Here is a 72,089-nt window from a genome sequence, read left to right as displayed (position 1 = left end):
TTTGTTTTTTTCATTTCTAACCATCTAAAGGACCACAAAACAACATGATTAGATAAAATTCAGTACAAAACCATAAGAAAATATGTCTGTAAGGATGCATTTATATAGAGTAATTAAATATAGCTGAGGATGACAAAAATGAAAGCAAGATGAACATACCTCAGCTTTGTCAACCATTTGTGTGCAAATATGCTCAATGCACTTGCCCAATTCATTTACACTATCCTCTGTTGGTCCATGGAGACTACTAATCCCCTTTTTGATATGAACACAGTAAACAATAAAACTGTAGTCTAGCTAATACGGCCTGCACTTACTGATACGAACACAATAATTTATTTAGGCGCATGGAAACAATTAATAATATTGCAAACATAGCACCATTTAGAAAAGAATAATAAACCATGTGCATGTCATGTTTTACTTCAACTGTTTTTTGTTTTCCAAACGAGTGAAATAAATCCTTAACATGTCGTGTTTTATTTCAACTGTTTTCATCACATACAAGAAAATATTGAGTGCCCTGTGCATATCCCCAGCGTGTCAAAAATTCTAAATAATAATAAATAAATTAGAAACTCTAAATAGCGTGTCGGTGTCCTATATGTGGTGGACATCGATACTCTGCCTCTGGAGGATTGTCACTGCTTCATAAACTGCATATTTTCCCACAATAGTTGCAGGAAACACAAAAATAATGACTTACAGAAACTTCCTCCAAATTTCTTGTGAAATTACCTTATTGAGGGAGATCACCATGGGTGGGAGAAATATTCTAAAGGTATTTCCTCACATCCCGAGAGCACTATATATCTTTCGTACAATATCTAATCAATACTTAAACTCAAAAATAGGGAATAACTCTAAGTTCTTCGTGTTTATTTTAGAAATTTTGATTGTACTGAACTACTAAATGCCAAGTTATGCCATAAAATATTTGCTAAAGGTACACTACTGTGATCATTTTATCACTACCAATCAATATAACTAAAGGAGAAAGGTGATGTAAAAAATCTTTACATCTACAGTATACACTTTGATCAAAATGAAAGCCTTAGAATAGTTACGATTTGCATATAATCATCTAAGAAATTCAATAAATAATTCAAATAGGTACTTCTAAAGGAAAGACTCAGAGACAGTTGAAGATTAATTTAGCCAAGTTGGTTTGCAGGTGTGATTAATATTGTTGATACTGTTAGTGTTGGGTTATGGAATCGTCGAGCTTCGCTCCGGTGTCCGACCAACATGCTTGAACGACCATACCATGTCGTAGTTGATCCCACGACTTGTGGGCATCAGCCAAAACCACCCCTATTTGAGATATTTTGGAATTTCGATAGCTTGTTGAAATTTCGATCTAAAGCCTAAACCCATTTTCTCACTAAATTTTCTCCCCACATATAAAAGGAAACTTATGGTTAGGGTTGAGATAACTTTGAAAGATTTATTTTCATGGGGATTGTGGGAGCTCTATTGAGCTAGGGTTTGAGTGAGGCTGGTTGTTTAGAATTCTAGTTAACTCTTGTAAACTCTCTAATCTTTACTATAAAGGAAACTTGGCTCTTGTGTGGATGTAGGTAATATTTACCGAACCACTTTAAATATTTACTTTCATATTTATTGCTTGCTACTGATTGTTTGTGGATTGAGTAGTAGCATTTATTGCTCTATTGAAGCTTGTTGTGATAACTACCAAAGTCTTGGGTGGGTGACTTCTTTGGTGTGATCTCCAAGAGAAGTCATTTGGGATAAAGAATAACTAGGTTGAGGTGTGACTTCCTAGTGAAATCTCCCAACAAGTGGTATCTGAGCAAAGGTTATTTGAATCATAGTATACAAGGTGTTTGAGGAAAAGACTACACCTTTAGTATTGCATCAAAGTTGTATTGCAAGCTAGGTGTTTGTAGAAATTCCTTAGAGAGATTCTCCACCATTGTTTGGTTCAAGTGGAAGTCATGATGACCGATAGAGAAAGCTACAAGATAGATAAGTTTAATGGTACAAACTTCGGCTATTGGAAGATGTAAATTGAGAACATACTCTATCAAAATGATTTGATGGAAACTTTGATATATAAGTGAGAAGGCAGAAGAGATTCTGTAAGGCATATGAGATTTGCAAGATAGAAAGACATTGGCTACAATCCGATTGAGTCTCTCGAAGTTGGTAGCCTTCAATATTAAAACCGAGAAGATGACAAGGTCTCTCATAGAAGCACTTACTACCATGCATGAACAACCCTCGACCATGAACAAAGTCTGTTTGATCACCAAGCTCTTTAGTATAAAAATGTCGGAGGGGACCTCCTTCAAGGATCACCTAATTGAATTCAACCAAACTAAGGACCAATTGGAGTCGGTTGAAATTACATTTAGTGATGAGGTGCTAGCTTTGGCAATACTTGGACAATTGCCTCCAAGTTGGAAGTTGACTATGGGGCTATTAGTGGCTCTGAGGGAATGACCAAGTTGAAGTTTGAACACGTTGTTAGTATGGTACTAACCGAGGATATCGGAGGAAGGATAGTCCTTCAACTTTAGGGTCAACATTAAACACTAAAAGTAGAGGAAGAAATTCATCCAAAATTCGTGATAAGAAAAAAGGGAGGGGGAGATCGAAATCTCAAGACCCTCGATTGCAAAGCGTTGATCACAATCCTCGAAATATAAGTGAAGTTATATGCTACAATTGTGGTAAACTTGGCCATTATAGTAGCGATTGCCCGACACCGAGAAACAATAACAACAGTAAGAACAAGAAAAAGAATTAAGAAGCTAATGTTGTTGAGATGGTAAATGATATTTTAATATGTTCAATGGAGCATAAGAAGGAGTCTTGGATACTTGATTCCAACACATCTTTCCATGCTACCTCACATCGAGAGTCTTTTTAGAACTACACTGAAGGTGACCTTGGAACGGTCTTTCTTGGTGATGACCAACCTAGTGACATTGTCGGCAAGGGTGACGTGCATGTTAAGATGAATGGCTCATCATGTTTATTGAGGGACGTTAGACACGTTCCAGATTTGAGGGTTGTTCATACATGTACGTCACATGTGGATAGTGAACTTGATGGGTTTTGAGTTTTCAGTTTTGAGGAAGGAAAAAGTGTGATGGGAAGAAGAGTGGAGGGTATGGTTTGGTGGAGAATGAGAATGGAGGAAGGAGAGTTGAGTGGACTAGTGGAAGCATAGATGGATATATGGGGGTGCGTGTGGGAGAAGTCGCACCCATTGAGATTAGAAAAGCTCCACTACCACATAACTAATTGCCTACACAAATCTTCAAATTATAAGGACTCACCCCCCCCCCCCAATTTTTTTTTTTAGCAAACTTCCACACCGCACCCCCAAAATTTTTACAACTATAATAAGAATATAATGAACAAAAAAAATAGTATGAAAAAAAAACTAATAAAAAACATTCAAATAAACCAACATTTTTTTTACTTCTCTTTTTGCCCTTACAAAATTATCATTTATCATTTATTTTGAGTCCAAAACCATTAAAAGGGACAAATGTGTCTTTGAATGTTTGATGGGTTAATGAGACTAAAACAAATAGCCAAAGGCCCAAAAAGCCCAACCGGTTAGTTTGTATAATTCTAATACCTTTTTTTCACTCTCAATTCTTAAACAAGTGTCAAACCTCAACCCCAAAAAAAACAAAAAGCAAAAAACAAATTCGGAAAGACTTGAGACACAACTTGTTGCACGCATGTCCTAATTATTTATAAAACTCGTTATCATTATCAATAAAATTTTCACTTAAAAAAAACAAAACAAGGTAATTTTTTACTTTCAATGTTAATCTTTTATACTTTTCTCCACATAATAGTATGGTTATATAGATTTATAGCATTATAAGATATGGAAGTTAACAATTTGTTGAATTATTGTAGACTTGTAGACTAGATTATGTAGATATATATAGACATAATAGTATCAATTAATGGCTTAAGTGCTTAAGTAGTTAACTTCGTTAGTCCATATTCAATTATTAGTAGTCAACGCACTCTAGTTTTGTGAATTGAAATAAATGCATAATTTTGTTGATCTTTATTGTTTAGACTTTCTAACAAAAAAAAATAAAAAAAAATTATATATTTTTTCTTTTTGGGGTCGGGTGAGGTGTCAACATAATCTCGCACCCCCCTGGCTTAGAGTCCTAGCTTCGTCCCTGAGTGGAAGAAGCATTTTGCTTTGGTTTTCAAGAAAGTAAGTTTTGAGGTGAGTACTCTATAACTATAGTTTTGGCTAAAAAACTTTTATGGGTTAGGATCTTTGATATTTTTGGCGTGAGTCCAGGCCCACAAATTTGAAAAGGAATCCTTAACCCGGCCTACAAAAAAAAAATTAAAGTTAAAGTCGTATTTTCAAGGCGCTTTTGTCAATTGTCTCCAAAAATTTCGACTAAGTTGTCAAGGAAGAGTGAGCATTTATTTTCGTGTGTATCAATGCAACTTGTCTTTCACTCTTTCTTTTTCTAGTCTCATAAGCGTGTTTTCCTTACCCCTTGATCAGCGGCAGAGCTATGTGCAGGCCAAGTAGGGCGTAGACCCCCCTGAACTTACGACATAAAATGAAATAGTTGTACTAACGGAGCAACAAGATGACCATTTCAATACTGCTGGATCATTAATAACATAATCACAGTTCAAATTAAGACAGTATGCTAACCAAATAATCTCTTTAAAAAATAGTCAGGCCTAACTCTTTTGCACTAGGCCCCCTGGATCAAACTCCTAGCTCCGTCACTGCCCTTGATGAAGATGATAAGTGCTCAAAAAGTGCAATTTAACCCTCGATTATGCCTCTTGTTTAGCCATATTAGTGGACTAATAGTGTTTGTAAGTTATGTTTTATGATTCTACAGGTGAAAGAGAGAGTTTTGTGGAATATTAGAGAAAAAGGGGTAAACCGGAGCAATTCAGAGCATTAAGAATCACATGGGAAGCCCGTGGACAATCATGGAAAAGGTCAAGGAATTGGAGCTATTAAAAATGCGACTTAGACCTATTTTAAAGCCTATTTAGAAGCCCAAGGCCAAAGGATTCATTACTTGGACCAAAGCCCGCAAAAGAGGATAGAAGGATAGAGCAAAAGAGGGAAAATTGACTTTCGCGTCTGGGATGCATGGATCGCGCGTCCAGACGCATTGCTCGCATCTGAGACGCATGGATCATGCGTCCAGATGCATTGCTCGTGTCTGAGACGCATGGATCATGCGTCCAGACGCATGAAATGACACTGTTGCCAATTCCAATTGATTTGTATTAGGAAACAAATGGCGGTTTGGAATGCTTCTAGAACTCATTGTAACCCCTATAAATAGAGGACCTAAGTGCCTTATGTAATTGGCTAATTCACTTATATTCTTGTCTCCATAACTTGAGACAGAGAGAGATTAATAATAAAAGATTCGGTTTTAACTAGCCGAGTCTTAATAAATTAGTCTTTCTAGTCTTATGTTCTTCGACTCTTCTTCTTCTCGTTCTTCGTGTTATTCCTTCTTTATGGAAGGCTAATCTTCTCCTTCAAGGGAGGAGATGAAGCTAGAGCTTAAGATTTAATGATTCTTCTGGTTCATGGTGTTCTTCAATCAAGTTAACCCTTTATGTTTTTAGTTATTAGTTCCATTGCCCACACCAGGGGATGGAAGTATAGAATAGGGTTTATGTTTTGCAATATTAATATCATGCTAGTGTTATTTACTTTTCTTCTATTAGTATAGTTATTTAGAGTAAGGGAAGTATTCTTTGTGTTACCTTAGAAGGGGTAGCTCAAGGAGTGGTTTGCCTTAACTGGTGATTCATTGAATGACCGCCTTATTAAGAAGTACTCCTTGATGTTGCTTTCGGTAATACATTGAATGGCTGCCCGAGCTTACATAAAAGGAAAGAAGATATTAATAGCATAAATATAGGAATAACCTTAAGTAGAGTTAATTGTTAACGATGTTTCGTCTAAGAGGGCATCGGCACTCGCTTGATTGCCTAGTTGTAGTCTACTTGTAAGAACAACCATGAAGCAGAAGGTCATAGGTCAAAAATATTGGTGGATTATAATCTTTTGAATTCCCTCTCTTATAAATTTTCAATAGTTTAGTTAGTTTAGTTTAGTTTAGCATTAGAATCTAAAATCTCTACAATCATAGTTTTTAATCCCTCAAACCCCCTTTCCAGTCCTGTCCTTCACATAACATACACTTAAAAGTGGAACGATACTCTACGCATCCTTTACTTATTGAGGGATAATTAGGTTTTGATACGCTTCTATTTTGTTTAACGACCATCATCCATCTACATCATCTATCTATATACATCATCCATATACCATCCAATAAACACAAAAATAGGCAAGGTCAGTAGCTTTTTTTCAACTATCTTAAAAAAAATGGAGCTGCCGAGCTTGGTAACGCATGCTTGTCGCCTTAGTGGTGGCATAAAATTGGATGAATGGCTGGGGCATGTTTTCTTCTGCTCAGCCATGTCGGTTAAAATCTGAGGAGAGCACTACACTATTTGGGCCAAACATAAACAGATGGGGACCGTTTCTATTAGGCCCGCCTCAAAATTAGGCTAAAAGTCCAGTAGTTTTCTTCACAATTTAGAACGGGCCTAACAAAAAGGGGCCCTAATTCATCCCTATTTGGCACAAATGATGTAGTGGCAGTGTTGTACAAGTCTAGGCTAGAGCAGTCGGGACAATCAAACATCCAACTTTTAATACTAATGCTCACAAAAAAGAAAAAAAGAAAAAAAGAAAAAATGGAGTCGTTTATTTGGTAAATGTACACATCAAACGATGAAACCTTGATATAAGGAAATGAACGTTTTTGACATGCAAAATGACCAGTTTTAAACTTATAGGTGCTTGTCCTTCAAAATGTATAAATAAGCCTCAACGTACATGGGAGAAATGCAAGAAGCTGTGGGAACTAAATTTCTCAAGTTATAAGATTTGGAATGACGTTCAAATTGTGTTCTTTCATTGCTCTTACATTTGTTCTCCTTCCAGTGTTTTGTGTTCAAGCCCTTCCCTCTAAGTCCAATAGCACCAAGCCAGAACCCTTTAAGTTTCTCAAGCATTTGAAAGGATGCCTCAAGGGAAAAACTGTTGAGGGAGTGCATGACATTAAGCAGTATCTTGAGAGATTTGGGTACTTGCACAATGATGAAGTCACCAATAACAGCCACGCTGATGACAACGATTTTGATGAACTCTTAGAGTTTGCAATCAAGACATACCAACTCAATTACCATCTTAATTCAATAGGGGCTCTCGACTCTGAGATAGTGACAAAAATGATGATGCCTAGATGTGGAGTTCCTGTCATAATAAATGGAACAAGTGCTATGCGGTCTGGCAAAAATAAACAACACCGTCATAGTTCTCTGGTACTCTTCATACAGTGTCCCATTATTCGTTCTTCCCTGGTTTCCAAAAGTGGCCAAGTACTAACACGCATCTTACGTACGCCTTCCTCCTTAGCGTGAGGAAAGACATTTTGAGTCCAATATGTGCCAGAGCCTTCGGGAGGTGGTCATTAGTCACACATTTCACGTTCGAGGAGGTTCAAGACTATACAACTTCAGATCTTACCATGGGTTTTCATAGTGGTGCTCATGGTGATGGATATCCCTTTGATGGACGAGGCGGAACTTTAGCTCATGCTTTTGCACCCATAGTGTTGGGGACAACGATACGAATCGATACCCTCTAAGATAACTTGCAATTGGACAAACTACTTCTCCAGACAAAATTCTAAACTTTAACTACAACCAATCTAGCAAGCCCAACTCTCTAAGCAATCAACAACTATCACAAACAAGTAATAAGAATGCAAAGAAAATAAAGCATACCACAACACAAGATGTAACGTGGTTCGACCAATGATGCCTACTTCTACAAGAGCTAATCCTCTTATAAGTGTGGGAATGAAGATTACAATCACTCCTCTCAAGTCTCTCCACCTTACTAGATCAATCCTCTCTCCTTAGAAGTTTTTTTCTTTGCAAGGGTTTTCTCTCAATTTTGGTTTCTCTCAAAATTGGGTTTCTTCAAGACTTAGGTTTTCCAAAACCTTACTTCTGGTTTTTATAGTAACCCACAATTTCGAGGTTACTGTAGAAATAGAAGTCTGCAAATTTAGACATGGGCACGGGCTCGCTCTCGGCAAGACCAATTCGAGCGCGCGCGCCCTCAAAAGTCCAGTAACTTTATTTCGCGAGAGACTGAAAAAAAAAATCTTCTTTTTCATGGCAAGGGTGCAGGCGCGCTCCAACTTATTCACATGAATAGTACTACTTTCTCTCCTCTTCTTCATCCTCATGTGAGGGATAATTCGAATAATCTCCCCTTCCCAAACAGTGAGGGGGGCACCTCCATGCATTTCCAAATCAACAGGAGGAATGTGTTACCATTTCGGCAGTAGCACAACAAACATCAAACTTATCTTTCGGTAAGACTTTGGTCATCATATCCGACCTGTTCTTGTCGGTATGGATCTTCTCAATACATAAATGTTTGTCTTCAAGAACTTCTCTAATCCAATGATAACACACATGTATGTGATTGGATCTAGAATGAAAACTCGGATTCTCGCTCAAATGGATGGCGCTCTGACTGTCACATGGAACTACAAACTGTTTCTGCTTTAGCCCTAGTTCATCGAAGAACCTCTTCATCCATAGCATCTCTTTGCAACACTCAGTGGCTGCAATATACTTGGCTTCTATAGTGGAGAGGGCAACACACTTTTGCAACTTAGATTGCCAAGAAACTACTCCCCCTGCAAAAGTAAACAGATAACTGGAGGTAGACTTTATAGAGTCAACATCACCTACCATGTCTGCATCAGTGTAACCTTTAAGCAAGGTCTTACTTCCACCAAAACACAAACACGCTTTGGAAGTGCCCTTGAGATATCTCAATATCCACTTAATACCTTCCTAATGCTCTTTACCCGGATTTGACAGAAAACGGCTTACAACACCAACGGCGAAAGCAATATCCGGTCTTGGACACACCATTGCATACATTAAGTTGCCCATTGCGGATGTATAAGGAATCTTTTCCATTTGACTCTACCCATGCTCACCCTTTGGACACATATCTTTGGTCATGTGGAACTGGCCATTAAGCGGACAACTGACTGGCTTTGTTTGATCCATGTTGAATCTCTTCAACACCTTCTCAATGTAGATTTCTTAACAAAGCCACAACTTCCCACTCTTTCTGTCACGAGTGATCCGCATTCCAAGTATTCACTTTGCTTAACCCAAATCCTTCATCTCAAAGGACTTACTCAAGTTTTTCTTCAGCTTGGATATCTAGTTGATGTTCTGGCCAACTATCAACATATCATCCACATACAACAAGAGCACTATGAAATCCCCATCTGGAAATTTCTGAATAAACACACAATGATCGGAAGCAGACTTCATGTAGCCATGCTTCACCATAAAGGAATCAAACTTTATGTACCACTGTCTCGGTGCCTATTTCAACCCATACAAACTCTTTATCAGCTTGCATACTAGGTGCTCCTTGCCTTTGACCTCAAACCCCTCTGGCTAGTCCATGTAGACATCTTCTTTAAGGTCCCCATGAAGGAAAGTTGTCTTGACATCTAGTTGCTCAATCTCTAGATTCATACTTGCGGTCAGACACCCTGATAGAAGTCATCTTAACTACAGGAGAGAAAATTTCATCAAAGTCAATACCTTTCCTTTGACTGAATCCCTTCACAACAAGGCGAGCTTTGTGCCTTGGGTGTGGATTATTCTCCTCATGCTTGACTTTGTAGATCCACTTGTTCTTGAGAATTTTTCTTCCTTTCGGTTTCTTAACTAAGTCATAAGTGTCACACCCTGAATTTCGACAGAATTCGGAAAAATAATATTTGTTCCCAACTCTTCAATTTTCGAGGTGTGATGCACTCTCAACTTCCAAAAACCCATAAACAGTTTAAATATGCGGATAATTAAAAACCAATAAAAATTTAAAATTAAACAAAAGTCCTCTTCATTACAAAAATTCACAAATAAGATTAGGTTACAAATCTCTTTTCAATAACTCTTTATTTAAAATTACAAATGAAAATACAAATAACATTGTCTCAACTGAAAATCAATTTCACCTCAAGGGAAAACAAAATCCTATCTTGAAATACGACGCTAACGCAAACCACAAACAACAACCAACCTTCTTCAACACTAAACCTGTCAAGACTTATCAACTATATTCATTTAATGAACACAGCCGATAAGCAAACATGCAAATCGGGTCAGCATTATAAAAATGCTGGTGTGAGTAGCTCTAAAATACAATATATACTTATACATATACATACACAATCCATAAGGCAGTTAGTTCCTCCACCGAGGTGCCTTAACTTCCAACAACTAATACAACATTCTTAACTACAATAAGTAAGGCAGGTAGTTCCTCCACCGGTACTTTTAACTTCCCACTAACCACACAACAAACCATACGCATAATAAAAAGGCATTTAGTTCCTCCACGAGGCGCCTTAGGTTCTAACTAAACTAATAACCAGCCAAGCATATTCTATACTTACCGCATTTCATGCTCAATTACAGAGTGGGTCGTCTCTGCACAAATAATTAGTTTGACCCACCCTTCTGCAAAACCATATACAATCATCTATCTAAAGATATATCATTAACCAACATATTACCATAATTATATTAATTAAGGCTTTCTTTTTTTAGTGTCCCTAAAATCACGTCGTAACTATGTCTTACCTAGTTTCCTGGCTACCACAATCGCTTTCCAACGCCCGAACATGTACATCCACATGCCTCCCCCCACATAATGAACCACTCCGTATGCGTAACTACCCCGGCGGGATGCGCACACCGTAACCCTCACACGAAAAGCTATTATGTAAGTACTGCCACTATTCGGCATAAAATATTGCGCGTCTCGTTCTAATTTTGCGAACGAAATAATCAAGCCACTATTCGGCTACGCCAGAAGGGCCATTCAGATTCACTAAAATGCCAGAAGGGCTAATCGTATCACATATACCCCTCACTAGGGCCAAATCACATGAGTTGTGGTAACTAGGTTCTAAGATTTTCACTACGTAATTTATTTAAGTGTCATACCTTTATATATCAGAATAATCATTTCACTATATCCCGTGCATGTCAAATACATTATTGCACTAAACCAAATATATTTAGAATTATCTCAATACATCTCATAACAACTTTCATTCTTTCACGTGCCAATATATTATTGCACTAAGCCACAATCCCGTGGGAAAATATCCACACATACTATACTACCTCATAGTAGCATCTCACATATATAATAATAGCGCGTTTATATCAATTTCTCAAAGATATTGCATTTAATAGATATCCTAACATATGATATCATTTAACATAATAACAATTTCCACACACCACTTAATGTCACAATTTCTCCAAACGTACCGCCTAACATTTTTATAACGTTTTAGGAATATTATGTCTCCTAAGATTTCAATCTCGTCACGTGTCAAAAATACCCAACCTCAACGTCAAATCTTTCTTAGATAATGACTAACCAATTATGCAGGCTTCCGCACTATTTTAACATTTGATTTGTCTATACAATTTACAACATAAAACGTAGCACAATTATACAGTCAAAAGTCCACAATCAAAGCCCGAAACCAAATCCCAAAAGTCTAAATATTTAAAGACCCCATTGGATCTATTTTAATTTATATGGATTGGCCCAACATAACAATAGAACTGGCCCAGACAACTAATGAAACTGGCCCAAAGAAACACAACTTAGTTCCGGCCCACAGGTCCACAAAAATTACTTAAGTCCACAACAAAACTTAGAAACCGGCCCAAGAAAACTAATTAGTTTTTGGCCCAAACAACTTAACCTAAATTGGGCCCAACCTAAACAAAAGAAACTGGCCCAAAATAAAACAAATAGAAATGAAACTGGCCCAAAAACCAAAATTAGATTTCGGCCCAGCAAACATCTAAGGCCCAAGCCCTAGGCCCAAGAGAAACCATCAGGTCATCTTCTTCAGCTGTAGCTCCACCACCGCACCTGCTCGCGCGCCGGCCACCACCATCTCTCCTCTCCATCCCATTTCAACCCAGCGGTTGGACTCTCTACGAAAACCTTCGCCACTTTAATACACACAAAACTCTAACCTATATACTTTGAAGATTACTCCCCAACCAAGATTCGACTGCCATTGTCGCATCCTTGAAGCTTTCAATCAACACTCAAACCTCCTCACTACCCCCATTCATCAATCAACCAACCCACAATACAAAATAACAATTCAAACTACAAAATCAACACCACCACAGTATCGCAGTATCAACCTTGGCTCCGACCGCCATTAACGCCTGTCAAAGCTTCGACAGCACCCAACCAAACTTCAATACCCGACATCAGCCAACCAATACAAAACCACAACAACAATAAAAAGACTTTAAACGATGAAAAAGGCAGAACGATTCTATTGTTTTTGGGCTCGCGACGCCATTGATGCCTCCGGAGTTCGAGCAGTCCAACAGAGTTTCAAAAGACAGTTTAACCAATTTTAACAATGACAGGATGAATAATAATAACAGAATAATGAACCGAAAACATGAGAAGAAACCTTTAACAGTAAAGTTAGACGTGAAATAGAAAACTAATCTACTCACCTGTCTTAAAACTCCACGAATCCCTCATCGTCCGAATCGTCGCGCTCCAACGCTCTAGCCAACGAGCTTTTATCTCCGCCTCCATTTTTTATTTTTATTTTTATCTCCCAACCCTATTCTCTAGAAAAATATGAATATATACTTGGGTTCGAAACCTAAGCCCAATACAGACTCAGGCCCAGAAATCAGGCCCACATATCCCAAATCCAATCCAGGGAATTTTAAATAAATAATTTAATTAATTAATTAATAAATAAATACGTATTTTAATTACGGGCGTTACAATAAGTGTGATTCTTATGCAAAGAATCCATCTCATCATGCATGACTTTCAACCACTTTTCTTTGTTTGTACCTTCAGGAGCCTCTTGATAGTACATAGGTTCTCCACTATCAGACAGTAAAACATACATATGTGGTGGATACCTAGTTGAAGCTAGTGTCTCTCTGTCGGACCTCCTTACCCCCATCTTCTTATGGGTCAGGAGGATGCACTTTTGCTTGCTCAGGTGGTGGTTCATGCACTTCATCTACATCTTCTATATCAATAGGTTATATCCCATCATGAGCAATAGAATCATCATCATGAGCTTCAAACCCATGGTTCTCTGCATTCTCAATGCATTCTGCACGTTCGAGAACAACAAGATTATTAGTGAAAGCTTCTAGCTTCTCACCATCCTCAAAGTCTGTTATGGTTTGGTCTTCCAAGAACACAACATCTCAACTTCGGATTACCTTCTTGTTAATCAGATCATAAAGTTTGTCGCCAAACTTCTCATCCCCATAACCTAGAAAAATGCACTACTTAACTTTGTCATCAAGCTTGGATCTCTCATCCTTTGGAATATGAACAAATGTCCTGCACCCAAATACCCTCAAGTATCCATAATCAACATCTCTGCCTGACCATAGTCTCTCTGGATAATCACTATTCAGAGGCTTCGAAGGCGATAGGTTGATCACATGCACAGCTGTGCGAGTAACTTCTAGGTAACTTAGAGTGAGACAACATGCATCTCATCCTCTCTACAATGGTCTTGTTCATTCTCTCGGCTATACCATTGTGTTGCGGAGTCTTAGGAATGGTCTGCTCATGACGAATTTCATGACTCTTGTAATACTCTTCAAATGGCCCAATGTACTCACCCCCATTATCTGAGCGAATACACTTCAAAGGCTTTCATATCTCTCTTTCCACCATGCTATGGAAAGTCTTGAACACGCCAAGTACTTCATCCTTGGTCTTCAGACTATATGCTCATATCTTTCTTGACGCATTATCAATGAAAGTTAAGAAGTACAAAGCTCCCTCGTGGGATTTTACTTTCATAGGACCACATAAGTATGTGTGTACTAGCTCAAAGACATTGTCGTTTCTGTGAGAGGGGAATCTTTGGAAAGACACCCTGTGTTGCTTTCTTACCAAACAATGAGTACATCTATTTAAATGCGTACATTTTATGTTTGGCAAGGCCTTTTGCTTGGCAAGAACTTCCATGCATTTTTCTCCCATATGACACAGTCTCTTATACCATAGTTTGGAGGAAGCTTCTTCTTGTGCCGCATTCAACTCTGTTTTACACAAACTAGCCTGTGTCTTGTAAAGCGAGCAAGTTTTCTTCCCTTTGGCTACTACAATGGAGCCTCTACTCAGTTTCCATACCCCGTTACCAAACGAGTTTTGAAAGCCATCATCATCTAACTTCCCAGCATAAATTAGGCTTAGCCGAATGTCAAGGACATGTCTTACATCCTTGAGTGTCAAGGTGTAGCCGACATTGGTTTCTACATGAACATCCCCAATGCCTACAATCTTCAAGACTCTACTGTTACCCATCTTTACCTCATCAAATTTACCACAGCTGTAGGTAGTGAAGAATCCCCTGTTCTGTGTGACGTGATAGGATGCTCCTGTATCTATCACCCATTCTGTATCCTGGCATGAGGTACTAACACAGCACTTTCCACAATCTAACAAAATTCCCACTAGATCATCATCAACTAGTGCGGTAGTATCTCAGCTTGTGTTTCTGTTCCTCTTTACTATGTCTTCATGTACACAGTTATTCTTCTTATCCCTCTTCAGTGTTCTGCGCTCATACCTGAAGTGACCCTTGGTGGCACAATAGTAACATTATCTCTCTACCTTAGGAGTTCTAGTTTCACCCCTAGATTTGCTTTTGTCATCACCTCTAGAATGAGATAGTTTTCTGCTCTTACCTCTCCCCCGCTTCTCTGTGACAAGGATCTCTGAGTGAGAGGAGCTGCTTCGTGAACCCCTTCTTGTCTCCTCATTTAATAATGCCCCGGGAGCCATCTCCATGGAAATCATTCCATCCTTAGCCGCTCCATTAAGAGAAACTGCTAACGTCTCCCAATTGTCGGGTAGAAAGTTTAATAGGAACAAAGCCTCAACTTCGTCATCCATATTAATCTTTATCAAGCGCAACTGATTGATGGTATTCTGTACTTCATTAAGATGCTCAGACATTGAAGAACATTCTTTGTACTTCGTGTTAGCAAACTTCTTAATGAGTAGCACTTTGTTTCCGTCCGACTTCCTCTCATAGAGGTCTTCGAGTTTCTTCCACAAGCCAAAAGCGGCAGTCTCTTGGGATACATGGTGGAAGACACTATCGTCAATCCACTGTCGAATGTACCCAATTACTTTTCTGTCAAGCTTGCTCCACTCAGCCACGGCAGTCGCTTCCAGTTTTACTCTTCCATTCTCAATGGGTTGTGCCAAGTCCTTGCAATAGAGCAAGTCTTCCATCTTGGCTTTCCAAATAGTGTAGTTAGCTCTATTCAGACTCATCATGCGAGTGTTTACAGAATGGTCCATATCCACAAGCTATTTCAACTCAAATTTTCTCTCAAGAATTTTGTCAAACACCTTCCGAGCAAAATTTGTATAACAACCTAGATTAATCTAACCTGGCTCTGATACCACTTGTTGGGGACAACGATACGAATCAATATCCTCTAAGATAACTTGCAATTGGACAAACTACTTCTCTAGACAAAATTCTAAACTTTAACTACAACCAATCTAGCAAGCCCAACTCTCTAAGCAATCAACAACTTTTACAAACAAGTAATAATAATGCAAAGAAAATAAAACATACCACAACAAAAAATGTAACGTGGTTCGACGAATGATGCCTACTTTCACAAGAGCTAATCATTTTATAAGTGTGGGAAGGAAGATTACAATCACTCCTCTCAAGTCTCTCCACCTTACTAGATCACCCCTATCTCTTTACAAGCTTTTCTCTTTGCAAAGGTTTTCTCTCAATTTTGGTTTCTCTCAAAATTGGATTTCTTCAAGACTAAGGTTTTCCAAAACCTTCCTTATGGTTTTTATAGTAACCCACAATTTCGCGGTTATTGTAGAAATAGAAGTCTGCAAATTTAGACATGGGCGCGAGCGTGGGTGCGCTCTCGGCAAGACCAATTTGAGCACGCACGCCCTCAAAAGTCCAGTAACTTTGTTTTGCGAGAGGCTGAAAAAAAAACTATCTCCTTTTTCACGGCAAGGCGCTGCGCTTTGGGCCAGTTAAATCAAAGCGTCTTGGCGCCGACTTATTCACACGCACAAGATCTTTCTTTCTCATCCTCATCCTCATCCTCATGTGAGGGATAACTCCAATATATAGAAGGTAGGTTCCATTATGATGCGGATAAGAGTTAGGCGAATGGTCTTGTTGTTGGTTCATTTGATTTGGAAACTGTCGCTTTGCACGAAATTGGTCACCTTCTGGGGTTAAAAGGGATGATTTGCATGGAGACAGCGTTCAAGGCATTAAAGCCTTGTACAATAGATAATCTAGAATCATTGTGATCAGTATTTGAGACTATCATGTGTTAGTAAATTCTATGCTAATACGTTAAAAGTAGTACTGTGTTTGTTTTATCTAAGGGCTCATCCCCATGCTATGATATAACAAATAAATTTTCAAAGTTTCAAGCTATTTATAAACAATACTCAATCATATATCTATCACTGCTTACTGACCAGAGTTTGTTACTTCTGGTCACATTTACTTATTTTTCCTAACTGTTTTAATTCTTGTTTCATTGTTTTGCTTCTTGTTCTCCTTCCTGTTTACACTTTACAGTATTCAAGCCCTTCCATATAGTCCAATAGCACCAAAGTCAGAGTTCCTCAAGCATTTAAAAGGATGCCATGAGGGAAAAACTTTAAAGGGAGTACATGACCTCAAGTAGTACCGTACCATACCTTTAAAGGGAGGGAGTACATGGCCTCAAGTAGTACCGTACCATACCTTTAAAGGGAGGGAGTACATGACCTCAAGTAGTACCGTACCTTGAGAATTTTGGGTACTTGCACGTTCCATCCTAGTATCCTGTGACACACTTCCGGTGGAAATGATTTTTTTAACAAAGATTTAGATTCTTCACTTAGCAAGCGACCCATTTTTGACACCCTAAGAAGTACTTCCGTAGTCTCGTTGATCTTGTTCTGACACGCAATGTATCCTTCAATAATGAATTTGAATGTCAACTTGTTTGGAGTCACATTCTTCTCTTCCATCTTGTTAAGCCGATACTGAGCTCTTCTTATCCTATGGTCCTTACAATAGGCACCAATCATTAGTGTTGTAAGTTCTAGTGTCAAATTGCCAACCAAATACAGAGAGACCGGCAAACTGCCCCGTCTCCCTTGACCTTTTAGTTTTGCACATGCAGAACAAAACATTATAGGTCATTTCGGGATCGTCCACCTATTGATGAGTTTCCATCAAGGATAACAATCCTTCTGCTAGTTCGGTGAAATTTTTAGTGCAGAAGTTAACCACTAGCAACAAGGATGAGCTTTTTCCCCCATTAACCAGAAAGTCTTTGCAGAGCATTTTTTAGGCCAAAATATTCCCATACTTACAAAACTGATGTATTAGTGTAGAGCAGGTAGAGGTGTCGATGGGCATTTTGCGGTTCCAGCTCAAGGACTTAGTGGAGGTCTGGCAGTGCTTTGGAAAGAAAGTGTGGAACTGGAGATTCTAGGGGCTTCTTGAAACCAAGTCATAGGTAAAATTACAAATTATTTCAGTATAGATGATTAGTTCTTCTCTTTTGTGTATGGTGAACCTGCTGCCCATAATAGGAATAAAGTTTGGAATGAATTGAGGGGACTGGCCCCTCTGATTCCTGGACCATGGTGTTTGTTTGGTGATTTTAAAGCCATTACTCAGTTAAATGAGAAGATTGGAGAGAGAAGCAAAATCACAAAAAGTATGCATGAGTTTAATAGCATGATTAATGATCTTGGTTTGGTGGACTTGGGTTTTAAAGGCCCAAAGTTCACCTGGAGCAACAATCGGAGATCAGGTGATCATGTGCTTGAAAGGTTGGACAGAGCTCTGGCCTCTCCTGAATGGATAACTCTGTTCCCTTATGCCCTTGTTCAAACTTTTGCTAATGCCTCCTCTGACTATATTTCTTTAATCATCAACCTGGATAATAAGGAGGAGAAAAATCATAGACCGTTCAAATTCTTTAATATGTGGCTTACTAATGATGCTTGTAGACCTGTGATTGAAAATACCTAGAATGCTTTTACATATGATCTTCCTGATAGTAATCTCATCCATAAATTGCATAAAACTAGGACTGATCTTACTATATGGAACAAATTTGTGTTTGGGAACATCTTTACTAACATCAAGGCTGCACATAAGAATTTGGATAAAGTCTTGGCAAAACCTTTCTCCATAGAGAATTATAATAAAGCAAAAGAGCTGAAAGACATTTTGCTGGGTTGGTATGATAAGGAGAAAATCCTCCTCTGATTGGATCAAAGATGGGGGAAAAAATACCAGATTCTATCATCTATCCACTATATATAGAAGGAGAAAAAATAAAATAGACAAGATTAAGGATGATGATGGCAACTGGAAAAAAGGAAGAACTGAAGTGGGAACTTCTCTAAATCACTACTTTACTGAGATATTCACTTCTGATCAACCTGAAAGGGATGATCAGATTATGGATTTGTTCCACAGTATTGTGAGTGAGAGGGAGAATGAAATCCTCACTAGTATTCCTAATAAGGAGGATATTTGGAAGGTAGTGAATAAGATGGGCAGTCTTAAATCCCCTGGTCCTGATGGTTTTCAAGGGGTGCTTTATAAGAAATGTTGGGACATTGTTGGGCCCTCTGTGGTTTCTTTTGTGCAGGATTTCTTTACTAATGGTTACCTCAATCCTCAGTTCAATGAGACCTACATTGCCTTGATTCCCAAGGTAGTAAATCTTGATCATGCTTCTAAATTTTGACCTATCAGTCTATGCAACTTTGGGTACAAAGTTGTATCTAAAATTCTTACAAATAGACTGAAAGGTCTTATGAATAGGATTGTGTCCCCTTTTTAAGGGGCTTTCATCAAAGGGAGAAGCATTGGGGACAATGTGGGTCTTGCTTGTGAGGTGTTCCATAATATGAAAAACATGAAGACTAAAAATGAGGGATGGTGTGCCCTTAAGATGGATATGGCCAAGGCCTATGACAGGGTGGAATGGGCTTTTGTTAATAACATTTTTGAAAAACTTGGGTTTAACAATAAGTGGAGGCGCATGATTCATCAATGTCTCTCCATAGTTTCTTTCCAACTCATGCACAATGGCTCTCCTTTAGAAAAGTTTATCCCTGAGAGAGGGCTGAGACAAGGGGGTCCCCTATCCCCATATCTTTTCATTTTGGTCTCAAAGGCCCTCTCTAGGATGACAGTGGACATCATATGAGAGGCAGAGTAATATGATAGAGCAGGAGCATAGGAACTGAGCCAGGAAAAGGACCAGGTCAGCGGGACACCGAATGGGGTGCATCTTAGTAAGGTAAACCGAGAAGTATGCGATCCTAGCCGAGAAACCCTAGATCGCGGACGTGGCAAGTGTATGACAGGAAGGGGATCAGTTGGATGTGAGGACAGCTGGATGGTCAAGAAGTGAGAGGAAATAGGTATAAAGAGAAGAAGATGGGAAGAGAAAAGAGGAGGCCGCACAGTGAAAGCGAGAGAGAGAGAGAGAAAAAGAGGGTTGTAAGTCCATCATTTCTCATCGATAGAACAGTTGAGTTTTTAGGTCAATACATTTGGCGCCGTCTGTGGGGACAAAATAAAGGCAAAGTGGAGATGGCACCGAAGAAACAAGTAGGCAGACCAAAGAGAGTGGCAGTGCAGGAATCGACACCAGAGGCGGTGATTGATGAAGAAGGAGGCAGGAGAGAGGATCTGGAGATAGAGGAGACACGGCTTATGAGGGAAGAGATCGGGAGGCTAAGAGAGGAGAACGACGGGTTGAGAAGAGAGAGGGAAAGAGAAGAGGAAGGTACGGGCGGAGAGGCAAATGATAGCTCTGAGGAGGAAGAGGAGGAGCCAAACCTCGTGGAAAATCCAGTGGCCGCCTTGACAATCGAACAAGTGCAAGAGATGATAGACAAGGACAGAGAAGCAAACCAGCAGAAAGGGAAAAGTCGCAGAGGAGCGGCTAGCCAAGTGGTGGCGGGGCTAAACCGCAACCCTTTGGCGGACGGCATTTGGGCTTCGGAGGTCCCAAAATGCTTTAATCAACCTCGATTCAAGAGGTACGATGGGAAAGGAGACCCAGCGGACCATATCCACCATTTCAGGCAACAGATGCCTTTATGGCAGGAGTCGCAGTATGATAGATTGCGATGCATGATGTTCCCAGCCAGTTTGAAAGGTGGGGCGTCAGATTGGTACTATCGGTTGCCGGCGGGGAGCATATGGAGTTTCCAAGAGTTGGAACAGGCCTTTGTAGATCATTTCATACACCAGAAGAAGCGTGCGGTGGACATCGCGGTCTTGTTCAACGTGGGACAGAGGTCGGCAGAGACAGTGAGAGAGTATCTATGTCGGTTCAAAGCTGAGACATTGAAGGTCGAGAATTTGGATGAGAGGACAGCGGTTATCACATTTGAGCGAGGGTTACGTCCAGGGACGGGAGTGCACCAGTCGGTCGCAAAGAATGAGATTGCAACATTGCACGAACTATATCCGCCGGTAGAGAAATACATCAGGTATGAGGACACTTTACCGAAGAGATCAGGGAAAGTTGTTTTCTCTTTGGAGAAAGATAGGGAGCATCGCAGGGAAGGGGCCTCGGAAAAGGGAAGCAGAGGGTACCGTGGTTACCCCCCGAGGGTTGAGAGAGTACGGGAAGGGATTCAACGGGAGAATAGAGAAAGGAAGCCATACTGGGAGACAGAGGTGATGCCACTGAATAGACCGTTGAGAGAAATATTGCCTTTGATTAAAAACTTGTGGGGGTATGAAGGTCCGCGGAACACACCAATAAAGCTGCCGGATAAACCTTTCTGCGCATATCACAAGATGCGAAACCATGAGACTGATAACTGTTACGCTTTGAAGTGGATGGTTCAGAGATTGGTGGAGAAGGGCCAGATGAAGAAGTTTGTGAGGGATGCACAGAATGATGAGCGCTTGCCGCGACAGGATCAGTTATTGATGACTATACATGTGATCTTCAGTGGAGAGGTACTGAGTCATAATGCACATAGAGACAGGGTAAGGAGGACCGCGAGCATACAACAAATCAATGACAGGATTGATATGCCACGACCAGCCGAGGACAAAGACACGATCGTCTTCAGCAAGGCAGATTTACGGGCAGTGGACTCCCCCCATGAGGACGTGTTGGTTATCACGGTGGCAATGGGCAATTACCTGGTGAAGAGAGTGTTAGTGGATTGTGGCAGTGCGGTGGATCTGTTGTTCAAAGGAGCATTGGAAGAAATGGGAATGGATCCTAGGCAACTGAGACCTCCGCGCACTAATTTATACGGGTTCAATGGAAGTATGACAGAGCTTATAGGGGAGCTCTTGTTGCCGGTAACCACGGGCCCTGTGACAGTATTCGCACGGTTCATGGTGGTAGATTCTGCCTCAGCATACAACGCTATATTGGGGAGGAGGTGGATTCATGAGTGATGAAGACCGTCCCATCTACGTACTATCAAGTGATACGGTTCCCCACTCTAACGGGCACACGTATGAAGTCCGCGGTGATCAGGTGACAGCCAAGAACAGTCATAGGGGAACAGTGAAATGATTGGTACACGGAACAGAAGAGGAGAGTTCCCACCCAGGGAAAAGGCAGGCACAGCAATTACAGAGTGCCTCCGTGGAGAGTAAGTTGGAACCTGCGGAGGGTCCACAGACGCTAGATGAAATTGAAGTGGTGAATATAAGGGATGGGGAGGAAGAAAGGCTCACATCAGTAGGATCCAGTCTGCCGGATGATTGGAAGAGTAAGTTGATACAGTTTTTGGTGGAAAATAGGGATGTGTTTGCTTGGACGATTGAGGACGTTATGGGATTAGACCCAGAATTTGCATGCCATAGGTTGCACATGAGGGAAGATGCCAAGCCGGTGAGGCAGAGGATGCAGAGTATTAAACCAAAGTATGTGGAGGACATTCGCAAAGAGGTATTGCGGTTGAAGGGAGCTGGCATAATACGGGAGACGGAATTCACCGAGTAGTTGTCCAATGTAGTCGCGGTACCTAAAAAGAATGGCAAAGTACGTATGTGCGTCGATTTCACATATGTGAATAGAGAGTGCCCGAAAGATAGCTACCCCATGCCGCGGGTAGATGAGTTAGTGGATAGGACCGCGGGGTACAAGGTATTCTCATTCATGGACGCGTCTATGGGGTACAACCAGGTTGCGATGTATGGGCCAGATCAGGAGAAAACAACATTTGTGGTAGAAGGCGGCACGTATTGCTATACAAGGATGCCATTCGGGCTGAAGAATGCTGGAGCCACATTCTAGAGATTGGGGGAGAAAATGTTTGAAAGCAAGATTCGGAAAGGGATTGAAATATACATAGATGATATGGTGGAAAAAAGCATGTCGGAGGAGGAGCATTTGGAAGGCTTACGAGAGACATTCAGTATACTACGGAAGTATAATTTGAAGTTGAATCCAGAGAAGTGCACTTTTGGAGTGACCACGGGCAAGTTCTTGGGCTACATCGTGACTCATCAAGGATTAAAGGCCAATCCTGAGCAGATAAGAGCCTTGATAGAAATGCCATCCCCGCAGAATGTAAAGGAGGTACAGTGGCTTGCAGGAAGGGTGGCGGCGTTGAATAGGTTCATTTCCAAATCATCTGACAAATGCAGGCCGCTGTACCGACTGTTGAGAAGTACTCCGGATTTCTTATGGACCGAGGAGTGTGAAGAGGCATTTTAGGAGTTGAAGGGGTACTTGGGTAAGGTACCTTTATTATCACGGCCAGAAGAGGGGGAGAAGTTGTACTTGTACTTGGGGGCCTCCGAGTATGCGGTAAGTTCGGTATTGGTCCGCCTTGTGGACAGGGTGGAGAAACTAGTATATTTTCAAAGTAAAACATTACTGGATGCAGAGACGCGGTATAGCAGAATCGAGAGGTATGCCCTGGCACTAATTTTCTCAGCTCTTAAGCTGAAGCCCTACTTCGAGTCTCACTCTGTCGTAGTGGTCACAAACCTACCTCTCAAATAGGCATTAAGGACCGAGAGTTCTGGGAGAATGTTGAAATGGGCAGTGATGCTTAGCGCGTATGAGATACAGTATCAAGTAAGGACCGCGGAGAAGGCGCAAGCAGTGGCAGAATTTCTAGCAGAGTTCCCGCTAAGGATCCCAATTGGGAAGAAGAGATGGTTATGGAACCAGAAAGAGATGTGGAGCCCAACGTGTTGGACCCTTGGGATAAGAGAAATGTATGGAGGGTATTCGCGGATGGGTCGGCCACTGACGAAAGCAGCGGCATAGGGGTGGTGTTGGTTACACCCGATAACCATAGAATAAAGCTAACTACAAAGTTGGGTTTTGCGGCATCCAGTAATGAAGTAGAGTATGAGGCAGTGATAGCGGGATTGAGGATGGCTGAGGATCTGGGGGTCAAAGAACTGATAGTGTACTCAGATTCGAATCTCGTGGTTTGCCAAGTTAATGGTGGGTTCGCAGCTCGATGCCCGAGAATGGCAAAGTATCTAAAAGTGGTGCGCGAGAGATCCAGCAAGTTCGCAAAGATTCAATTTGTTCACCTGGGTAGCGGAGAGAATAGACACGCAGACGCGCTGGCATATATGGCGGCAGCCATGCCGGGGTCAAAGGAAAGGATGATACGGGTAGGAAGATTGGACAAGCCTAGTACGGAAGAGGTGGTAGAGGTGTATCAGGTTACTGAGGAGGAAGAGTGTTGAATGGATCTCATTAGAAATTTCTTGGGGGGAAGGGAGGTGACAGACAAGAAAGAAAAGAGAAAGTTGGAACAGACGTCCCAAAGGTACGTCCTAGTGGAAGGTGAATTGTACCGAAAAAACTTCAACGGGCCCTTGTTAAAATGTCTAGGGCCACGGTCGGCTGCAGAGGTGTTGGGAGAATTGCATGAAAGTGACTGTGGGAGCCATTCGGCGGGAAGGACCACTGCGCACCGGCTGTTGATACAGGGTTACTTTTGGCCCCATATGAAGAAGGACGCGGTGGACTTCGCCAAGAAGTGCAACAAGTGCCAGAGGTTCTCACAATGGATATTCGCACCCGCGGAACCCCTGCATAATGTATCGAGTCCGTGGCCATTTGCCATGTGGGCTATGGATATTGTGGGACCGTTACCCATGGCAAGCGGCAAGAGGAGATACATGCTGGTAGCCACAGACTACTTTACTAAATGGATTGAAGCCATCCCTTTGCAGAAAGTCAAGGAAGTGGGAGAACATCATATGTCGGTTTGGGTTGTCGTATGCTATCATCGCAGATAATGGGACACAGTTCACGAGAGCTAAAGTGGTAGGGTATCTACAGGCCTACAAAATGAAACAAGGATTCTCAACCCCCTACAACCCAGAGGGCAACGGACAGGCGGAATCTTCCAACAAAATGATAATGAACAATCTGAAAAGGAAATTGGATGATAAGAAGGGCACGTGGGCCGACGAGTTAAACCATGTGCTCTGGGCTTACCAAACCACCCCGCGGACGAGCACCCAGGAGACACCGTTTGCCTTGGCATACGAAGTGGAAGCCGTGATTCCTTCAGAGATCATCGCGGCTACAATGAGAACCAGGGCTGTGGAGGATGGGTCGAAATGGTGCATATTGGTGGGGGACTTGAACCTGGTAGAAGAGAAAAGAGACTCAGCTCGCATCCGACTGGAGGAATATCACAGAAGATTACAGAGACAGTACAACAAAAGGGTCAGGCCACGGTGTTTCAAGATAGGGGAGTTTGTGCTACGTCGGGTGACTCCAAGTACAAAAGAAGAGAAGGATGGGAAGTTAGGCCCTAACTGGGAGGGGCCATACACCGTGGTAGAGTCTGGAGGGTTAGGAACTTACAAATTGCAAACCATGAAGGGTAAACGGATAGAGAAGCCATGGAATGTAAGACTGTTAAAAAAGTTTTTCAATTGAATGTAAGGAAATCCCGAGCAATGTAAGGAGGTCCAAAATAGAGGATGATAGCTATATGTAAATGTATAAAACCTCAGCACTTTTGTGAATGGAATTATGTTTGTCATCTGCAATGTTTTAGGGAAGAGTATAAACCGTGTACCAGCGGAGCGAGAAGAGACGCATGGGACAATAGAGCCCCCCCAACAGGTGTAAGAGCCTGAACGAGCCGTGGAGTGGGATAAGACCTCCACGGATCAGAGATGTCAGAGACACGTGGGGCAATAGAGTGCTCCCAACAAGTGTAAGAGCCTGATGAGTCGCGGAGTGGGATGAGCCCTCCGCAGATTAGAGATATCAGAGATACGTGGGGTAATAGAGTGTTCCCAACAGGTGTAAGAGCCTGATGAGCTGCAAAGTGGGATGAGCCCTCCGTGGATCAGAGATGTCAAAGACACGTGGGGCAATAGAGTGTTCCCAATAGGTGTAAGAGCCTGAGCGAGCCGCAGAGTGGGATGAGACCTCCGTGGATCAGAGATGTCAGAGACACGTGGGGCAATAGAGTGTTCCCAACAGGTATAAGAGCCTGAGCGAGCCGCGGGGCGGGATGTGCCCCTCGTGGATCAAAGATGTCAGAGACACGTGGGGCAATAGAGTGTTCCCAGCAGGTGTATGAGCCTGAGCGAGCCGCGGGGTGGGGTGAGCCCCTCGCGGATCAGAGATGTCAGAGACACGTGGGGCAGTAGAGCGTTCACAACAGGTGTAAGAGCCTGAGCGAGCCGCAGGGCGGGATGAGCCCCTCACAGATCAGAGATGTCGCAATAGAGCATATTCAACAGGCACAGGGGCCTTATGGGCCCCGCAGACTAAAGACGCAAGAGACATGGGGGCAAAGAGAGTGTCCCCAGCCTGTTTCAGAATGTCTCAGGGGAAGAGGCAGTGGAGGGGGTGAGCCCTTCGCTGACGCTAGAGAAGAAGAGAGCTTGGAGAAGAATCGAAAAGGAAGCAGAGATCTGGATAAAGAGAAAAGTTGTGGATCAAACTGATAAGGAGCCTCAAATGATAAAGAGACAATAGTATAACATACAAATCCCAAAATATCATGTTAAAGAGGAAGTATGACCAACAATAGGGCCAGAAAAGCAAAAATGTCTTATTACAACACAATAGTCACTAAATCATTTCAGAAACAGACTCATTGGCAGGCAACACATCGGAGGGCGATTGAATATTGGCAGCAATGATGTCTTCGGAGGTTTCTGCGGAGCGAGACGCAGCAACTTCCAAGGTGGTACGTTCCTCAGATTCCAGCTACGTGGAAAGGACCTCTTGAGTCGGCAAAACGTCCCCGGTGGCCTCAGGGGGGTCAGTCACTAGAGTGGCAGGCTTTTCTGGGAGAAGGCGACCTTCTTGGGTGAGCCTATCCATTGCTTCTTGGAGTTTCCTGGCCACCCTCTTGTCGGCCAGAAGCTTGAAGCGGTCGCAGAGTGTATTCATGTCGGACAAGTTCTTTTGCGACTCGACGGCACAGGCCTCCTAATGCTTCTGTTTGAGTGCCTCCAAGGCCTCCTGATGTTGTTGGGCCATGGATTCCAAGTTGAGCTGATGGTGCTGGAGAAGGGATTGTCATTGCTGGCTTAGACGGTTATTGACTTGGTCCATGTACCTTTGATGAGAACTCTCCGCGGTCTGGAGCTTATCTTGGGCCTTGAGTTTGGCCAAGTTGGGAACTGCTAACTCGGATTGAAGGCCTGCATAGGCCGCTCTCAAGCCTAGGGGGCTGTCCAACTCCCTCTCCAAGGCAGTCAACTTGTTTCTGGTGTTGAGCAGGTCGCGGATCATAAAAGAGATGCCCAACCTAATCTGAGACACAAGGGAGAAGGTAAAACAAAAACACACACACACACCCTTTCCCAGTTAGTGTACAACAAAGTAGGATGCGAATCGAACGTGCCTCCATCTGCATACACAATGTCCCGGGGCAAATGAGAGTTGTAAAACATGGAGGAGGCAACCGCGGCATTGTCCAGAGCAGAGTCGTCAATATTTACTCGGTGGTTGCACCCCTTGAAGACAGGGCGAAATTCTTCTGCAGTAGAAAAGTCGGATGCCGAGCCATCTTTGGGTGCGGGCACGAAGGCGGGTTCCTTGCCAGCCCGGCGAGGGGGGTGATGAAACGGTAGGGGGCCGGGTTGAAAGGTTGAGTGCAGGGTCTCCCGATGCAGGGGCTTGTTGCGTGGAGAGGTCGGGCTCTGCAAAGCATGAGGTCTGTGGCTTCTTAAAGGGCGGCTGTTCAGTGGAAGTCCGTACCTCAGTGGAGGGAACCTCAATGGCCGCTTCATCATCAGAGTCATTGTCAAATAGCTTCTACTTGTGAACATCCATGTATTCAGTAGGAGAGTTGTGGTATTAATCATCCCAGTCAGAGATAGAGCGGAATGAGTGGACGCCTTCCGGAGCAGAGGAGGTGGGAGTGTCTTGAGATCTGCAGGAGACGGGTGGAGTGGTAGCGGACCTGGTTCGTTTGCGGCGTGGTGCGTGGGAGTGTGACCTTTTCTTGGGGGATGCTCGGGGTTTGTGTTCTTTTGGAGGGGGAGGGCGGTAAAAAGGAGTTGATAAACCGCCTATGTGGTATAGTTTGGGAACTTGCAGTGGTGGGGTCGCAGTGGTAGGATGAATACCCAGGTGTGCGGCTTGGTAAGGTCTGAGGTCGCGGAGTCTTTGGAAAATAGGACTTGAAATACCAGAGTAGATTTGGGACTTGGAATCTAACCGCCACCCTGCACAAAGAAGAAAACCCACAATTAGGAAAAAATGGAATAATACATCAGGAGATAAGGGGAAAATCGAGATACGCACTGCGTGATCTGAAGGCGAGATGGTTAAAAGTTAAATCGTCAAGAAGATCCGCGGATAGGAATTGGCCCGACACGTACAACGGGTAGTGGTGTCATACTTTATCCGAGGTGGTGACATGAAGTAGGAAGGTCTTCTTGCAAGGACGCACACAGAAAGACTGGTACCCTACCCCGACATCTTTGGTACTTTTTCTGATATAATACTAAGAAAATATGTCACTGCTCGTGATATTGGGGTCCCCGGTCTTATTATAGGAGGTCGTAGCATACATAATTCTCCAAAAGTTCCCTATGCCTTGGCAGGGAGGAATGTGGAAATGATTACATACCTCGACGTCTAACAAAGTGAGAGGTAGCCACAAGCCGGCTACAATCTTGCCCACTGTGACTACAAGGTATCCCGGACGTCGGGGAACCAGATGAGGGTAGTGAGTGATAGAGGACACGTGCTTTAAAACTGTGTCGGCCGGAATACCGTAGGCAGCCCTAATTGCGGCCAAATTAGGTTTACGACATCGAGAAGGGGGTAGCAATAAGGAGGCCGGATGACCAGAGGTTGAAGGGACCGCAGCAGGAACCAGAGGGGGCAGTGACGCTAGCCCACCGGATTGGGAAGACAAGGGGTTAGTATATTCAGAAACCGACATCGAGGGAAGATGAACAGGCTCGAGAAGTTGAATATTTCAAATAAAAGCGAAAACTAAAGAGATTCAAGCACAGAGAAACTTACCAAAGAAAGCTAGTAGGGAAGTGTGTTGCCCAGGTAGAATGCTCAAGGAAGAAGAAGTTCACCGAGAAAAGAAAGGGAAGGTAATCACGAGCTGGATGTTGGTCGGAGTGAAGAAAGAGAGCAGTGTGGAATTGAAAAGAACTAAAAGGTAATGGGGGAGATGAAATGGGATAGGGAGAGGAAGGAGAAAGGATTATATAGGGGAGGGGTAAAAGCGTAGTTTTGAGGAGGTAGAAAGAGTGAAGGGACTGGGGGTAGAAGGGTAATTGCAGGGAATAAGAAAACCGAGGCAACAAGACAGCGAGCCAGCCTAAAAGAGATATGTGGCAGCACGAAGTACGAGAGGCAGCAAAGAACGAGCGTGATGAGTACAATCACACACCCACGCAACCCCAGGAGTTGGTAGAAAAAGTGCACGAAAAATGAGGAGAAGTGGGTTCTCGACCCCGGGTCCATAATTAGGACCGCGGAATCGAGAAGGGGCATTTGTATGGGCCCAATTATGAAAAGGATGCTAGGTCAGCAGACATCATATGGGAGGCAAAGTAATATGATAAAGCAGGAGCATAGGAACCGAGCCAGGGAAAGGACCAGGTCAGCGGGACACCAAATGGGGTGCATCTTAGTAAGGTAAACCGGGAAGTTTGCGATCCTAGCCAAGAAACCCTAGATCGCGGACGTGGCAAGTGTATGGCAGGAAGGGGATCAGTCTGATGGGAGGACAGCTAGACGGTCAGGAAGTGAGAAAAAATGGGTATAAAGAGAAGGAGATGGGAAGAGAAAAGAGGAGGCCGCACAGTGAAATGGAGAGAGAGAAAGAGAAAGAGAGGGTTGTAAGTCCATCATTTCTCATCGATAGAACAGTTGAGTTTTTAGGTCAATAGACTGAGCTCAAGGATGAGCTGCATGGTGTCAAGATAAGGAGAAATTCTCCTGCCCTTACACACTTACTCTATGCAGACGACTTGATCATGTTCACCAAAGTAAATCTTGCTGAAAGTGGGCATCTTAAGAAGATTCTAGATGATTACTACAGTGCCTTTGGGTAGAAAATCAACTTTGATAAATCTAATGTGTTCTTTAGTAGGAATGTCAAAAATAGATAGAAAATAAACTCAAAAGGTTCTGGAAGATGAGGAACTTTGATCCTAAAGAAAAGTATCTAGGGGTTCCTATCATGCTTTCTAGGAAAAAGATAGAGGACTTTGACTATTTGGTGGATAGAATCCATAGAAAGGTCAAAGGGTGGAAAGCAAAGGTTTTATCTTAGGTTGGAAGAACTACTCTTATCCAAGCTGTGATTCAAGCCACCCCCCTATATGTCATGTCTACTTATTTGCTGCTAGTGGCAACATACAATAAGATAGATAAGGCATGTAGGGATTTCTGGTGGAATGGTACAGAACAATCAAAAAGTGTTCAAACCATAGGATGGAAACAGATTTGCAAGAGCAAACATAAAGGAGGTCTGGGTCTCAGAAAAACAAGAGACATGAATGTGGCTATGTTAGCCAAGCTTCCCTGGAAAGCAGCTATAGATATACACTCTCTGTGGACTACAACCATGTTTAGTATATATGGTAAGAATTGGATAGGAGATGTGGAAAAACCACTTGACCAAACTTCCTACTTCTGGAAGGGTATACACAAAATTTTCAACTCCATTAGTGGGGGCCTGATATAGAGAATAGGAAAATGAACCACCATCTCCATTCTGAAGGATCCATGGCTCAAGTGTTTAAATAAACCTATGACTCTGGAAGAATTGGGGGTGGTGGATGACTCTTTGTATAATCTTCAAGGCTCAGACCTGTTTCTGACAGATGGAAGTGGCTGGGATATAGTCAAACTTAACCAATGGTTCCACCCTTTCATAAGTCAGTTGATGTAGGAGATAGTTGTTAGACCTGTTTCTGCCTCAGCTGATAAAATGATATGGGCTATGGAAAGGTTTTGGAGGCTTACTGTTAAGTCTGTATATGAACTTCTTAAAAAAAAGAGCACTGATATGGGCCAAAGCTCTAGTGTGAACTACAAAGCTATAAAGCAGCTTTGGACAACCCCTTTACCTTCCTATATACAGATGTTCATCTGGAAAGTATACATGCATGTGCTACCTCTGGGAGATAGGCTGGCAGAAAAGAAAATGAAAGGGGACTTCTCATGCCCTTTTTTAACAGAGAACTGGAAACAGCTGAACATCTATTCTTCACCGTGACTGGACCAGAGCAGTATGGTTTAGCTCGCAAGCGGGGATGCGAATCAATCCAAAACAGGAGCACCAAAGCTTGAGGGAAAGGCTAGACTTGTTCTTATCTTGGTGCCATAGCAAGGATAGTGATCTATGTTTGGCTGGGACTCACATCATGTACCTGCTCCAGCACATATGGAAGGCTAGAAATGAGGTCAATTTTGAAAAAAGGAAGGCAAATAGGGGCCGTATCATCAGACAGAGAAAAGGATTGGCAGACAAGTGCTATGATGCATTTAGAGAAGATTCCTCAAATTCTCGAGCTTCTATTAACTCCTTTAATGATCTTATGGATACTATGTTTCCTAAAATTCCAAATGATAGCATAGTGATTAGATTTGATGCATCTTTCAACAGGAATTCAGGGTGGGCTGGAGCTGGAGCAATAGCAAGCAATAGTGAAGGGGACATTGTTGGAGCAGCAGTTCAGAGATTCAGGGATCAGGATGTTGGGGAAGCAGAAATGGGAGTAGTTGAAGTGGCAGCTCTGTTGGCAAAGCAGCTCAGCTATGACCATTATGTTTTGGAAGGTGACAATTTGGAGGTGATGAAGGTGCTCCAAGGATCAGACTGTCCTTGGACACTGGACATGCTGAAGACCTCAATAAACTCTATTGTTCTGAATTTTAGTTCATGAAACTTTAATTGGATTAGTAGGAGTTCAAATGGGGATGCAGACTCCCTAGCAAAATGGGCTAACCATCAGCTGGGTAGTTTTGATCTTCCAAAGTGTATGGCTGATGTTTTTTGTGTTCCAGTTCACCTATAGGTGACTATATATAATATAAGTAGTATTGCATCGAAAAAAAAAAAGGTAGAGGTGTCGAGTGTCAGACCCCTGGAGCGTATCTCCTTAAAGAGTTGGACAGCCTCATTCATTATTATGTCATAAGAGCTATGAGTGCTGCAAGGTTTGTGTTCTGCAGCACCATCCATTAGGTGAAGAAGTCTTTTACCTCTTCCACTCGTCCTTGTAAATAGTAAGTGTCCATTGTAGAGAAAATGGAGTTTTTTTTTTTCATACTTAGCCAAATTTTGGGTCAGAAGAAAGAATCATTACTGGACTTTTTTCTGGAAAAATTTTGTCAGGCACGCACGCGCTTGAAAATGCCTGGACTAAGGCACGCACACGCTCCACCGTATTTCAGCAAGACTTCGACTGTTTTCGGAAACAGAATAAATATAAGTTTTTTTTGTAAAAACTTAACTTAACTAAAAGAAAGAAAGAGAGAGATTGTAAGAGAGAAATTCTTAGTGAGTTGAGTGTTCATTCTTTGTGAGTGAATTGAGAGCTCTTGTAATCTATTACTTTGGACATCTAGTAAAGCTTGGAACTCGCTAGTGTGGATGTAGGCAAATTGCCGAACCATGATATATCCTTGTCTTGTGGTTGGTTTTCTTTTGAATTATTATCTTTACTTTATATGCTTGTTAAATTGTTAATAAAACCATTGGGATAGTACTTGGAGGGTGTTGAAGTATTGTCTAGAGAGAAGGATCAATCCTTGTGTAGGGTTGATCTATTTGTAGTGGATAACGTTATTTCCGCATTAATTTATCCACAACAATTGGTATCGGAGCGGAGTATACGGCCTAGGATTTTGAGTTTTGATGAAGAATCATAATGCTCAAAATTTGCGCAGACAAGGTGTTCGATAAAATTCCTGAGTGAGATATTTTTTTGGGTTATTGTGTGTGACTTGAAAAAGGGCTCCCAAGATGTCAAATGCTAGATTTGAAGTAGAGAAGTTTGATAAAGAAGCAAAAGAAAAGACGGCGAGGGTGATGTCGAATGAGATGACTTCCACAAGCAAGTGGAAGGGTAGTTCGAAGAAGCCTTTAAAACATGTACGGTGCTACAATTGCAAGGAAAAGGGGCATTATCTATGTGATTGCCCTACCCCGAAAAAGAGTAACAAGATGAGTAGTAAGTTTGAGAATGAGGATATTAGTGAAGCAAGTCTTGTTTCCGGCTTTGATGGGGATGATGTAAGTCTTTCGGTACGGTGTCTACACAAGACGACCACATGACCGATAAGTGGATTCTTGATTCCGGGTGTTCCTTCCACATGTGTCCAAAATAGGAAGTGGTTTGCTACCTATGAGAACTTGAGTGGAGGTTCCGTTTTGATGGGTAATGATGTTGCTTGTAAGACGGTAGGAATTGGAACTATACAGGTCAAGATGCATGATGGTGTGGTGAGGACTTTAACCGATGTGAGACATGTTCCTGAATTAAAGAAGAACCTCATTTCTCTTGGTAACTTGGATTCCAAAGGCCACAATTTTGTGGGAAATGGTGGAGTCCTAAAGATCCTTAGTGGCTCTTTAGTCATTATGAAGGGTCAAAGATATGGAAACTTGTATACTTTGTTGGGTAGTACAGTGATAGGCGATGTAGCAGTGGGTACATGTGGTGATGATTCTGAGTGCACAAAATTATGGCATATGTGCCTTGGGCATATAAGCCAAAAGGGATTGTCTGAGTTGTGCAAGCGAGGGCTACTGAAAGACTTGGAGAAACCAAGTATGGAATTCTGCGAGCATTGTGTCTATGGCAAGCAGTGCTGAGTCAAGTTTAGTACAAGCAAGCACAAGACGAGAGGCATCCTGGATTATGTGCATTCGGATGTGTGGAGATCTTCTAGAGTGGCTTCTAAGGGAGGTAACCGGTATTATGTCTCTTTCATCGATGATTATACACGTTATGTGTGAGTATATATGTTGAAATCCAAGGATAAACTTTTCGAGACATTTAAAAGGTGGAAAGCAATGGTTGAGAAACACACAGAAAGAAAGGTGCAGACTTTGAGGTCTGATAATGGTACTAAGTATACCTATGGTCCTATCAAGGAGTTTTGTGCGCAACAGGGTATTGCTAGACACTGGACAGTGAGGGTCACGCCGCAGCAGAATGGGTTAGTAGAAAGAATGAATTGCACATTGCTTGAGAAAATTAGGTGTTTGCTTTCCAATGCCAGTCTTGGCAAAGAGTTTTGGGCAGATGCAGTGGCCATGACGTGTTACTTGTATAATAGATCACCAGTTCCGGCGATAGACTGCAATACACCTTATGAGGTGTGGATAGGGAAACCAGGTGATTATGATATTTTGCGTGTGTTTGGATCTAGTGCTTACTACCATATGAAGGATAGTAAGTTTGATCCTAAAGCTAAGAAATCTATATTCTTGGGCTATACAAAGGGAGAAAGGGGATACGGATTGTGGTGTCTTGAGAACCACAAGTTCCTGGTCAGTAGTGAGGTTACATTTGATGAGACTTCGGTGCTACATTTTAGCAGGCCGGAGAAGGCTGGAAATAGTGGTGATTCTATAGAATCTCAAGTGATTGAGATGGAAGCGTCAGAGGATGCTATAGAGAGTGAGGTTCTTAATGAAAGAACTATTCAACAAGAAGTAGAGCTACAACAACCTGAGCAGCAAGCTTTGGCTAAATCAAAGCCAAAGAGAAGTGTGAAACAAGTTATGAAGTAAGGGAATGATAAGCTAGTGAAGCATTATGGTCAACCGGACTCGGTTGCCTACACACTGAATATCGAGGGTGATGAACCAAACTACTTAAAAGAGGTTGTTAGAGATGGTCATTGCAAAGATTGGCCGATGGATATCCCTGAAATGGTAGAGGCTCGTGACAAGTTTTGTACTTGGGAATTTGTTTCATTGCCTATGGGCAAAAGGGCTTTGGGCTGTAGAAGGTTCTCTATGGAGTTCCAACATTGGTTGGAGGTACTCCACAAATGGTGGAGGCTCATGCATTGTTGATTGATGCCTTTCGTAGGCATGGCCCTTCGTGGGCGTGATTGCTCTTTGTTTTTTTTTTTATTTTTATTGGCAAGTTTGTTTTAAATGAGATCAGTAACTCTTTGATGTTGACAAGGTTCGATCCCCAAACCTATGGTATTATCACCCAAAGGTTTTACCGACTTTGCTAGTCGGCACCTGCTGATTGCTCTTTGTGAGCATGACTCTCTGTGAAGATAGCTCTTTGTGGGCACGACATGCTCTTCGTGGGCACGACATGCTCTTCGTGGGCATGACTCTTTGTGGGTGGCTCTTCTTGAGCAAGACACTCTTTGTGGGTGGCTCTTCGCGGGCATAGTCCTTTGTGGGCATGGCCCTTCGGGGCAGTTGACGGCGAGTTTCGGGACTAGTGCTTCTTGCTAAATGTGTTCGACTCAGTTTTATATGTTAAAACCTCACTGAGGTGGAGAATATAGAGAAAAAAAGAGTTTTTTTTTCTCTTTGGCGTTTTTCATACTTAGCCAAAATTTTGGGTCAGAAGAAAGAATCGGTACTGGACTTTTTTCTGGAAAAATTTTGTCGGGCGACGCCGCTTGAAAAAATGCTCGGACTAAAAGCTCAGCCCCACCATATTTCAAAGAAGACTTGATTGTTTTCGAAACAAGATAAAAATATAAGTTTTTTCTGTAAAAACTTAACCTAACCAAAAGAAAAAAAAGAGAGAGATTGTAAGAAAGAAATTCTTAGTGAGTTGAGTGTTCATTCTTTGTGAGTGAATTGAGAGCTCTTGTAATCTGTTATTCTGGACATCTAGTAAAACTTGGAACTAGCCAATGTGGATGTAGGCAAATTGCCGAACCACGATATATCTTTGTCTTGTGGTTGGTTCTCTTTTGCATTATTATATTTACTTTATGTGCTTGTTAAATTGTTAATGAGAAGCATTGAGATAGTACTTGGAGAGTGTTTAAGTCTTGTTTAGAGAGAAGGATCAATCCTTGTGTAGAGTTGATCTATTTGTAGTGGATAACGTTATTTCCGCATTGATTTATCCACAACATCCATCATCGCAATGAATGTGGCAGCAGGAGGCTTACTAAAAAAAAAAAAAAAAGGAGGAGGACCACGGGATTAGTCGAGGTGCGCGGAAGCTGGCCCGGACACCCGGTTAGCAATAAATAAATAAATTAATTAATTAATTAAAAAAATTAAAAAATTAAAGCCGCACACAACTTAGGGGAATCTGGTAAGACTTTAGGATCAACCAACAATTTTGAGAAAAATTCCCACTTCGGGATTCTTGAAGAAGTGCACAAGCTGGCATGAAGGAAACAACTGTAGAGGAACAAACGGGGATTGCTTACCCTTTGCGAGAGTTCAAGTATCAGAAATGCTTCCCTAGTCCGTCGCCCTTGTTTACAGATGGCATTGATTACTTGGTCATCAGGTAAAGGGTTTCTAGCAAAAGGATTCTGTCATAGACGTTCGTCCATTCTTTTCATTTATTTCCACTGTTGCTGTTGTTTCTGTGGCAAGCAGGCCACTCCAATCACCCCTGTCGGCCTCAACAAAGATGGCCCGAAGTAGAGTGCTCCAAGTTGCAACACTTAATTCGGATCAAAGAGTTGCCAAGAACAGCGAAGCCTAGATCAACCCTACCCTTATAACAGCAGCAATCAGTCAAAATGTTAAGCGTAAAATAACTAGGTCTAATTCTGAAGAAATTCATGACTTTCCACAGGGAGGACACGGTAGGGTAGAGTTTCATCCGGGAGGCAGCCCTTTGAATTTGATTAAAGAGAATAATGGGAGATGTCCTGTGTCGGACTTTCTCAATCAAATAGGAGAAGGAGCCAACACTTGCTCAAACTCAGACGGTTGCTAATTTGCACCAATTAGTTACATGCCACTCAAAATGGGCACGAATACTCATACTAGTATAGGTAGTTTTTGAACAAGAGAGTGAAAAAAGAGACGGTAGGAAAGAAAGTGCAGTATAGCTAACCACGTTTCTGTAACCAAACCTACTGGTAAGCCAGAACATTGCCATTGTGTATTGATTTGGTGAAGAAAACGGCTGGGCTGGGGTTTTAGGGAGGAGAAAATTTTATCCTAACGCAACACCACAAGCTGGGCTACTTTTTTTCCCAAGCGATAACCTGTAGTCCTGTACTAATTATTCTTTTGTTAAATAAAATTAGTATTAATTATCTTTTGTTTTCAAATTATTCTTTCTACAAATGGATCTATACTACTACAATAGAGCAGACATACTCTTCACTTCACAGTGGAAAGAAAATGGAAGAAAATTGTTTCCACCCTAAGGCTGTTGTACGCAAGATATGGTTGATGAAGCTCGGGATTTTCTCAACGAGATGGTGGATAAGAGGTTGTATCTTGTAGATGTTGCTGCGGATATTGAGTTTGAGGATTGCTTAGAACGTCAGGTTTAAATAGACACGACAATGCAAATTTTTTATCATAAGAAAGAGAAAGCTTAGGTCTAAGGTCTAAGGTCTCTTCTCTGATGCAGAGATTTCTCATATGATTCAAATTTTGTCCATGAGAATGCTTCCAACGCAAAATTAGTTGAAGTTGATGGCCGTGAACACGATGTCTTATTAAGGTCTCGTCCCATGTATCTTCAGGAACATGGGGTCTAGAACAGAACATGGTTGTATGTCTGCCTTTAATTTTGTGCTGATAGAAAATGGGCAGAACTCCTACTCAACAGAGCAAAACTAAATTAGACGACTGCCAAATCTTCTTTTAAACCACATCCCTCTATTAGAATCGTGAATTATTCTCATCCTCTTCGAGGGTGTATGGGCGAATCAATATCCCTATCCTGAGTCCTGACGCATATATATAAATACATATATTTAAGCCTGACTACTAGGTACTAAACTTGCAAAACAAGGAATGTGTGAAGGTGCTTTTGTCAAATGCCTCATAATATATAAACTAGTCGTTACTAGTATGACAGATTTGTTTTTCAGTGTATGATGGACAAGTATTTCTCTACTTTGTCGTATCCCTTGACGCTAAATCAGGTCTCTTATCATTGAATGCTAGTAACCATTGACCTTAGTATAACCAACTCTATTACTAACCAGCTGTTGAGGAAATGGTAAAAAAAATCTCTCCTTCAGTTCCATTACCAACTTGGGGTTGTAAAGTGTTGTGTTGTTGAATGTAACCAAGAATTTGAAGCTTTTCTGCTATTCTTTTGATGGCAGTTTTGGTTATGGTTTGAGAGTTGGTAAAGGGAGTTGTGGAGCAAGTGTGGATAGTGAACTTGATGTGTTTTTGGGTTTTGAGGAAGGAGGAAATGTGATGGGAAGAAGAATGGAGAGTGTGGTTTGGCGGAGAATGAAGGAAGGCGGGTTAGTTTTGAGGTGAGTACTCTGTAACATTCTACTACTCTACAGGGAGATTTTCCTTTATGGGTTTGGATCTTGGATTCTTTGGTGGGAGTCCAGGCCCAGTTTGCTACCCAAAATAGAAACTCTTAGGGGGTGTTTGTTTTTCCTACTTATAAGTGCTAGACCAGTTATAAGCACTTGTAAGTGGTGGACCACTTGTTTTTACCCATTTGTTTTTTCCCACTTATAAGTAGCCAACGGTAAAAAAAAACTTATAAGTAGGGCCGAAAGTTGTAAGCGAGAAAATCCTACTTACACCAACTTATAAGTTAGGATTAGACATAAAATTACATAACTACCCATGGACGCATATAAAAACTAAATATTCCTTGAAGTTGAATGGTTTAGGATTATTGCTAGAGAGTGGATACGGCTAATAAGAATAAGAAGGTAATGGTTTCTTCTAGTTATCTTTTTATTTGTTTTGCTTCTTCTCATTTTATATGATTTCATTTATTATGTGATATATAGTAGTGATTTTTTTAGATCAGTTGTTGTACTTTTAAAACCTTGGGTGTTGTAAACTGGAAGATAATCAAACACAAAATAAAGTCAAGCTTTAGAGGTGTTATGCGTTAGTTACAGTGGACTATGCTTGTACATAACCAGATAACCTTTTACTTGGTATGCTCTTTGTGATACTGTTTTGATACATAGTAGTCTATTGTGTATATCAAGCTAGGTGCATGCATATTTCTTTTTTCTGATTTTATCGAACACTTTTTATTGTCATAGTACTATATGATGCTTGTTTATGTTTCCTACAACAAAAGTTCAACTAGTTAATCGCCGACCGTTCACGTATATTTTCGATTTTATTTTTATTTATGTTTTTTATAGATCATGTCATCTCAAAAAACCAAAAAACCATGGGAAGAAATCTCTTGGCTCAATGCCGATTTCATTAGAATTTGTTTGGAGGAGGCAGCACGAGCGGGATATAAAGGAACGTCCCTTAAGGATGTTTTGTGGAACTGTTTAAAGGAAGAACTCAGTACGAAGTATTCGACTCATGAAATTGAATTTGATCAAAAGTTTCTTAAAAATCATTGGAACCACTTGAAGAAAAAGTATAATGCTTGGATTGCTTGCGTTGGAAGGAGTGGGCATGGTTTCAATGCGGTAATTGGAGAACTGGATTGGCCACAAGAAAAGTGGGATGAAGTCATCAAGGCAAGTGTGGGGGACATATATTGTCATCAATATATTTGTGACACGTGTCATTGCCATTGATCATATCTTGAGACTAACTTATTGGATCATTTCAATTGGTCATCTCAAGAGTCATGAGTTACCAAATGGTTACAAAATGGTCATCAATGCAATACTAAATATCATCAATGAATGGAGCACCAAAGGGGGAGGGAATTCGATATATTTCCTCTCCACTCTCTAACAAGGGGAGGAGAATTCAATACTTCTTCTCCACTCTCCATCTTCTCTCAATTCATCATCGATCATTCGATCACCAAATTCTAATACGAACTACGAACTGACTTGATTCCAGTTCGTCAGTAAACTGGATACGTAGACAGTTTGATCATTCGAACTCAGTCACAACATCATTCTCCCTAAATTTCCTATACATGTAAGGTATGCCCAATTATTACCTTTACATTGGCGCCGTATGTGGATTGAATTTCTTGAAAATTCAATCTACTTTGATATTAATTCTCAACACAAACTTTTGTTTCCAAGCCCATGAAGCGTCGGTGAAAAGTCATGGATGGACTACTCATGGAAGTTAGCAACCATATAACTGCCTTGCTAATCAGATAAGCAAATTGATTCCTTGTCTCACTTTACCGCTTTCTCGTCATCACTTTTTTTTTAAAGAACTGCCATGACTCTATAATATAGCAGCACATGGTAATCACACTTACCATAAGATGGGAAACTATGTCTAGACTACAAACAACGTTTCAGTTCAAATCTATAGCGACCTGATGAACATTCCTCATCTTAAGCATTATTTCTCATGATTATGAGATTAATCAAAGAAATTAGTATAGTCGCAATTGCAACAACATATGTGATAAATTTGAGAGAGAGAGATTTGAGAATATTTACTTGATTAATTTCTAAGGAGATTACAATTGTTTATATAGAGATTACAAGTTCTAAATAGAGAACTAAAACTAAAACAGTCGGTTCTAAATAATACGCGAGGTGCGGGGTGCGCTTGGGTTGAGCCTTGGATGATCGCAGGTTGCGCTCTGCATGCGCTATATCTACTGGACTCTCGTCAAGGCATGGGCGCAGGTCGCGCTCTTCACTATGACGTGAAGAAAAACTTCTAATACTCCCCCTCAAGTTGGAGAGTGAATATCAAGAACTCCCAACTTGCGAATTAATCTAAAAAAGGTGTCCTTGCCGAGAGGTTTAGTGAAGGCGACAGCCACCTGATCTGAGAATGGAACGAACGTAGGAGATAGTAACTTGGCCTGTATCTTGTCGCGTAAGAAATGACAATCCAATTCGATATGCTTCGTTCGTTCATGAAAAACTAGATTTTAAGAGAGATGAAGGGTGGCTTGATTGTCATAGAACATGTTCATCGGAGAAGGATGAGAGATGCCTAAGTCAGAGAGAAGATACTTCAACCATTGAAGTTCACATGCTAGGGTAGCCATGGAACGATATTCGGCTTCAGCAGAAAAACGGGATACAGTGCTCTGTTTCTTCGTTTTCCAGGAGATAGGGCTATAACCAAGAAAAGTGCAATAACCACTAGTAGAACGACGAGTGACAAGGCTGCCAGCCCAATCAGAGTCACAAAAACCAGAGATATGTAAAGAACTATTAGCAGATAAGAGAATCCCTTTGTTGATCGAACCTTTAAGGTAGCGGAGTATACAATGAGCAGCATCTAGATGTGGAGTCCATGGGGACTGCATGAAATGGCTGAGATAATTAATAGAATATGTGATATCTGGACGTGTAACTGTGAGATATAAGAGATGCCCAATCAAGCGACGATAGACAGTAAGATCCTAAAGTAATGTGCCTTCATCGGTATGTAGGTTGATATTTTGTTCCATAGGGAACTCAGAAATACGACCACCAGTGGTACCACAATCAGACAGAATGTCCAAAAGACATTTGCGCTGTGTAAGAAATAATCCTTCTTTGGAATGAGCAACCTCGATGCCCAAGAAATATTTTAGACGTCCTAAGTCCTTGATATAGAACTTTGCTTCTAAAAATTGCTTCAAGTTCTGAATGAGAGATGGATTGTTGCCTATGATCAGAATGTCATCCACATATACAAGAACAAATGTAGAATCATAACCACAAATATTTGTGAATAGAGAATAATCAGACTTAGACTGAGTGAAGTCGGCAGTGATAAGAGTAGTAGATAGTTTGGCAAACCATTGCCGAGAAGCTTGCTTGAATCCATATAAGAACTTATTGAGGCGACATATCCTGTTCTCCCCCTATTTGGTGAATCCAGGAGGTAATGTCATATAAACAGTTTCATCCAAATCACCTTGGAGAAAGGCATTGTGGACATCCAGCTGATGAAGAGTCCAATGTCTGATAGCAGTAATGGAGAGAAGTAATCAAGCAGTGACTAATTTTGCAACGGGTGTAAAAGTGTCATGATAGTCTTGGCCTTCAATCTGATTGTAACCCTTGGCAACAAGACGAGCTTTGTAACGTTCAATAGAACTATCTGAATGATATTTAATCTTGAAAACCCATTTACAACCAATAGGCTTATGATGAGAGGATGACGGAACAATAGTCCATATGTTATTTTGTTCCAAAGCTACAATTTCAAGAGCCATAGCAGCTATCCATTCTGGAATTTTGATAGCTTGAGAAAAGGATGTAGGAACAACTGAAGAAGATATTTTAGACAAAAAAGATTTATGACAAGTAGGAAAGTTAGTGTCAGAAACATAGAAAGCCATAGGGTATGGAGTGGAAGACCGTGTTACCTTAGAGTCCGATTGGAGGAGGTTGGCCGAACGAGGGACTGTAGGTGCCTTGGTGCGAGTAGGACAGTGATAATCTTTGATGAGGAGTAGTGGGGGTTGTCGCACTCTAGTAGATCGAGGTGAGATAGGAGGATTGAGGTGTGATGGCTGAGGGTCTTCCAAAAGTGTGGGTGACGGGGCTGTAGGAGCGGGAAGATTGTCAGGAAGAAGAGAGCGCGGGTCGTGCTCGATTTGGGCTGGAGCAGGGCGCGGGCGCACTCCGTCCATTGGAATTACATTAGATGATTGAATGTTGAAGGTTTCATTGTCTGGGATGGGTAAGGGATAAACGAGAAGATGTGATGGGGGGAAGATAAATGTTGATAGGGGAATACAGTCTCATGGAAAATCACGTCACGGGAAATATAAATTTTCTTGGAAGATAAATCATAAATGCGATAGCCTTTTTGAGCATAAGGATAACCAATAAAGATGTCAGGTTTCCCGCGGTGATCAAACTTATTTTTAATGAAAGTGTTGTGAGCAAAACATAAACAACCAAAAACACGAAGATGAGCAAGAGTGGGAAGTGTTGTAAATAAAAGCTCATGAGGTGATTTGTCATTTAACAAGGTGCTAGGGATTTTATTAATGAGATAGCATGCGGTGAGAATGAATTCACCCCAGAAGGATAATGGGAGATGAGCTTGAAAACGTAATGCTCGTGCAACGTTGAGTAAGTGACGATATTTTCTTTCAACAACAGTGTTTTGTTGGGGAGTAGCAACACAACTACGTTGGTGAATTACCCCATGTTTTGAAAAGAATTGTTGCATATATGTTATGGGATATAAATTCAAATCCATTGTCGGATCGAAGGACTTGGATTTCATAAAAATTGTCATCAATGTTGTCATGGCCAGATATGAGTGAATATATTATAGAATGAAATTGAGTATGAACCATGGCAAAAAAGAATTGTAAATGCATGGCAGTTTCAGATTTGACAGTCATAAGATAAATCCATGTAGCACGACTAAAATCATCGACAATAGTTAAGAAAAAACGAGCATTGGAATATGATGCTAAATGAAAAGGACCCCAAATGTCACAATGAATCATTTGAAAATGTCTAATAGTTTTTATTGAACTATGAGAAAAAAATAAACGCGTTTGCTTAGCTTGCGGACATACAGTGCAAGTAGCATTATTGGAACTAGAAACGAAAGGAAACTGCTTAGCTAAAATCTGCAAAGGCGTGGAAGATAGATGTCCTAGGCAATAATGCCATAAATTATTTGTGGTGGAGTTGTGGGATGAGCAAACGGAAACTAGTTAGAGATGGTATAGTCCCCCATTAAGCCGTCCCAATCCAATCTTCTCCTTCATTAACTGGTCCTGAAAAAGGCAAGAATCATTAGTGAACGTGACAGAGATAGGGTGAGATTTGACTAGTTCACTAATGGAAAGCAAGTTAAAATGAAAGGTGGGAACAAACAAAACGTTGTCAAGATGCAAAAGGGGAGAGAGAATAACACTACCAACATGAGTAATTAAATGGTCTGTTCCATCTGGAAGTTTAAGAGTAGAATGTGTTAAACAAGTATGATAATGAGAAAACAGATGTAATGATGAACATACATGATTGGTAGCACCAGAGTCAATGATCCATATGGATTTAGAAAAACACGAGAGAGATATACCTGTTAGGTTTGCTTATGAAGAGATACTACTTGAATCAAGCAAACTGAGAAGTTGGTTGTATTATTCTATGGAGAAAACAGGAGAATTGGAGTCTGTAGCAACCGAATTAGCCTGAGCAGGCTTAGGTGGATAACCATGCAGTTTGTAACATGTACCAATATGATGTCCAACTCGATTACAATGGTTGTAGAATGGACAAGCGTGTGTGCGCTCTGGTGGCCCTGTATCTGAGGGCGTGTGCGCTCGAGGCTATTGCAAACCACCAGGCTGCTGTGGAGGTTTAGACGGACCTGATTTAGAAGAAGAAGCCCAGTTGGTCTTCTGAAAGTGAGTACTCAGGGCAACATCATCTGGAGCAGAAGGAAGAGAGAGTGCATGAATCTCTTGTTGCTTCTCCTCTTGTCGGATTAAAGAATAAATCTTGGACATACGAGGAAAAGGATCCATCAAGAGAATTTGACTGTGGATGGATTGAAAATGAGCATCTAGGCCTTGCATGAATTTCATATAACGACTGTCTTCAACCTCTTTGGCAAAAATAGATGCAAGACCACAAGTACAAACATGCATAGTAGATAAAGAACTTAATTCATCACAGAAAGATTCAAGCAAAGTGAAATAAACAGATACTGGACGATTGTCTTGCTTGAGAAGAGTGAGAAAATCCTTCAGTTGAAAAACCTTGGGTGCATTAGTTTGTGAAAAACGATCACCTAGATCTTCCCAGATTTCGGATGCAGAGTCGGCATAGAGGATGCTGCCACGGATATCTGGAGTAACAGAATTGAGAATCCATGAAGCAACAAGGTCATCATATTGCGACCACTTGAATTTTTCTTTGGGAGTGCTGGGAGGAGTTATAGAGCCATCGACAAAACCAAACTTATTTTTTGCTCGAAGGGCTCTAGAGATAGACCGTAACCAAGTCGGATAATTGTCCCCTGATAACAGAGGAGATACGAGGATAGCTGTGAGGCTATCAGAGTGGTGGACAAAGAAAGGATCATCAAAATCTCGAGGAGAGTCATTATTGGGAGTGGAGGCGTCGGTCATTGAGAATTGAGAGGAGGCGGAAGCTGATAGAGGTTAGGGTTAGGGTTTGGATCAATATTAGGCTGATGCCATGATAAATTAGAGAGAGAGAGATTTGAGAATATTTACTTGATTAATTTCTAAGGAGATTACAATTGTTTATATATAGATTACAAGTTCTAAATAGAGAACTAAAACTAAAGCAATCGGTTCTAAATTATATGCGAGGCGCGGGGTGCGCTCGGGTTGAGCCTTGGACGAGCGCAGGTCGCGCTTTGCATGCGCTATATCTACTGGACTCTCGTTAAGGCATGGGCGTAGGTCGCGCTCTATCAAGCTTTGGTTGAGTGCAGGTCACGCTCTTCACTATGATGTGAAGTACAACTTCTAATAATATGTGGTGACTTGTCTCATGTAGAGGCATTAGATAATCTCTAGCCAACCTCCTTATATCAGCCGCTCAACTCCAAAATGCCTATTTCTCAAAAAGAAGGGCTTAGCCTTTAGAGCGAGAATTGGGCGAACTTAAATCAGAATACCTTTCGCTTCTTCTGTCGGCTAATTCAACAATGTCAGCTACTGCCCTTGGGCTTGGGCTAGGAACCAGAGAACGGACAAGACATGCTCACATGATCAGTAATAGTACACGAGCTTACGAAGTTACGAGATATTTTGGATCTCATGCACGTGCGTGATCAGTGCCTTCATTGGCCTATGCTTTGCTATTAATACTTTTGTCATTTTCAAGTATCACTTTTGTAAGTTAAGATTTGGACCATTTTAATTTGCAATTATTTCTCGTGACATCATTGCTATTAATACTTACAAGGAAGCTTGACAGAAACCGTTGCCATCAAATCTCACTATATTTAGTTTTGGTTTCCGTTACGCGCAACTCGCACCATATATGCCTTACGTGCTACTTTTGTTCGCTGCAATATTTTGTTGTGCTTAACAGAGTGTCTGTGCAGTATCGTAAAATCTAATTCTGCAAATAGCATTCTAACTATTACTGGAGAAAATTTCACGGGCGAAGCTTTGTCGACCTCGACAAATAATTGGTCGACCTCGCCAAGTATTTATTGTTCTTTGATCAATCTTAATGGTCATATATATCCTATTTGCTCTCTTCCTAAAAGAGATCAGCATGACGAGTCAACTCCGTTAAGAAGCCAAGAAATTTGGCTGGCTTCACTAATTCTTATTATATTCCAATTTATCATTCTCAATCGTATCGCATCAACACTCACACCAGTTGGGAGTCTACCATTTTTTGGTGCAGGAATAAGAATGAGCATGCTATTTCATGACTACGACAGTGCTACCGTTGTACCATTTCAATTCTTACATAATGCGATCTCGCAGATCTTGCAAATTCGAGACTATGACCAGTTCTACGAATCACTATCTAGCAATTGATCCGGTCAATTCTTCGTCCAGCGCTACCTCGCAATTCGAGTCTACTACTGTTGTTTCATGGTGTAGCTCAATCTATTATAGATCAATATGTTGGAGGTTGTCGTCGGTCATGCTATCAACCCATGATAGGTCGCTCGAACTTTAAATTAGAGGCCAACAAAAGCGCATGGATCGACCTCGCCAGCTCAGAGATGGCATTGGTCAGAATCTAACAAGGGCTACCACTCATCCGAATTTGAGTCTCTTTTGAGCTTGAAGTTTTTTGAAAAGGTCGTCTTACAACAAGAACTAGGGGCTAGCTACACGCTGATCGAACTGGGGCTCACAACAGCATACGTGCAATTCGATCTAGTGAAGGTCAATCAAGCTCCAATGCACACTGGGGGCTAGCCATAACCATCTTCAGACTGGGGCTCATTATTGCCATCTAAACATGTTCAATTCAGTTATTATGCTCCATGCATCTCCAAAATTACTAATGTTAGTTCGTACTAACTCTTTGGTGCTAGCTCGCATTTTTTACAGGTCAATCAAGCTCCAAAATTGGGGCTAACTATAGTCACGCCAATTCAAGACTAGCTTAACTGCATCTCCAAAACATAACACTCACTCAAACTCAAACGCTCCATAGAGCTAAAACGTTCTCTACAGCAAAACGCTCACTCGAGCTCACAGGCTACTTAGCCTTAACACTTCTCGCTAGTTAGAGACCTATATTTCTAGGGTCAACTAAGTGCAGAACCCTCTCTAAGAGCAATACATTCAAACGAACTCAAACGCTCTCCAAAGCTCAAACGTTCTGAATGACTAAACGTTCACTCGAGCTCAGGGCTATATAGCCCACAGGCTACATAGCTCAACACCTCTCATTAGTTGAGGACTTACATTTCTAGGATCAACTAAGTGCAGAACGCTCTCTAAGAGCACCAAGCTCCCATGGGCCACATTACTCACTTGAGCAAAACGCTCACTCGAGCAGAACGCTTACATATATAAGCGCTAAAAGGTCCCTTGACCTACTGGAGCAGAGCACTTACATAAGTGCTAAATGGTCCCTTGACCTACGCTCACTTAAGCAGAGCACTTACATAAGCGCTAAATGGTCCCTCGACGTACGCTCACTAGAGCAGAACACTTACATAAGCGCTAAAAGGTCCATTAACCTACTGGAATAGAACACTTACATAAGTGCTAAAAGGTCCTTTGACCTACTAGAGCAGAACACTTACACAAGCGCTAAAAGGTCCATTGACCTACTGGAGCAGAATGCTTACATAAGTACTAAAAGGTCCCTTGACCTACTGGAGCAAAACGCTTACATAAGCGCTAAAAGGTCCCTTGACCTACTGGAGTAGAACGCTTATATAAGTGCTAAATGGTCCCTTGACCTACACTCACTCGAGCAGAACGCTTACTTAAGCACTAAGGGCCCTAGACCTATGCTCACTAGAGCAGAACGCTCACTGTTCCACTTGGACATGTCTCAAATAATTTCTCTCGTCAGATCATTCTTACGGAAGCACGACCTAACGAGAAGGGGCTGTGTGAGGGACATATATTGTCATCAATATATTTGTGACACGTGTCATAGCTATTAATCATATCTTGAGACTAACTTATTGGATCATTTCAATTGGTCATCTCAAGAGTCATGAGTTACCAAATGGTTACAAAATGAACATGAAAGCATGCATAGCTATCAATGCAATACTAAATATCACCAATGAATGGAGCAACAAAAGTGGATCTCATTCAATTGATATGAATGGACCACCAAAGGGGGGAGGGAATTCGATATATTTTCTCTCCACTCTCTAACAAGGGGAGGAGAATTCTATACTTCTTCTCCACTTTCCATCTTCTCTTAATTCACCATCGATCATTCGATCACCAAATTCTAATACGTGTAGAACCAGAGGATTCAATTCAATTCAGTTATATATTTACTTGATTGAATTCTAAGAGATTACAATTTGTTTTATATAGAGGTTACAACAAATAGAAACAAAATAGTTGGTGGCTTGAGAAACACGAGGCGCGGGTCGCGCTCTAGCTACTGGACATAGAACTGACCTGAGGCGCAGGTCGCGCTCTATACATGAAAAACTAATATATAACTTTCTACACTCCCCCTCAAGTTGGTGCATAGATGTCAATCATGCCCAACTTGTCAACTGAGCTGTTAAACACCTTGTGAGATACACCTTTGGTAAGAACATCAGCTAATTGCTCCTCTGAGGTTAAGAACGGAAAATGAATAACCTTCCTATCAAGATTTTCTTTAATAAAATGACGATCAACCTCCACATGCTTTGTTCGATCATGCTGAACTGGGTTATGTGCAATTTGAATGGCGACTTGATTATCACAATGTAAATCCATAGGCTTTTGAAGCTTGAAGCCCAATTTCATCAAGATAGTACGGATCCATAACAATTCACATACTCCCTGTGCCATACCTCGAAATTCAACTTCTGCACTCGATCTGGCAACAACTTTCTACTTCTTAATACACCAAGTTACAAGATTTCCACCGACAAAAGTGAAATATCCTGATGTAGAACGTCTATCAGTTTTATCACCAGCCTAATCTGCATCTGTGTATCCGACAATGTCCAATACATCATACTTTCCAAACAGTAAATCGTTGCCATGTGCCTTCTTCAAATACTTCAAGATACGAGAGACTGCATCCATATGTTCTTCACTAGGACAATGCATAAACTGACTAACCACACTCACAGTATAAGCAATATTAGGTCTAGTATGAGAGAGATAAATTAACCTTCCTACAAGATGCTGATACCTTCTTTTATCAGTAGGAACTTGATCAGGATGAATGATGAGTCCATGATTCATCTCAATGGGTGTCTCCATTGGTTTGCAATCCAACATTCCTGTTTCAGCAAGCAAATCTAGGACATACTTCCTCTGTGAGAGTGAAATCCCCATTTTAGACCTTGCAACTTCAATACCCAGAAAATACTTCAGTTGTCCTATATCCTTCATTTCAAATTCTTTCAAAAAATACTTCTGCAATTCATTTATTTCCTTCGGATCATCCCCTGTAACGATCATGTCATCAACATACACAATTAGAGCTGTAATCTTACCATCCTTGTGTTTGATAAACAAGGTATGGTCAAAATTGATCTGTTTGTACCCAAAAACTCTCATTGACTGTGTAAGTCTTCCAAACCAAGCTCTTGGAGATTGTTTCAGGCCATACAAAGCCTTCTTCAGTTTACACACCTTTTCAACATCTTTGGGATGGTTCTTCACACCTGGAGGCATATCCTTGTATACTTCTTCCTCCAAATTCCCATTTAGGAATGCATTCTTCACATCAAGCTGGTGCAAGGGCCAATCTTTATTTGTTGCAGGTGAAATTAAAATTCGGGCCATATTGATTTTTGCCACAGGTGCGAAAGTCTCCTCATAATCAATTCCATAACGTTGTGTGTATCCCTTGGCAACCAATCTCACATAGTTCTATCTGCATTAAACTTCACAATAAACACCCAATGACATTCAACAGTCTTCATTCCAACAGGCATATCAACTACCTCCCATGTTACATTCTTTTGAAGGGCTTCCAATTTTTCATTCATTGCTTTCTTCCATTTTGGATCTTTCAAAGCATCCTGCACATTACTAGGAATAGATACAATAGATAATTGATTTATGACAAGTGCATGTGACTCAGAAAGGTTATGGTTAGACATAGAGTTAGCTATAGGATATTTGGCATTGGCTTTGATGTCTGGTTCATATTGTTTCTTAGGAACTCCCTTCTTTGTGATTGTCTAGGTTCAAGACTTTCTAATCCAACAGATTCATTAACGGTTATAGGATGTACCTGAGGCAGATAATTCTGATCAAGATATTCAGTTATTGATGTAGAAAGGGAAATGTCGTGTACTACAGTTTCAGATACATCCGGATCATGTGCTTCTGTCTCTACTGCTACAGGATCAATGTCTGCTTTAGGAACTTCAAATCGTTCCTCCAAGTGTTCCAATTCCCCAAAGACATCAGGATTCCTTTCACCGTCACTCTCCCCCTGAAGGGAAGACTGGGAAACTCCCCCTGAGTAATACAGGTCAGATTCATGAAATGAGACATCAAGGCATATATGCACCTTGTCAGTAATTGGATCATAACACCTATACCCTTTCTGAAACTCGGCATAACCCACAAAAATACACTTCTTCGCAGGAGGATCAAGTTTATTTTGTTCTAGTTGTGGGATATGGACATAAGCTGTACATCCAAACACCCGAGGCTCTAAGTTAGGCATGGATAGGATGGACAAAAGGGTATGGAGTTTCTGATAAGAATTCTGGAACTCAATTACCCGTGAGGGAGTACGGTTTATAACATAGGCTGCTGATTTCACTGCTTCACCCTAATAGGATCAAGGTACATTCATGCCAAACAAGAAAGCAAGAACAACTGCCTGTTCTTCTGTTCTGCTAAACTATTTTGTTGGGGTACTATAATTGGAGGTTTGATAATGAATTCCAATTGACCGACAAAATTCGGACATAAGGCCATTCACAAATTTGCCACCATTATCAGACTGAAAGACCCTAATAGATTGTTAATACTGTGTCGCCACCATTTTGTAAAAAACAGTAAACATCCCATATACATCACTTTTGTATTTTAGTAATGACACCCAAGTCATGCGAGTGCAATCATCAATAAAGGTCACATAATAGCGAACTCCAGAAAATGAAGAAACTTTGGCAGGACCCCAAACATCAGAGTGAATTTTCATAAAAGGAACAGGACATCTATTAATACTTGGTGAATATGAAATACGGTGGCTCTTGGCCAGTTCACAAATGTCACAATGAAACTCAGAATCACTAACAACTGAAAATGACTGAGGTTGCAACCTCTTAAGATAACTAAACGAAAGATGACCTAACCAACGATGCCATAACCACACAACTTCTTTTACATTCTCGACCCTATTGACCTGATTAGCTTGCCCCAGAGAATTCTTTTGTTTCTCTTCAGTTTCTGTCAAGTCCAGATAGTATAGTTTCCCCCTTCTAACACCATAACCAAGGACTTGTTGAGTCAGAATGACTTGAAAAACACAGAAGGATGGATAGAACGTCACAGTACATGCAAGTACTAGAATGATTTGACAAACAGACAATATGTTATAAGCAAGGGATGGAACAACTAAGACAGATTCAAGAGTGAGGGTTTTAGATAACACAATAGAACATTCTCTGCTAACCGGAGTTGGAGTACCATCTGCAGTAGAAACAATGGTTTAAGGTGAATCTCTAAGACTTTCCACAAGGCTAGGGTCATTTGTCATATGGTCAAATGCACCTGAATCAATTATCCATCTATTTGAAATAACCTTACCATTCATACCTGATTGAGTTACATTAGCCGAAGCATGGTCTGGATGGCTATGCACAGCATTAGCAATGGCAGCCTTACTTATATTCTTTCGTGGCCTCTTTGCAAAGTCCCACCAATCAGGATAACCAATCACTTCATAACATCTCTCCTTTCTATGACCTAATTCTCCATAAACAATGTACTTTATATCTGCATAAGGATTGGATTTACCTTTAGAGTGGCGTGAAGGACCAGAGAAACCGGGTGGAGTAATGGTCTTGCTATGAACAGCCAATACAGAGGATTTAGTTGATATAGAGCACCCCATAGCCTGTTTCTCCAATTGCACCTTGCGAATGTAAGCATAGCTTTGCTCTAAGGAAAATGTAGGTTCCTTGCGAAGAATCTCTCCACGCACCTGATCATACTCTCGAATCTAGCCCACGTAAAAACATATGAACCCGCAATCTGGTCATTGTTGACATATCATGAACTACAACTGCAACACTGTTATTCTGGGATGTCACCCTTTGATCAATCTCCTGGAACATGGCCACCAATTCGTTGTAATAGGAAGGAATAGGTCTCCCATTCTGCTTCGCTTCAAAGCACTTCGTATTCAATTCAAAAATTCGAGTTTCATCAGAGTCATCATAGAAGGTCTTCTCCACAGCCTCCCAAATGTCTTTCGCAATAGGAAGACGAATATATCGATTCATAAGAGAAATCTCCATAGAATCAATAAGCCAACTTTTCACCTTTTCATTATTTGTTGCCCAAGCTTCATATTTAGGCGAAGTCATATCCGGTTTAACCTTTACGCCAGTAAAAAAACCAATCTTTCCCCTTGCTCCAATACGCATCCGCATGAGAAGAGCCCATATGGTATAGTTGGACTCATATAATGAAATAGTTTTTGGGAATGCGGAGTTGTCTTGTGGGGTGTAGTGGTGATGTATGACGTTTGAGGAATTGTTGTTAGATTCAGCCATTGCAGAAAAAAAATGAAAAATTTGGGTTTTAGGTTTAGGTTTTGGAAAAAAAAATTGGGTTTGAGATTCAAGGATGGTTTGATTAATGGTTGTAATACGCAGCGGATTTCAATGGTTTGGCTCCAATACCATGTAGAACCAGTGGATTCAATTCAATTCAGTTCTATATTTACTTGATTGAATTCTAAGAGATTACAATTTGTTTTATATAGAGGTTACAACAAATAGAAACAAAACAATCGGTGGCTTGAGAAACATGAGGCGCGGGTCGCGCTCTGTTTGTATTGGAGAAGAGCGTGGGTCGTGCTCTAGCAACTGGACATAGAACTGACCTGAGATGTAGGTCGCGCTCCATTTGTACTTCATCTGAGCACAGATCGTGCTCTATACATGAAAAACTAATATACAACTTTCTACAATACAAACTACGAACTGACTTGATTCCAGTTCGTCAGCGAACTGGATACGTAGGCAGTTCGATCATTCGAACTCAGTCATAACATCATTCTCCCTAAATTTCCTACACATGTAAGGTATGCCCAATTATTACCTTTACAGCAAACACTTATTTTTGGCTCTGAACTTTCAAATGTAATTTAATTATTGATGTTTAACATTGATCTTTTTGACTACTAGAGGCATCCCAAGGACGAAAAATATAGGAAAAACCCACTGCCTCACGCACAAAAATTGTATAACTTGTTTGAAGCTACTTTGTCAAATGGTGAGAGTAAACTAACTCCTGCTGCGAATGGCATGCCCATTGATAGTGATGTTATAAGTCAAACTATCAATATAGGTGAATCAAAAGATCGTCCCACTGATGAAGGTGATTCCTATTGGAATGAAATAAAATTTAGCAATAACACTCCCATTGGAGAACAAGTGGAAAAGCTAATTGCAAAAAGTAAGGAGAAGAAGCGTAAAATAATTTCATCTACACCTGATCCAGATGTAAAAGAAGTTGTTGATCTTATCAAAGACCAACTTAAAAGTACTAATGCTCAGAGGGAGGTTTTACTAGCTGAAAAGGCCGAGATGGATAATTATTCGACACTAAGATGTTTGGAGACTCTTGATCTTTTGAAGGAATTTGAGGACTTGCCCCGCAGATGTTCACCAGAAATGTTTGTTGAAGTTCTGTAACAATGTGGAATATCAAAAGGTTTTTGTGCAATTAAAGGAAGTGGAAGAGAAGGTGACTTTCGTTTACTCAGTAACCAACTCTTGATTTTGTCCTTCCTTTTCTTTTGTTGGTTTTAATAATTAGAATTTAGAACTCCATTGTCAGATGAGAAGTTAGTTTTATTTGTGATAGACACATAGTATTTTGATTGTAGTCAATAATTGTTGTGTGTCTTGAAACTGTTATGTGTGTCTTTGCTGTTGTCCACAATTTTGTTACCATCACCATGGGCAAGAAATAAGCTATCTTGACTGTTTACCACCATTAGTCCATATTCACTGATGCATGGATCCATGTGCTTGTCGAACAAAATGTTCGAGGATTTTAAGTTATCATGAGGAATCCCATCATCTAGATGATTCCCGTGCATGAAGGCCAAATCATCATCAACACTAGCAGTGATATTTAGCCTGCTACCCCAGTCAAATGTTTCCCCGCTTTGAGACCCTGAATATACACGTTGAAATGTAATAAAAGCTAAAGCCGGTAACAAAAATGTGACCTATGACTTATGTAGCATGGGGATGTTGTCATGTTGCCAATAAAATACAGGCAAAATATCTATCAGGAGGTAAATGTAGGAAAATACTAGAAATTAGTTAAATGATGTGACAATAATTTTACCATGGAGAAGCCTGAAGAGACTTCCATTCTGCTGGTATTCATAGACTAGGAGCTTCTCTTCCTTAGAACAATAAAAGGCAATAGCAGGTGAAACATTTGGATGCTTCACTTTGTCCACCTTTTCCATTCTCTGCTTAAATTCATCACTGGAAATGTTCCAATATTTTATCCTTTTCACAACAAGAGTTGTTCCATCTTCCATTGTAACCTTAATTGTAACTTTTATTAAGGCCAAACCAATAACTGTTACTAAATTGGCCTATGCAGGTCCCAAACCTATTTGGTTGTTGGATAATCTATATGAACTCAGTTCTTTTTGGTTATCTATGAGAACTTATTTGTTTTGCTTAATGAAATAACAATGTGATGTGGAAGGGATCATGGACAATTGTGAAGATTTTTTGTTGTTAATTATGTTACTACTAGTGTTAGTCCTTAAGCTAAAAGTTCCTCGACAACGCAGACTTCGACAAAAATTGTGTATCTCCACAATAAATGGTAAAACTTTAATGCAACAACTCTTGGATGGTCCTTCAACACAACTTTTCCAATCTTTTAGGATGGAGAAGCAACCTTTCGCACAACTGTGCGATCATTTTCGTCAGAGAGGATACTTAACTAATAGTAAGCACCTCGACGTGGAAGAGAAGATGATGATTTTTCTTTTAACTATTAGTCATAATTGTTCGAACCGGCATTTGAAGTGGATTTTTCAACATTAAGGACATACTATTAGTAAGTATTTTCATGAAGTTCTATGGGCAATGCTAAAATTTTCAAAAGAAATGATAGTGCCACCTTCGTGAACCGTTTCTTTTAACTATTAGTCATAATTGTTCGAACCGGGATTTGAAATGGATTTTTCAGCATTCAGGACATACTATTAGTAAGTATTTTCATGAAGTTCTATGGGCAATGCTAAAATTTTCAAAAGAAATGATAGTGCCACCTTCGTGAACCGAGCCAATGGGTGAAATAAGAAATCACCATCGTCTTAGAGAAGGGCCGTTCAAGGGTGCAGTCGGAGCATAGGATGACACGCTCATTCCAGCAGTGGTTCCACCTGAGAAAGAAATTGTATTTCGTGGAAGAGGTGGTAAAGAATGTTGGCAAAATGTACTTGCGGTATGTGACTTTGACATGAAGTTCATCTATGCTGTTGCTGGATGGGAAGGAGTGGCCCATGACTCAAGGGTTTTGAGTGAGGCTGTGCGCAATCCAAATATGAAGTTTCCAATTCCTCCACCAGGTATTAATTCTTTTTTCTTTAATTTAGTTGTATTATTTGTGTGTATATTTGTTGTGTATATTGGAAGCTACTAATATAACTTTTTATTTTCTTTTGAAACTGTTATAGATATGTATTATTTGTCGTACCCCTTGACGCTAAATCAGGTTTCTTATCATTGAATGCTACTAATCATTGACCTTAGTATAACCAACTCTATTACTAACTAGCTGTTGAGGAAATGGTAAAAAAAAATCTCTCCTTCAGTTCCATTACCAACTTGGGGTTCTAAAGTGTTGTGTTGTCGAATGTAACCAAGAATTTGAAGCTTTTCTGCTATTCTTTTGATGACAGTTTTGGTTATGGTTTGAGAGTTGGTAAAAGGAGTTGTGGAGCAAGTGTGGATTGTGAACTTGATGTGATTTTGGGTTTTGAGGAAGGAGGAAATGTGATGGGAAGAAGAATGGAGAGTGTGGTTTGGTGGAGAATGAATGAAGGAGGGTTAGTTTTGAGGTGAGTACTATGTAACATTCTACTACTCTGAAAGGGAGATTTTTCTTTATGGGTTTGGATCTTGGATTCTTTGGCGGGAGTCTAGACCCAGTTTGCTACCCAAAATGGACCTCTTCGAAATTTGACTGCAAAAAGGAAAGCTTATAAATACATTACATCAGAAATATTCATCGGCGTTTTATTTTATTTTTGTTTACTATGGAGAGTAGATTAATTGATAATCTGCTAATGGAAATACAGAGTGGAGTTGATATATTCCAAGTTAGTAACCATGCAATGTTGATCGCTGCATGGAATCACCCTAATGAATTTAGACAGAAGAGAGTAGGGATAATTGAAAATATATATTCGGAAGAGTTGATATATACTACTAAAAAAAAGACATATTATGACTCTTGTTTTTTATCTATTTTGGCGGTTTTGTTGAAAACCATCAAGATAGGTGTCTTGGCTATATTTTTATGACGGATGTTCCAACATTATGTCATATATGACACAACGTCAAAAAAATATTATAATTTTATGATGGTTGTTGCAACATTATGTCGCATATGACTTAGACATCAAGAAAATATGATGATTTATTGACGAATTTTTCTTAAACCGTCAACACCTCTGTGGACTATTTTTTTTTTTTTTTTTTTTATGTTGAACGTTGACATAGTCCCTGACTTATCACTTCTTTTAATGAACTGTCAACAGGCAACCAAATAACTGTCAATAGCACGCAGATGTAATGCACTTGGCTTGGCCAACCTAAAAGCGTCACAGCGTCACAACCTGTTTACGTTTTATGTGTTTACTTGAACCGTCAATAAGTAAAATCGTGGAAACTTTTTATAATTGAGAGAGAGAAACTTTCGCAAAAAAAGAGAGTGAACGAAAAAATAAACTCATAACATCTCAAATACACTTCATTTTATCTCCTTCAAAACCTAGGTGTCGACTCTTCCAACGCAAATATGTCTTGGTATTATTTGATCTCCTCGGTTGGTCGTCTTCTTCATCGTCTTTCTTATTCTTAACATGGTGAACTACCACCTGAAAAATGGTTTTAGAAGGTAAGTTTTCTAGTTGCTGAACAAAGTTTGCTCCTTTAGTAACAAGCCCTATAAAAAGAGTTACAATGAACATACTTTTCTAATCCTTTCATTCTGAAGCACTTCTAAGCTCATCTGTCAAGTTCAAAATCAGAATTTATGAGTTCTAGATCTGAATAAGTATATTCAAAGCCGCAATTTTGCTATTTATTATGGGTCTTCTGGTATAGATTGCGCTATATTGGTGATATCTTTTGGGAGGTGGACACCGATCGATTAGTTCAGCAAGCCAGACTCCTTTCTATCAAAGAACCAAAAAAAAAGCAAGCCAGACTCCAGTTTATTAATCAGAATAGTTAAGTAAATAATTGTATTAACTAAAATGAGCCACCAGTAGTAATATAATGTGTGTTATTTGTTTCAGGTATTCTCTGACGTACATTACTACTACCGATATTGGTTATAACCGGTAAAAGCCGACATCCGTATGCCAAAGTTGATGATTATTATAAATGTTCAATTCGATTAGGCGAGAAATAAAACTGTAAAAAAGAATTCCTTAATGATTAGGATTTAATTTACAGAAGCTAAGCTACAGCACTGGTGCGTCGTACGTTAAGGGGATCACTACTCGCAAGTGTATCCTATTTATCATTTTAATCGACCAGCACAAGGAATGATGCCAGTGTATCCTATTTATCATTTTAATCGACCACCGGCCATGCGAGTTGCTGCAGCTATAGTTTTGGGGTTGAGATAAGTACTTTGTTTGTTAGTGGTGGGTTTGATCAGGTTAATCATATTTTCTGGTAACCCCTTTTCTTTTAAGTTTACTTGAAAGCACTCAACTGTTGAGGAAATTGGCAGATTCTTCTAATTTGGAATGGGCGACTTTTCACTAAGTTGGACATTTGATGCAGAAAGAATGGTGCACATTTGATGTTTGAAATAAGACTTTTTGATTGCTAAGATTGACAATAACTCTTAAAAATGTGTTTAAGTTGGATGGTGTCGGTTAACTTGTTCAGGACTTTGTCTTTTTAACATTTATGTCGAATGAATGAATATCTTTGCGCACAAGATGTTTGATAAAACGCCAGATGGGGTTTTCTGTAAGCGTTTTGCTTAATTCAGTCCTAGTTTGATGTATAGAAAATTATTGTATTGCCCTCACTACTAGAAATGGAAAAGGATTATTGACCAGTTCAATTCAATTGATAAAATATGCATGGATTTATTTCTTTTGGTTCATATGCATTTGATTTTAACTCCCTTCCGCCTATCTAGGTGTATCCCACGTAAACAGAACAACCCTTTTTGTTGGAAGTTATTTATTGTTTTATTCAGTTTAGAAACATGTATTTGATGTAAAATTTGCATTCTTGTTTAAGAATTAAATCCCATCATATGGTAGGTATACTGTTCAAATAGTTCTCTATTAATGAGTGTTTGTAGTATTTTATTTGTCCTTTTGGTTACTCTGACAGTTGTGAATGTAATATACACATATGTGTATCCTGTGAAGCTTAGCCTTAGCCATGTTTTAGCCTGAGAACAACTCTAGACATGGTAAGTATGTGCTGGTATGTTTCCTATCTTGCATGCTGTTAGAACTTTGTGGATTTTCTCATTACTTAGAATGATTGGAGATAGATGTCAGATACAAGAAAATGAAAGATGGTTTGGGTGGTATATTAGTCTTAATTATATTACAATAAGTTCCCGATTATTGTCATTCATATATATATTATTGTTTACCTTGATTATCTACCCTGGACTAGGAGTTGGTTTTCCTTGCATGGTGCTACTGGCTTCTGAATTAAAAAAAAAAAAAAAAAAAAAAATTGTTCTTTTTCTTCAGGTGTTCCATTTAAAGGGTGTACATGTGGATTTGCAAACTTAAGTTGGAGTTATTGTAAGTAGCACCATTCTTGCATGTGACAGGAACCTAGCTCTCTTCATTAAGATCCTTGCTAGAGAATATTTTGATGGATGCCATGTATGAGGTACACTATTTCTTCCTATCTGATGACAGTGTTCTGTATTTTCATTCAATGGCATTTTGAGGTGCCAAGGCACCCCTGAAAATAATAATTATGCAATTTAATTTTGTACCTCACATTCAGACTTCAAAAGTTGATGTGTATATATATATATAATAGTAATGCAGCTGTAGTACTAACTATGGCTTGAGTTTTTTTTTTTTTTCCTGTGAAGTATTGAAGATTGAAGACAACAGTACTTATAAAATTACTTATTAAGCCTAAAAATATCTTTGGAGTTTTTGTCTACTACCCTCTTGTATTGTATCATGTTTAATATCTAATGAGTTAGTGAAGGTATTGCAGTACTCTCTCAAATAATTTGTCATGAAATACACAATTCACACAATGCATAAATTTTTGTTTGCAAGTTTCCATATTTTCAGCCGTATATTTTGAATATGAGCGGGTATGATGTTTCTGCTCAATGGGAACACTTGCTTTTCTCATGAATCATGATAAATGTGGTAGTGGATATTCTAAAGGCCCATCCTTCCATACATCTCCATGTCAACTTAACATAACCAACAAACAGATTCACGGCTCTGTTGATTTTTCCTTTAATAAATTACAGAATTGCATTTTCTAATGGAACTTTAATTGGACATTTGTAGATTCCAGATTTGGAAACTGGGAAGGACAAAATAGATGCTGTTGTGGTCGATGAAGAAGCTGTTGGAAGTATAGAAAGATCAAAGATCTGGACATGGAGCCAAAATTCTATATGGTGATGGTGCATTTGAACTCTATCTGTCACAACAAAAGTTGAAAGAATTTGAGGTACTTGTTGTCAGTTGCATCTTCACTTCCTAGTTCCTATAAAACCTTTTGGTACATCAGTAGGGCATTGATTTGTACTTTTAGATCTTAGATAACAAATTTTCAGTTCTGGCATACTCTGTTTCAATGATCTGAATATTGAAGACTCAACTGGTTAATTTCTTAGTATTGCTTGTAATATTAATTGGACATGATGAATTGCTGTTGTGTTCCGCATAAGGGAGGAAGGATATGAACGAATGCCGATGCGTAACCCGAGCTTCCTTACATTGTTGTCGGCATGTAATTTTCTAGCAATGCCCAACATGATTTCGACCTTACCAATCACACACAAAAAAAGGTGATTTCTACATTGTACATTAGTAAGTTATAGTATATACATGTGGTGCGGTTACCGTGTCCTTTGTCACCCAAGATAAGTACATTGAGCTCTTGCTAATGTGAGAACTGAGAACAAAGATTCCAAGCAGAGCAGTTGAAAAAAATATGGTAAAAGTTTTGCATGAAGGGCGCAGAAATGCCTTGGTGAAAAATGCGATTGTTCCGAGGTTGATTATCTTACCAGAAGAGGTGGCACGCCAAAGTGGCATGTGGAGAGGGTCCATCACTCTTAATCCGATCGGCTGGCTTCACCTCGGCTTCGTCCAATTTTCATCCGTGGTGCTAATACATCCGAGGAAAATCTCTTGGGTCATTATCATTATCCGGTTTAGCAACGCTCTGTGATGGCCCGGCTCTTTAGATTGATCGATGTAATACATTGCATTGGGTATGATTCACAAACTGCATAAATCTGATTGGTTCTTTTCTAGATTTAACTTATTTCATAGGCTGGAAATGAATTAAATTGGATGAGTTATGTAAATTGCATTGTTGTTGGATTAATTATGAGACTTGATTTTGAATAAAGTGTTTGAGTTATTTAATTTTTTTTTCTGTGAATAAAGTGTTTGAGTTATTTAATTATGAGTTATCTTTTGGAGTGATTTTTTTCCGCAATGGAATTGAGTTGTCAGGGTGTATGAATGCATTGGCTTACAGAAGAATTTCAAATTTACAAGAATTTTCAGATTTACAGGGAAAAAAATAGAAAAAAGGAAAAAGAGGAAGTTATGACGGCTTCTAAAGAATTGTCGTGTTACATACCAATTCTTGGCAGTTTTTAGTGTTAATTTCTTAACGCTTTTGTTTCTCATAGTGACACTTAAATAAAAACAGTCATAAACAAAGGTTTAATTCTTGACAGTTTTTCTAGTAAACGATGACGGTCAAGTAAAACATGTCATGCAGAAGGATCTAGTTATGATGTTTATAAATGAAAGTTCGTCATATTAAGTTCGAGCTTTTATGTCAATTTTTTCAAAACCATCAGGCTCTATAATGACGGTTGTTTTTTAAATGTAAAAATGTCATTAAATCTGTTTCATGACGGCTAAAAGCCGTCATCACAAGTCTCTTTTTTAGTAGAACAGGCGGTGTATTGCTAAAGGGTGATGTCGACGATGAAGGGAGTGGTGTTGGTTCAACCAAAGTGAAGATCTCACTCAAGAAGTACCACTGTAAGTCCAAAGGAGATGAAAGAATCAAACGTCTGATTCTTGTGAAACCACTTGCATAGAGAAAAAGGATCACGTGTCGAATAAGGTCGACGATGAAGGGTGTGGTGCTGTCGATCTCTCTAAGCAGGGTTGTCCAAGAATTTCCAAAGGGAGCAAAGAAACAGACATTACACCTACTACAACTGCTAAGGAGATGAAGGATACTACAATGCTCACGAACCAGACTAACTCCAATGAAGATAGTGGTAAAAAGAATGGTTCGGTTGTGCTTGACGTGGTGTCGACAAAATCCGCTCAAGATTCAAAGTGTTTGGATGAAGAAGCTATTAAGTTGAAAATTGAAGCGTCGAAAAGAAAGCTTCAAGAGGGGTATCAACAGGCAGCAAAGAAGCAGCACTTCGTAAAAATTATGCAGTTAGATGAAGTACCAAAAGAGGTGCGCTCCATTACTAAAAGTCGACCTACATTTAGAAGGCGATAAAGGTGTTCAACTCTTCTGTGAGTATTTAACTATGTTTTGAACATTCATGTAATGGATCACATATTGTTGGCAGTGCGTGTAATGCCTGAAATATAATGTAACTGAATATTTGGTGAATCTCTAAATCACTAAGTTTAGATATGTATACATGTAGTACTCACTGATTTTTTTTTTTTTTTTATGTAATACTTAATTGATTATGTAAAGTGAATTGTTGAATTGTAATTTTTTCAATCATGTTTCTAAATGATAAAAATCGTTAGCAAATACATATTTTGTTATAGCTGCAAGAAACATTATGTCTGAGACTTCAACTGCCACCCTGATTTCGTCTTACAAGTACTGGACTACTGGGGTGACACATTAACAATTATCACTTCTCATCTCTCACCTCACAATTATCGTATCTCTATAAAGATGCATTTTGCCATTTTGCCCCAAAAGGAGCCTATAAAGATGCATTTTGCCCCAAAGGGAGCTTTGAAAGTCAGCTCACTGTTCCCACTCTGGACGATCTCATTTAACTGACGTCACCTATTCGATGGACCTAGTGAAAATCATGAACTAGCTTGTGTGACTGTGAGTTTGTGTGTGTGCCACAGTGTGGGTGTGTTGGGCGGGGGGTGGGTCGTCCTATTTTTGTCATTTTTCCCTTTAGGATGTTTAGCCAAAAGAAAAGGTTACAACACATCAATTTTTGTATGCTATAGTCATCAGTTCAACATGTATATGGATCAAAAGCTGATTTTGTTAAAGATCCAACTCATTAGCATTGTCACCAAATTCGGCATTTAAACCCCGAGATATTGGCAAGGCGTTTTGTTCTAGTTTAAAATTCGGGTTTTGCAAAAAAAAAAAAACGCTTTTTAAATTTAAAAAACATTTAAAACTTGAGATTTTGAAAATATCCAGTTTAAAATTTTATTAAAACTTAATTTTTTTATTTTTATTTTTTTATTTTTTTATTTTTATTTATTTATTTTTAATCTAAAAGAAAACGCAATAAGAAAAAAGGGTTTTGAAATTTACCTTTTTGAAGAGTGGGCGTTAGATTGACTTATTGAGACAGATTTATTTTGCTTTGGACTATTAATAATTGGAAATTTTAAAGTTATTAACTTATTTGTAGTATTTGATTATGCTATTATGGTTGGTAATTAGTAGTATCTTATTTAGAGTCGTGTTTTGGTACTGAATCTAAAATTCTAGTATTTGGATGAGTAATGATAATTTGATAGTTTCATGTATTTGAATTTTCTTTCATTTATATTACTATTATTTTTATTTTATGTGCCTATTCTTTTTTCCACTCTTATAAAAAATCAAATTCCTTATCTATTATATTCTTTATTATCGGTTTTTACGGTTTCGTTTACGTATTATACGTTTTAAACCCGTTTTTTATGCTCCACGTTTTTTTACGTTTTTTTTCCGAGACGTTCCGATTAAAACACGAACTATGTTTTTTTTTTCAAGTACACCGTTTTTAATCCGTACCGTACTTTGTGACAATGCTCGGGAGATCATTCCACACGCATAATATAAATAAGATGAACACCCCAGTACATGAAAATAGAGTTCAACCGTATTTTCGTCAAATTTGCAATAATCGTAGTCATGCTTGGGCTTTTGTGCTCCCTCTCCAACTCGTAAGTCTTTCTCTACTCCATTTCTGAATGGAGGAGCTTGAATTGGCCTTGTACCAGCGTATACATCCAGACTGTCTTGAGGATCATTTGGATTGATCATCTTCCCCGCACTTTTACCCTTTCTCGCCTTATCAAAATACTGTATGTAGGGGACACCTTGCTCATCTTCCCAGTTGCCAAATTTAGGCACTCGTGAATGTTGCTGCAAGAATCATCAGTGGCTTCGTTATTTCTTCTACAGCTAGCGCTATATACACAATACGCATTTCTACTAAACTCTGACATTTGCAATTTGATATATAGCTGTAAAGTCTGCTTCGGTTAAATTAATATGCGACTACGTAAATCAATCGAAATATTTAATATGTTAAAGTCAATTGAGAAAACAAGAAAACCATGATGAAAAAAAAAAATGTTATATGGAGTTTGTGGTAGTAATATGCCCTCATTCGTGTAAATATCTTTTGTTTATATTTAGTATGGCAGGTGACATGCATTTTAATTTACCTCACAAAGATAAGAATATAGCGCAATAAAATTCACTTTTCTTCAGTTTGCCTGATCAACGGGCAAAGGTGATTGGTGGTTACATTGAGAATCCATGGACACCAGGGAACCTCCCAAACTAAGAATCTCTTTTTAAACACTTTCAGTGACCCTAACAATATTCCAAATTCCCGTGGTGGCTGATCTTGGAGCTCACTTTTTAACACAAGTAAGAACTCTAATTAAACTCAAACCAAACCTTAAAAAGGTATTTCCAAATTTTACAAATGGTGTTGTTGATGTCCCACTAGAAATAGTAGAGGAAGGGATATCTTTTTGGAAAGATTATGTGGTTGGATTCTTTGTAGAAAAGAGGTTATCTTACCCTTTTGTCAAAGAATCATTAAACAAACACTGGAAAGTAAAGGGCAGCTATGAGATCATAGCAGATGGAGACCTATTCTACTTCAAATTTGTGATTGAAGAAGATCGTAAGATGGTTATTGAGCATGGTCCCCTGTTCATCGCAGGCAGGATATTTGTTGTTCGGCCTTGGTCTGAATCTATAGGACAACATAGAAACAAGATGAAATCTCTTCCCATATGGGTGAAACTTGACTTACCAAAGCAGTTGTGGACTGGTAATGGGATTGATTTTGTCTCAAGTATTATTGGGGAACCCATTTGTATGGACGATGCCACGTCAAACAGGACACAACTTAGCTATGCATGAATTTGTGGGGTTGTTAATACAGATTTCAAGTTCCCTTCTTCCATTAGAGTCAACTTGGGCGATGGAAAAGAGGCAGATATAAGCTTGGAGTATGACTAGACTCCATCACTTTACAAGATTTATAACATTTTTGGGCATATTGATGCAAAATGCCACAAAAAAAAAAAGAAGCACAAGCCACCCAAAGTCCAAAACATGTGAGGGCAAAACCAACAAAGAAACAACCACAAAGATGGACACTCAAGAAAAATACACAAAGAGGTCAAACAAGCTCCTTAAGAGATGATGGAGGTGCTCCCATCCTTGGGGATTGTGAGGTGACTTCAATTGTCGTAGTAGAGAGCCAACAATCTGCTGAGGTACAAATTGAGCAGCGTGAAAATGAGCAACAAATGAGGATTGAAAACCCTTTAGAACAAGAGCTCTATGATCAAATTGTTCAGCATGAAATCACTAATGTGGCTTCTCCTACTTCTCAAGTTGCTGAGGTTGATGTTGGTTAATTTGTTCATGATATCAGCACCACACAAGGTTACACTCAAACATTTATTTATAGAGGTATCTAAAATGTCATTTAGTAGATATAGTAGGAGCCTAAGGAAAGAAACATAGAAAGCCAATGATAAAGAAAAGAGGATTTAATGTATAACTAGACACTGAATGTGAGTCCATCTTGTAATTTCACATGTAACAAGAAAATGTAAACAATAGAGCATATCATAACTAATTATTTGACTACATAACTAGACACTTTGATAGCATGACCTATTTCATCTACTAAACTTAATAGTATATGATCCTTCTCCCTATTAAAGGTAAACAAAAGGAGGAGACAAATCAACTTGTGTAGCTCTTACCAGCTTGTGTGTTAGCCAAACTTGTCTCAACCAAAAAAAAGACGCAATATAGAGAAACAGACATCCAATGGTGTGCATTAGGTGGAATGAGCACTAGCAATATAAAAAATGTCGTCTAGAAATTGAAGAGAAAAACATGTAGGCCATTTACTTGAATCCTTTTTAAGCTAAAACACTATAGCTTTAGAAAAATAAACATCATGAAAATGGGTTCAACCCCCTCTCTCATTTTATTTGGCTTGCATGACATCTAGCATTAGAAATCAAACATTCTAGTGCAATTCACACTTAGTATTCAGTATTGCCAATAAAGTCAGCATTCCCCCTCACCAGATTATGAACTTAAAATACAAATAATTAACTTTAGGAACTATGAGCCATATGAGTGATAAAATATCACAAAAAATAGTCAACTTACTTGATCTTGTAGAGAAGCAAATACAGCTGCAGCAGGTAGGGGTCTGGCCTAATATAAGCCTAAACCTTGTTACAAAAAACAAAAACATATTAAGTATTTTAACTATGGCTTGAGTATTGGGTTAGCGTCTGTTTGTTTCGTCAGAGTCTTATACAGTCAGAGTCTTATACAATCATTCTCATATCGTAAGGAATCGGAGAAATGGGAGAGTTTCTGCTACCATTGATGCAGTGTTTACAACACTATTCAAGTGCAAGCCAATCAGCAATGGAGCTCTTATAGAAGACTTTCCACAATTTCAAACAGATATATCAATGTGGGTCTTTAGTCTTTTAGCTAAGCAGAGAGACAAATTTGAGGTCATTAGATGAATAGAATTCTTTAACATCATGGGCAATAGAATCTTCTTCACTTTCCGAAGAAGAACTCTCTGATAAATTACTACTTCTCTTCCTTTTTTTTCTCCTTTCCTCCATTTTCTTCTCTTTTCTCTTACTCCCATCACCTATACCACTTCTAGACAATGGGGAAGAAGAACTATCATCATCATCATTAGATGAGTACCATTTTTTCCTACTAGAAATTTTCTTTATTTTCTCTTCATCAGAACTATCATACTTCAAATCCTTCTTTTTTCTTCTACTTTCTTTTATCTTTTCTATTATTCCTTTCTTTCGGCATAGGATCCAAATGCTTGAAAACCATAATAACATCAAACATTCAATAAAACTAAGCAACGTAATTCAAAATTTGATGAAGTATTATGCATATATAAAACAATAAAGAACTTTAAGTGGTAAGTTGTTCCCTAGGAATGAACTTCACTCCATAAAGCATTGCTTTAATATTTCCAACAACAACTTTTTAATAATAGACTAGTGGTAGCATATTTGGAGAACGTGTAACCGGGGATAACACAAAGCTCCAAGAACTGAAATACATCGAAACACCACCTACAAGATAAATTGTTATTACCTCAATATTTAGAAAGTGCATTCAATATCACTGTGGGTAGTTATAGCTTGGAGTTGCAAGATCCAACTGTGATGATTCCAATATCTCCAAGTTCTGAAAAACTGCAGACCGAAAACCCAAAAAAAAAAAACATACACCGAAATCAAAAGATACCTACTTTAAGAATCTGCAATGCCCAAATTTTATAACCCAAAAGAAAAAGAAATTAGAACTTTTGCGATGAGAGAAATCAGTTCGCAAGGGAGAGTAATCTGTTCACAATAGAGAGAAATCAATGGTGTGAGTTTACCTCGCCTTCCCTCGCCTACTTCTTCAAGTTTTCCTCTTTGACCTAGCTTTGGAAATGAGAAGAATTTAGGGTTTAGTCGAGATGAGGGGAAACCACAGTAAGGACTATTAAGTGTTAGACGAATTTTTTTTAAGGGGGGACTATGAAATTAGAATGGTCAATTAGATTACAAGTTTAATTTTCTTTTATGTCTTTTTATGTTTTTTTTTCTTTTTTTTTATGACGGATAAAAATGTAAGAAATGGGCAAGATAACCGTGACCCAATTATCTAATTATTTGACTCAATTATCTAATTATTATTTTGATGAATATTTGGTAAGAGTTGTTTCCATGTGTAATGGATATATCTCATTACTTCATTACTAACGGATATATGTTACTAACCTAAAATTGTCTCATTACAAAATGGTTGTTCTCGTAGTGCACCTCACGACAAACATCAAATTTTAATAAACAAACAGATACCCCATGAAGATAAGATGCAACAATAGAATGTAATAAATCAAATGGTAAAATACCCAACATTGATAATCAGAGGGATAGTAGCTAGCAGACAAGACAATTAAGCTTCATCTACAACTGATCCTGCAGTTTTAGCTTCGACACCAGTGGCTACTTAAGCTGAAGCTCCTGTTCAAGGTAAGGGTTCCAAACCATCCTTAGAACCAACCTTAGACTGGACCCAGAAGCAACCATAAGAGAAAGCCCCCAACTCAACTCCCCGAGACAGCTATTGGCATCAGGGGGTAGCGATGACTAGGACCCGCACCCCCGAAAAAAGTTAAAGGCTCTTGTTCGGAAACCACCCCTCCCTATAAAGCATTCCCCTCGTTTAAAGAAAACCCTCTCTGTGAGCTAGATAGCGAGTCAAAGATCCATACTTTCTATTCAACAAGAAAGCATAGAGAAGCAACTTCGTTCCTTGCTCATTTGCATGGTATTTGTATTCACAATTTAATCAGAAAACAAAGTTTAAAATTGAAAAACCTTACTCGTTCGATCTAAAAACCTTTCAATGTTGTAATCGATTAATATCAAGCTCGTTTGCACGCGTCAATCAATCTTCGATTTCAGTTTAATGAAGGATTGTAGGGTTTTGGAAAATAAAATACTAAAAATTATCCCTAAAATCCCCGAAATTTATAAGTGAGGGCAAGATCCATTCTTAATTTTCTTCTTCGTATGTATTAGGTCTTATAAATTTATGGCTGGACCTTGCTTATGGGGTTTAAGCCTTTTGGGTATTGGTCGCGGTTTTTTATTTTCTATTTTCTATTTTTATTTTCACCCTGTTTCATTTCTATTTAACCTAATTTTTTAGATGGTCTTTTTCTAACTAATTAACTTAATTAAGAGATATATTAATAATAATACTTCTGGAAGTCACATTATAAGTGATTTCGAAAACTTGGCAAATTCACTTTTAAAGTGATGTTGAATATATAGATATTACATCACTTTATAATTGACACGGTGAGTGACAACACCTTTAAGGTGATGTTGAATACATAGATATTACATCACTTTATAAGTGACACAGCGAGTGACGTAAAATAGTGTTATTACATCACTATCTCGACATCACTAATTAAAATGATGTTGTACAACTCTACTACATCAGCTTCTGAAATAAGTGATGTTAAAAACAATTGTGATAATTATTACATCACATGCTAAGAAAAAGTGATGTCATAGTTTTCTTATGACATCACTTCGCTGAAAGTGATATAAAATTAGCGATGTCATATGTCATATTTGTTGTAGTGGTTCTCTTATGGTTGTTATTCCAACTCAAGTTGATGTGGATGCTAACACCAATGTTGATGTTGCTAGAGCTTTAATTTAGCTACTAAGGTTGTAGTTGGTACATATAGAGATGCGACACCAGCTAAAGATACTCATCAAGATGTTGTTTTTGCACACATGAATGTTGAAATTAGTAATGTTGCTTTGAATGTTGGGGTTCAAGTGGATACTTTTCCAGTACTGGTGGATGTTGCTTTAGTTGCAAATGCTTCCCAGAAGCTCTTGATTTGTGAGCAGGCTTGTGCTGAGCCAACTGGCAAGAAGATATCTACAACTTAAGGAGGAAGACAGAACATAGTGGCTGCCAAGTAAGGTCACTTAAAACCCACAAATGTCCTTAAATGAGTGTACAGGCCGAGAAGATGAACAGGAGCATTGAGTGCATGAAGGAATTTTTTGAACATTTTAGTATAGGCCATGAGTTCAGGGAGGCAAACAAACTAGCTTATACCAATACTCCCACAACTAGGTATGAAGAATTGGATCCAAGTCCCTTCTCAGAACATGTAAAGAAATTTATATATGATGATAACCCTGAAACTTTTTCAAAAAAAAAAGACTATATCAACTGAGATATAAATTACCAACTCCCCAATCACACAAACCGAGCCCTTTCTACTAGTTGTATGCTTGTTTTTCATCTTCTTCCTAGAAAACTTTCCATTTTCTCGCTTAGCCTGTTCTACTTCCATGGAGCACTGGTCAACAAATTGTTCCCAATCTTCCTTTTTAACAAGTGGTGGTACATTTCTCTTTCGCTCAACATCTGTAGGAAACTTGTCATACCACATACAACGAAGATCGGATTTTCTTTGTTTCCAAGCTATGTTAAGCTTATACAAAGTGGTGCCTTTCTGACAAGGTGGAAGATCAAATTTCTCCTAAAAAAGAAAGCAATTAGAAATAAGAAGGGTACTAGTTGATAAATGATATTATGAATTTAATAATTTTTCAAGTTAAAAAAATGATATGAATTAAAAAGATGATATGGATCAGACTTGCACATACTGATAAGTAGAATATTAATAAGTAAAAATAGTAGTGAGAAGATGCTTGAACAATTGATTTAGATGTAAAAACAGTGATTTAGATACTCTCAAATATCATGAGATAAATAGGAGTAGTCGTGTTCGATCCACTCTTGCTTGCACGTACTTGAATACCTATCTAGACTAACTAAACTACTTACTAATGAGAGTAATATAATACCAAAACAATAGATTGAGATGCTAAATAGTGTTTTATATGATGAGAGAAGATATTAGAGAGGGGAAATTCCACCATGCGATTCGATTGACTATTAGCTTAGTTATCAAATCGCTTGTTTAATCCCTAGTGAATACCAAGTCATCTATGATCAAGGTTTCACTAGCACGAGAGATTAGCACCCCCACAAATCTCTTTGATGGGGTTTCTAATCTCTAGTTCTCCGTTATGAGTTCTATCTCTAGAAACTCACAAAGAAGAACTTGAAACGCTATTACAAATCTATAACTATTCTAACTACTAATTTCCTCACGTGGCTTCATAAACCCCCTCCAATGGAGATTTTAGCCTTGTGTCATCGGATTCATACTAACTAAACAATAATAAGAAGACATAAAAAATAAAAAACTTGAATTAAATTGAATTCTAAAGCTTTATTTGATAAGGTTTAATGGAGGCTACAATTCTAACCCTAATTACTTAACTAAAAATAACTAAACTAACCTAATCGATATCATTCTAAGAGAGAAAGGGTAGGAGTGGAGTAGCTTAGCCTTAATTCTCTTTATATAGGAGAGGATTAGGGTTATATTTTCGTGCATGGACCTGGAAGGGGGACTTTGGGCCTCTAATGTGAGCCCAAAGTCCATTAGGTTAAGTCTAAAGGGGCCACTGCTGCTGAAAATTACTTTAGTGTTCTTTTCGTCCACTTTTACAACTCTGATTGGGACAGGGACAGGACAATTGGAAATATGGTTGAGAGCCGGTCGTTTTGACATAAAGTAGGCTCAATGTCGAGGCCTAAGTCCAAAGATACACCTATTTGAAGTTTTGATAGATTTTTATCATTTTTCTTCCCAAATTGGGTTTGACTTCCTAGCTTTGACTGGGCTTGAAAATGTTTTTTCTTCTTGATTCTTGGGCTTTAAATATAGAACGTCCTCAACAATCATCTTGACTCGTTTTCCATGCAAAAATCGTGTCTTTAGTCACCTAATCAACTTCAAGTCCTGAAATACAGAAAAACACGTAAACAATACTAACTCTCATTTATTATAAACATAATTGGCCTAAGTATAATACTATTAAGGGGTTTAAACTACACTTTTGGGTGCTTATCACACTACCTCCAAACAACATTTTGCTTGTCCTCAAGCAAAGATGAGAAATAAAAACAGATAAGTGGCAAAAAATGTGGTCCTAACTAATCTCGTTTCGCAGAGTGCAATTGCATTGACCATATGCAATAAGACCTTAAACCACTAGAAATTCTCTAGTGGACGAGTTATAACCTTGTGAGAGTTTTCCAGAGAATATATTCACAAACTTCATTTATGCTACAACGACTAAGAGATAAATGTAATGTTTTCTAATTAATATCAGATATCTACACATCTCAATAACAATATAATAAGAACAATTCTTTTGAAACCTAAGCTAATATATGCATAATAATCAAATTATCTAAATATAAACGTACATGCAATGAACTATGCTATGAAATGCAATGGCATGTCCGTTTCTGAAACTTTTGGAATAACGTCCTTAAGTAGGTCCCCACAATGTGTCAAGAAAAAAATACTCTGATTTTTTCA

The 72,089-nt window shown here is 39.6% G+C and overlaps 3 protein-coding genes, 1 long non-coding RNA gene and 1 pseudogene across 8 annotated transcripts; all 5 read left to right on the top strand.

Annotated features, from left to right (window-relative positions):
* Positions 1-6,972: 6,972 nt before the first annotated feature.
* On the top strand, positions 6,973-7,730 carry LOC147498001 (metalloendoproteinase 2-MMP pseudogene; annotated as a pseudogene).
* A 10,233-nt stretch (positions 7,731-17,963) lies between these two features.
* LOC147498000 (uncharacterized) lies at positions 17,964-18,278 on the top strand. Its single transcript, XM_086563094.1, has one exon. It carries the CDS (start codon positions 17,964-17,966, stop codon positions 18,276-18,278), a length of 315 nt encoding a protein of 104 aa, XP_086419220.1.
* Positions 18,279-19,859: 1,581 nt separating this feature from the next.
* LOC147497999 (uncharacterized) lies at positions 19,860-21,698 on the top strand. Its single transcript, XM_086563093.1, has one exon. It carries the CDS (start codon positions 19,860-19,862, stop codon positions 21,696-21,698), a length of 1,839 nt encoding a protein of 612 aa, XP_086419219.1.
* A 1,716-nt stretch (positions 21,699-23,414) lies between these two features.
* LOC147497998 (uncharacterized) lies at positions 23,415-23,963 on the top strand. The gene has a single exon (XM_086563092.1). It carries the CDS (start codon positions 23,415-23,417, stop codon positions 23,961-23,963), a length of 549 nt encoding a protein of 182 aa, XP_086419218.1.
* Positions 23,964-37,838: 13,875 nt separating this feature from the next.
* On the top strand, positions 37,839-60,272 carry LOC147497997 (uncharacterized). Of its 5 annotated transcripts, none has more exons than XR_015195346.1 (5): positions 37,839-38,151; positions 53,258-55,680; positions 57,637-58,781; positions 59,074-59,218; positions 59,869-60,272. It is a non-coding gene; the product is annotated as an uncharacterized LOC147497997 (long non-coding RNA). The 5 variants fall into 5 exon arrangements; XR_015195347.1 differs by lacking the exons at positions 37,839-38,151; positions 53,258-55,680 and adding exons at positions 56,955-57,233; positions 57,443-57,567 and having other exon boundaries at positions 57,637-58,795; positions 59,869-60,267; XR_015195343.1 differs by lacking the exons at positions 37,839-38,151; positions 53,258-55,680 and adding exons at positions 56,957-57,233; positions 57,443-57,567 and having other exon boundaries at positions 59,869-60,265.
* Positions 60,273-72,089: the final 11,817 nt, after the last annotated feature.

The sequence above is a fragment of the Coptis chinensis genome, chromosome 5 (assembly GCF_015680905.1).
Source record: "Coptis chinensis isolate HL-2020 chromosome 5, ASM1568090v1, whole genome shotgun sequence".
NCBI lineage: Eukaryota > Viridiplantae > Streptophyta > Magnoliopsida > Ranunculales > Ranunculaceae > Coptis > Coptis chinensis.
Note: the sequence above shows the minus strand (reverse complement) of the source record. Positions and strands in the feature narration are given on the sequence as shown.

Excerpts from the sequence above, each read along its gene's own strand:
- LOC147497998 (XM_086563092.1), top strand. The coding sequence starts at position 23,415 with ATGGTTATGGAACCAGAAAGAGATGTGGAGCCCAACGTGTTGGACCCT.
- LOC147498000 (XM_086563094.1), top strand. The coding sequence starts at position 17,964 with ATGCATGAGTTTAATAGCATGATTAATGATCTTGGTTTGGTGGACTTG.
- LOC147497999 (XM_086563093.1), top strand. The coding sequence starts at position 19,860 with ATGGCACCGAAGAAACAAGTAGGCAGACCAAAGAGAGTGGCAGTGCAG.